At 37.4% G+C, this 52,539-nt stretch overlaps 3 protein-coding genes across 6 annotated transcripts; all 3 read right to left on the bottom strand.

Annotated features, from left to right (window-relative positions):
- Positions 1-513: 513 nt before the first annotated feature.
- LOC139967304 (glycosylphosphatidylinositol anchor attachment 1 protein-like) lies at positions 514-4,536 on the bottom strand. Of its 2 annotated transcripts, none has more exons than XM_071970963.1 (2): positions 4,405-4,536; positions 514-3,271 (listed from the first exon to the last, which is right to left on the bottom strand). In XM_071970963.1, exon 2 carries the CDS (start codon positions 3,260-3,262, stop codon positions 1,370-1,372), a length of 1,893 nt encoding a protein of 630 aa, XP_071827064.1. In that variant the 5' UTR covers positions 3,263-3,271; positions 4,405-4,536; the 3' UTR covers positions 514-1,369. The 2 variants fall into 2 exon arrangements, with proteins under 2 accessions (XP_071827064.1, XP_071827066.1); XM_071970965.1 differs by lacking the exon at positions 4,405-4,536 and adding an exon at positions 4,098-4,295.
- Positions 4,537-7,910: 3,374 nt separating this feature from the next.
- On the bottom strand, positions 7,911-33,138 carry LOC139967301 (uncharacterized). Of its 3 annotated transcripts, none has more exons than XM_071970959.1 (9): positions 32,888-33,138; positions 29,650-30,920; positions 24,042-24,323; positions 22,874-23,023; positions 18,276-18,353; positions 15,898-16,123; positions 13,764-13,950; positions 11,710-11,907; positions 7,911-11,098 (listed from the first exon to the last, which is right to left on the bottom strand). In XM_071970959.1, exons 2-9 carry the CDS (start codon positions 30,857-30,859, stop codon positions 10,814-10,816), a joined length of 2,616 nt encoding a protein of 871 aa, XP_071827060.1. In that variant the 5' UTR covers positions 30,860-30,920; positions 32,888-33,138; the 3' UTR covers positions 7,911-10,813. The 3 variants fall into 3 exon arrangements, with proteins under 3 accessions (XP_071827060.1, XP_071827061.1, XP_071827062.1); XM_071970960.1 differs by lacking the exon at positions 22,874-23,023 and adding an exon at positions 21,934-22,011; XM_071970961.1 differs by lacking the exon at positions 22,874-23,023.
- Positions 33,139-35,998: 2,860 nt separating this feature from the next.
- On the bottom strand, positions 35,999-47,448 carry LOC139967300 (synaptobrevin homolog YKT6-like). The gene is made up of 8 exons (XM_071970958.1): positions 47,272-47,448; positions 43,570-43,773; positions 43,105-43,187; positions 42,437-42,537; positions 41,693-41,797; positions 40,995-41,060; positions 40,129-40,230; positions 35,999-39,050 (listed from the first exon to the last, which is right to left on the bottom strand). Exons 2-8 carry the CDS (start codon positions 43,671-43,673, stop codon positions 39,015-39,017), a joined length of 597 nt encoding a protein of 198 aa, XP_071827059.1. The 5' UTR covers positions 43,674-43,773; positions 47,272-47,448; the 3' UTR covers positions 35,999-39,014.
- Positions 47,449-52,539: the final 5,091 nt, after the last annotated feature.

Raw genomic sequence — 52,539 nt, 5'->3', positions numbered from 1 at the left:
GACCTTCACCAAAAACAATAGACTTTTTGCACTCAATGTTGTCCTTCTATACACTCAATATGAGGTCTGCACAAGCTTCCCTTCTTGAGATATTGTGTTTACAAGATTTTCACAATTTGACCTCTGGTGACCCAAATGACCTCTACCAAAAACAATAGGCTCTTGTACTCAATGTGGTTCTTCTACAAACCAAATATTAAATTGCTCTGACCTTCCCTTTCTTGAGATATCTTGTTTTCAAGCTGGGCGTCACAAACGCACACACACATACATAGGCTATCATGAATGCAAAGGATACGATTATCATCGAAACTAAAAACCGTGGGATCATCGGATTGCCTTCCTGAAACACAGTTGTCAGAGTTCATGGAAAAATCAAAAGTTATAACAATTAAAGCTTGATTATTTTAGCATGTAAAAATAAGTTTTATTTCACATTTTGACAGATCTTGCACTACAATAGAGTACTAGTTCATAAGATCAGAAAACAATAAAGCAACAGACAGAATAAAACAAAGGTGTGACTATTTATTATACCAACATGCTGTTGTGACATAGTAGTCTGCCAGTACAGTGTTCATATGTAATAGTAATTTTTTTAAATTTATGACTCCAGTCACAAGTTCGTTTCAACTTCGAAGTTAGGACATGACTTGAGTCATCTGAGTCTAGTCTCAAAAGCTAAGTCAGAATAAGTTGAGACTTGAGTCATGAAAACAGTGGGTTTTATATTGACACAATAACAGAATTGTGGAAAGTGAAAACCACTTGGAGCAGATGTTTTTTGGCACTTTTCAAGTATCAAGCTTGCAATTTATCAAACTAAAATGCCTTTCTACAGTTCCTCACCAAATAATGATTAATCAGCAAGTAGTTAATATAATTCCAATTGCTCAACCATTCATCACACCAAACACATTTTCATGTTTTTTATAATCACAAGTTCAAAGTTCCACTTTTTAGCAGTACACTATAAAATTATTGAAGTTTCAACAGTCCAGCTACTGAGTTAGATTCTAATAGGATCATTGGTATGGCATAGCATTGACAAGTTGATCAAATATATGCTTTTATGATGAGAATACCTAGATTGAACACTAGAGTTAAAGGGTGTGAAGACTCGTGCAAAAAGAAACGTCTAATGCCGGTAATCTGACCTTGGAGGAGACATTTGCATATCTTATTTGCTGAATGAGAGGAATCATTGTATCTCATGAATATTTAAATACCATATACATATTCAATATATAGTACTTCGAAACTGCTGACTGGTTCCACAGCGATCTCATTCCATCTGCAGTAAATAAACAGAAACTGGATCTCTGCCTTCCCTCAGTTTCTACTCTCGTTTCATGAGTACTACTACTAATCATTTTACTGCTGAACAAATCCAAAACATTTGCCAGCTCGGGAAGAGAACCAAACAGACAACTGCAAATGTCCAGTCATTTAAAAGGTACTGATCGATAACAGCCTGCGGGATAGAGTTGAGGGCGGTGTTACCGGCACTCATGAACAAATCTAATGATATGGACTGCCCATGGAAGACGTGGTTATGAACAGCAATTAACAGGAATAATATAGCAGGAGGAGACACTAGCAGTAACAGTAACTTATAGAGACCCGACGACATAAAGTTACGATAAGGTCTGCAAAGTACAAACACTGGTATAGTGAAAACTCCAACTAAGAAAGCAAAGGAGAAATTTATCATGGAAAGTGCAAGAAGACTGATGGCTTGCCACACCAGAGCGTAACATTTAAGGAGCATCCATTTTCTCTTGACATCTTCATCGGTGTTAAGATCTGAGTTGTGTCTTTTACTTGTAATTTGTAATAAGGTTACACCGGTGAAGACAGCTCCTAACCCAGTCACAAGAGCCTCTGTGGGAGGGAGACCAAAGTATGAACTGAAGTTGACGACGAAAAACTCAGGACTGAGATACAGCAGCAGACCGCAGACATGGACTCCTATTAATACAGGTATGACATAATGATGTTGCCCCTTGGGTTCCTCACCGATGGGCTCGTCCTTGTCGATGTCCTTTGACTTCCGTCCTAGAAGAAACCACAGTGCAAGAGCTTGGATGGTAGGTATGACCAACAGCATTCCCATAGGAATCATGTACAGACCAATAGAGACATACTTCTTTGTTTCAGGTAGAACATAGAAGAAAAAAGACTGGTGAAATCGTTCGAGTAGGTTGTTGACGCTGCGAAATATTCCTTCCATGATATAGCCGATGCTGTGGCTTTGATCTCCTTTTTTACTGTTGCTGGGTATGCCGTGAAGAGTCAGAGCAGGGATTCCATACCGCAGGAACAGTCCATGGATGCCGTGCGGCTTGCCAGAGGCTTGACGTAGCATGTTGGAAAGCATGGTCTTTGACGTGTACCTAATCCCGTAATTGTCCCTGAGTTCATTGTGTGTCAAGCTGCCCTGTCCATGAAACGTCGCCTTCACACCCTCTTTCTCACACAACTTTACAGCGACGTTGAATAGATCCAAGTTTGGGAGTTGGCCGTTTAAACCTTCTAACCGTAAGTCAAAGTGATCTATTCTCCTCCCTGGGAGTTCCAGGTTGATTGCTGCCATGATGGTACCACTTCTCCCATGGAGAGGGCTCTTAGCTAGAAAGTCCGAACTTGTATCGTAGTATGCCTCCACCCAGGCTTGAGCCCCGATATTCTCTTTGTCGACTATCAGAAATATTATATCTTTTGACAAATAGGACTGCTGGATGAAATGTTTAGCTAAAGACATCATCAATGCTATACCGTGATTGGTAGAGCCCATCTCCTTTTCGAGAGCTTTACCACGATATGGTATCGAAAATACCACAGCTTCAGTTCCGGCTATCCTCGGTGCTCGTAGAATCGCAAATACATTCGTTCCTCTCACATCCTCTGGAGAATTAAGAAACGGGTGGGATGCAGAGAAGTTTTGTGAGTATGTGTCCAGACCGATTTCTTCAAACGTTTGCTGCAGCCAGGCCATGGGTATGTCATCATCTGTCTTTGAGATACCTTCAAGGTAATTGGCGTACCCATTTATATCTGAAGTCGACTTGTACTGTCTTTCAACAAGCCCAGGGAGAAGGGCATTTTCAGATATGTAGGTCTTGGCACTGAAAAGGCTGGAACTAACGATGACTATGGCCACAAATGTTCCAATGTAGAGAAGCACACTAAGTGGCTTATAAGTGCTCAGAACAACTTTTTCAATTATCTTCTGAGCTTTGGGGTTTGTCATCAAGCCCATGATGGAATCCTGTTTAGGAGAGACATAAAGAATACCACTTAATAATATTATACCATCACAAAATCCATGGATGCAACCTTTCAATTTGGTTACTTGCCATGTAGCTTAGTGGTTACAATAATATTTCTTATGGGTATGGAAACCAACAGAAGCTAGTTTGAAGCCTAATATGTATTCAGAGATTACAATGTAGGCGGACACTGTTTGCACCAATTCCTGCTCCCAGGACCACCACTAAATGTCATCTCCAACAGAAGAGCATGTAAATCAACATCTTAGAACAAAAGAAGGAATGAAGGTAAAGAGCTGTCAGGTATGTAATGCCAGTAATGGTGATTATTTTCAATTGTTGCTACGGACAATCCCTTTCTGTGAATAGTCCATGCTTCCCCATGGTCAAGAAATGCACTCTCATTGGCTTCATATAACAAAGTAAGTGCAGTAATGGTGAAGCACACAGATTAACTGTAGTGTTCTAATGGGTGTCCAAGGCACATTCATAGAAAACATTTGATAAAATCAAAATTTCTGAAATTCTAACAGAACTGACTGTCCTTGTAAACTGAAAGAGATTAACAAAGGAATAACTTAGAGTTAGAGGTTACTCAAAATATCATAACTTATGAATAATATTTAATCCAATTGTTTAAAATATATTGCTATTATTTTGTATCCTAGATTCCTATTATACTTGTAGATTAGGTCAACATTACTAGTTTACTAGGGCAATATCTATATTTTTCAATTAATAACAATAGGGCTAGGCTAGGCCTACTGTATGCCTAGGGCCCTAGTATTAGTAATAGTGTAAGCAAATAAAATAAGGCAAACTGACACGACGTCTGTGGCACTTTCGACAAGGGAAAATCAAGCTTGGAGTCCTAGAAAGTAGAATGATTTGCCTAACACTATCGTTAAATCTCGAGGCGCCTAGCAAATATTCTAAGTCCCCTAGGTCTTCACTGTAATTATGTTAGGCCTTCACCCTAGCTTAGGCCTAAGCTAGGTGTTAGGCCTTAACAGTTTTACTACGGTACATGCGAAGCACGAAGTTAGCACTGACGTTACGAAAAGCAAACGGTAATCTGTGAATCCTTTCTAACTTTAACAATATTTTCTCCTTCTGATGGCCAATCACCTACCTATTTAAAGCCGTAGAATGTAGCTTTGAAAAGGAGATAAAGTTATTATCGCACGACCATAGCAGAACAACACCTGTTTGAAAGTAGCAGCCATTAAGGAACAACAACGTGAAACACTAGTCTACGAGTGACCATTTTCATGAGAGTGAAATGTGCAAGTATTTAGACTCAAGAAAGTAGAGGAGAATATCCCTATATGATGGAAAATCCTGGCTGAGAGAACATTACTGACGGTCAGAGCCTCAGAGGCGGCACCAGAATGCTGAATTCAGAGGGGGGGGGGGCGGGGAGAGACCTCAGAAATATATTCTAGAGATTCCAATTTCAGCGGAAATTATTTGAAAGCCCCTTGGGGTGCCGAGGGCGAACACCGCCCCCCCCCCATTTTAAATTAGTTTAATAATACCCAAATAAATGGAATTTGAACCGAGCAAGAATGTTTAAGTTTGTTTTACCGCAGCCGACTGGGGGGGGGGGGCAAGCATTTTGATTGGTGAAATCATGTACCCCCGTACTCCCCTAAGCACAACCACTGCTGACAATAGCATTATATTATATGACATTGTATTTGCAGTTCTTTACAAATACCCAACAACGCTGGCTGGCGCGAATCCAGGGGAGCTATGGGTGCAAATTCTAAACTTCTCCGATCAGTCACGGTGATAGTTAGGGGATGAACCTATATGGAAGTAGCAGACACGAATGAAGGAGGAGAGGAAGATTGGCCCTGGGTCGCTGAATCCGACTCCCGGTGCAAAGTTAAAAACTTAGACGTCAAATGATGCATTTTGAGGCATGTTTAACCATGATCAATTAGGCTTGATAATTAGCTCTTTGTGTGTGTTGCTAAAAAAGGGTTGTGGCTACTGAACACCCACTGTACACAGAACGGTGATAAGTCTAAGCCCTGTAATTACAGGCATTTTAGTCTCACTGGTATTTTTTGTAAGGTCATGGAGTCTATTAGTCTATGGTCAGTCACTTCAGTAGTCAGTCTTTGATCAGAGAGTCTGAACAAGGCTTTTGTCAAAAAAGGTCTTGATTCACTAATAGTTGAGTTTATGGAAGATGTAACAAGCACACTAAATAGGCAGAAGTCTGTAGATGTTGTGTTCCTGGATTTCCAGAAGGCTTTTGATAAAGTTCCCCACCAGCGTCTTTTACTTAGGCTGAAGAGTATGGGTGTCAATGGGAATTTACTGTCTTGGATCGAGAGTTAGCTTGGTAATAGGAAACAGAGGGTGGTAATTAATGCAGGGCTGTGCTTAAGTTCTTCTTGGCAGGACATTAGTGGGGTTCCACAAGGGTCTGTTTGGGTCCTTTGTTGTTTGTTGCCTATATTTATGACAATGACGCGGAGATATTTTGTGTACAGCCAGGAAGTTTGCTGATGAAACCAAATTGTATTCTAAGGTCTCTTCCAAAGTGATTCTGAGAAATTTTAAATGGATTTGGATAAGGTTTTTCCTGGTCTCATGGATGGCAAATGCTTTTTAATATTGATAAATGCAAGGTGATGCATATTGGTAGTAGTAACCAAAACTATACCTACAAGTTGCAGGGGGTCTTTGTTGAAAGAGACCTAGGTATCTACATTGACTCATCTCTGAAACCTTCTATACATTGTCTCAAAGCTGCTAAAAGAGGTAATATGGTTTTAGGTATGATCACGAGGAACGTCAGTTTTCTGAAAGAAGACATAGTTGTTAGGCTTTATAAGCAGTTGGTAAGGCCTCATCTGGGGTATGCTGTCGGCAGGCATAGAGCCCATATTTTGCTAAGGATATGGAAGTACTCGAGAAGGTCCAGAGGAGGGCTACTAGGATGATTAGTTCCTTAAAGATTGTTCCTTATTATAGGCGGTTACAACTCTTGAATCTCACCCCACTGGAGCTTACGAGGTTATGTGGTGACTTGATTCAGGTTTTCAAGATAGTATATTTGGTTTTGACAATTTATCCTTCGCTGACTTTTTCATATTTGCTAATAGTAGTTGTACCAGAGGTCATTGTCTTATTTAAACTCCAGAAGTTACAAAGTAGGATTAATATTCGGCATAACTTTTTTCTAATAGGGTTGTGAATGAGTGGAACGGTTTGCCTGAGAAAGTTTTTCTTGCAAGTAGTGTAAATGGGTTTAAGAATGCTTTGGAAAAGCACTTTAAGCACTGTAATCGGGTCTGAGTGTTTGTGTCTTCAGTTTTTTCTCTCTCCTATAGGGTCCTTGATGGGGACTTGAGTGTCCCTCCTGATTTTTTCCCCCTACTAAACTAAAATAACTCGTACACAAAAAAACCCAAACCCCTTAGCAAAGAACTTCAATATCTCAATAATTTCCTCAGAGAAAAATCCTCAGAGAACTTGAAAAAGATAGAGGTACTACAAGAATAGAATACATTTGAATATGCCTTCAGTTCTTACAGCGAATGCCCAATATTGTCATCCACCACATAAAAGTTCACTTGATCCTTTTTTGTTCGAAAATATATTCTGACAAACCTGTTAGTTTCCAAAATATAGAGAAACGAAGACAGCTCAGTGTGACAAAAATAAAATTATGCAAAACAAAGGAGATCAGCGCAACTAATTACCGTATTTTCCGATAAACAACACTTGGTCAAACACAGACTTGTCAACAAGTATCCTAAATAAAGGTCAATCTCTCTAGGAAAGCAACAACTCCATGGTCAACATGTGTTCTCACAAAATCAATAAACCTGGTGTTTAATATTCTTCGGGGATATTTTTCTGTCACTTGACTGATGAGGCCTGCTCTGACCGAATTTCTTAATGAGAAATACTACTTTTTCAATGGTTTGCAATATTACAAAATGTTGCTTGGGCAAGCAAACGGTTTGGCATTTTTGTGCGGGATGCAGAGGAGTCATTTTGTTCAACCACCTCCAATCATTCATGTTCTACTTCGTCTCCACCTCCCCATTTTTGCCTCCACCTACCCACCCTCGCCTTCACCTCCCCCAAATTTCCGAAGGTGTAATCCTCCTCTGTTGCCCATACTTCAGTGTTTCATAAAAGCTGTGTTATGGTTGATAGTCAAACCTAACAAGTTTCTGTAACATCTCCAGAAACAAGGTTTATAAGGTCCAACATAAATAGCCAAGGCTGAAGACTTTGACGGTAACTGGAAGGCTTACTCTCAACAGTAAATACACAAAACAAGAAAAGATGCTTTGAATGTGAACTTCCGCAGGCTGTGAAGTCTGCAATGATCTTGATTGCCTCTGTCTTTAGTTTGAATGGACTTTATGTTTGCCCTTGCAACCAATTATGGTTTTAGTTTGGCCATTTTTCAACCTACTAACTATAGAACGAAGACCCTAGGCCACTATGTGTCCTCTTTCGTCAGTAGTGGTGCTAATCACTGTGAATCCATTAATGTTACGCAGTAAAATGTGATATAGGCTTTCTATTGCAATAACTGGGAAAATGTTTGTTTCGATCGATAAACTTTGAGACAGGAGACAAGAGAAGAAAAACAAATAATGATAATATTTCAAATACTTTCATGTTTCATTAAAATATGATAAACAGTGAGATAATTTCCAATTTACCATTTTTGCACAACTACACTTGGTATACACATTAATTTGAACCTGATTCATGAAAATAGCATCTTATAAATTGTTGAATCACTGTAACTTAATTTAATGAAGAATATTCCAGGCACTTCATAGCTCTCTTTTTGACAATCACTTATTCAAACTTTGTTGATCAGTTGACACTGTGAAGAACTGCTTTTAGCAAAAAAGTGACTGTCAAAGGACTGGGTTTTTGGCTCAAAAGAAATTCCCAGATACATGAATATGTCCATAAGAGCTGATACTCCAGCTTTGAATTGCGTGTATGATTAAAAGAGTATATGATATGTTGAATTAGCATCTAGTCTTTTTAGATAACTACATCATCTCAATCTCTATTTCATTGATATCACTGGGAGAAACAGACCGTAGACTCAATTCCAATAATCTGTTAAAGCCATCTCAACTGATCTCTGTTATGCATAATTTTAACAAATAATGAATGCATCAATCAACTGACCCATTGTTGTGGGAGAAATGAAACTTTGGAGTAATGGAGATAAATTTATTTGAAATTGTGTTAAGAAGAATCAAGTTACCATGATCTCACACAAAATGGACAAACATGCCTTTATATTAGTGGCGGTTTGTGCAAAGATATAAAAAAATGTTAGGCTAGCTTTGCATAAAAGGAAAATCAATGCAAACTTGCAAAAGGACCATTAAAAGTGCAAAAGGCATTCAAATTGAGTAATATTTCAAAAATATGGAAAGTTACAACAATCTGTTTAGTCCCTGAAGTTATCTCAGTCTCTATAGAGGAAGGATACAAAATGTAAAACTCAAAACGAGGTGTAACAGTGACCATGTTTTGTTTTCCATTTCACCAAAGCGTTATTATATTCAATTAATTCCAAGATACATATTGTAACTTGCTACATAATTGATAAAGTATAAAGTCAGTTATAAAACCCTACAGAAAAATTAAAGCATTTCATGAGTTATCTAAACCGTAGTCAGACAGACTACAAACAAACATACAGACAACTAATACATCAACGCACAAATACTTGAAACTAACCAGCATATCTGAGATGAACATTTCATTGTAAAGAATGAGTGGGCTATTAAGTGTGCGCTTGTTACTAAATAAAATTCTTCAACCATTTCAACAAATATAATTTTGATTCAAATTTTCTGAAGATGTGTAACTTTAAATTTTTATAATAAATTGTCTATAGTATTCTTGCATGACACAAACTGGATTACACTGAGGAAATATAACCTTTTCATGTCAATGCGAGTGAGTCTACATAACATTACTGAGAAATTTAACAAGATATAACCACTGACTGAATGAATCTCTGATGTAACATAATATCATCCAAGGATTGGATATATATTCTAACACCACCTTCAACAAATGCAAACATTACAAGTTAAAACTCACTATGACATGTTTTTTTCTTGTTCTAAAAGCTGTGTGTCTTACTGTATGTTCAGATAGAAATGTTACATAGGAAGCTCACATATGGAATCAACTTACACAGTATAAGCCTAGTTTTAGGCGCATATTAATTAAATTAGGTCAAGGTTATGTGAAATTTGAACTAATAAGCCTCTTTTGTTTCAAGCCAACAATATGTAATATACTGAATACAAAGTAGAAGTTGAAAACATCACTGAACTAGCAATTGAATTTTAACTGTGAAAGAGTAACTTAAATTCATACAAGATACATGTTGTTCATTTTAGAAACAGCACTCACCATGCACTGATATAAATTGTATGTTTTTATTTACACCTAGAACTAATCATTTTACTGATGAAATATACATCTGACTATTAATCGTACGTTAATTGAATTCCATCATCCTTAAAAATTGTTAACAAAGAAAGGTATATAAATTGCATATTACCTGGAAGAAGGGTACCTGTTTAAATTCGGCAGTATCTGGAAGAACATTTCATGAAATATTACCCAATTTATTCTCAAACCCCAAAGAATCCAATGAATATTCACTGGCAATGAAGTTACCTGGTAAAACAAATTCTGTAGAATCCCTGTATTGTCTATGAGCCTCAATATTGGCATACGGTGGTAATGTTAGTAAACGTTGTCTACATTTGATACAAAACTATACTATAAAACTATGATGTCCAAGATATAAAATATAATACAGACAATGATTGTTACCAGGCATGGCTACCAGACGTAACACACATCTGTCTTATTTGTGCTAAAGTGAAGGTATTACCAACCCTTCCTTTTACAAACATCTTAAAGGTATTTTATAAATTCTCCTTTTTCCATACATATTAAACATCAATTATCATTACCGATCTCAGGTGGCTTGAAAGGCAAATGTGAGATCTAAAAACAAATGACCTATTGCAATGCGGGGGGGGGGGGGTGGGGGAACAGGGTAGTCAAACGGCAATGGGGCAGGGCGGAACTGGGTGGTCAAGGGGCAGTGCAATATATTATGCTTAGTTTCTATCCAAATGATTAATCTTATCACACCCAGGGAACGATTATTGATAACAGCGCCGTTGTCACATCAACAGCAGCAATGTAGTTATGCAGTTACTTCACATACTAATGCTTCATACTTCATACATACTTCACATACTAATGCTTCATACTTCATACATACTTCACATACATACATACTTCACATACTAATGTTTCATTCTTCATACATACTTCACATACTAGTACTTCATACATACTTCACATACTTGTGCAGTTACTTCACATACTTCCTGATACCCTTCGGTACAAGAAGTATCAGTGAGGATGTTCCCTCAGTTAGACTCATCCCCTATTAAGTATCATCTTCATTCCCATCTTGTTCCTCTGTGAGGAGACTATGTGGATACTATTCCTCTGTAGACACATCTCGTACTGTCCGACTCAATCAACGAGGGCCATAGATAGACCTTTATGTCCGTAGAGTTAGGATTAGACCCAGGGGATCGTCGATGGAAGTGGGGGTTGAATGATGACATGTCATAGTGGGCCTCCAGGGGTGGCTGTAGAATGGTCAACTTCCAGGCCAGAAGGACGCATCTACTGATATAGTCATCCAGAGATGGAGAAGAACTCCAGGCCGAGTAATTCCTCAAAGCATTGTTGAGTTTCATTCTGACCTCCTGTAGACAAGGGCAAAGCAAACAAAATTTAAAGAATGCAACATCAAGAAAATGCATTAGAAAGCACATAGAATTAGTATTTTGGGTTTAAAATGAATGTTGATGATTACTTTATCATCTGAGGTTCAATATAACTGAATGTTGTCATTGAACCTTATTTTGCAGGATGTTTTGCTTTCAAAATTGATTTCATGAAGGAGAAACTGTTCTTAAAATTTGCAAATATAAGAATGTTCTGCTGGGGAGATAGGCAAGGGCATACATTGTGAATGAACCATTGTTACTTTAACCTTAAACCAATCTTACGGTATAAAATAATCCACAGTGTTGAATTCAAACTTGTACACCGCCCTCCAACTTTGCAGTCATACTCCTTAAACTTCACTAAATCAACACATAAAATTACATCAAAACAATCTGCTACCCTGCCAAGTTCAGTTTAGACTTCTGCACTAGTAGGCATACATTTAGGGAGGTGTCCTTCCCAGTTTCTATCTCGTGCTCTATATTGTGTATCCCAAAAAGCCTTCCTTCTTAGGTATTATTCTGTATCAATATAACATTTTGTATGTTTCATCTTTACATAAAAACATCTTCCTAAAGGGACTCACCTGGACCATTGGCATCATGTCAAACTTATCTCCGAGATTCTGCAAGAAGACGTAGAGCTCCTTCTCTGTTTTATCGGCCGATGTAGACTTGTTCAAGTCATTCATACCGTTGCTATTCACCATGCCTGATAGGTTCAGCATGGTCCCCACACTGTGTCTAATCTTCGCTAAGGTCTCCTTGGCTGCTCGAAATGAGAGCTGTTGAAATATTAAAACACAAATGTATCGGCATTGGTCACATGATATCATCTACTATATTGTGTAATGTGATACAGCAAAATTCTGTGTATATTTACCAATGAAATCTTGATACAGTAATGATCTTCAGACATGGCTAATGTATAGCATGTATTATATGGTACAGAATATTGAATTAAATATTAGATTAAAATGATTTACAAATAACTAGCAGATTGATTAGTAAGGAAGTTTTGTTGGAGGGGTTGCTATGGAGAACAAGAAACATAGTTTGATCAAGCATTGTAAAAGTAGAATACTATTAACCAATTAAATACCTATGTAAAAGTTAGTGGGCCTGACGTTTCGATCCCAGCAGGTCTTCTTCAGAGGCCGAAGAAGATCCTGCTAGGGATCAGCCTCTGAAGAAGATCCTGCTAGGATCAAAACGTCAGACTCACTTACTTTTACTCATTCTCTCACGCAGGCTCTTTAGTGAATAAGCAGTTTGCTAACAGTTTTTGTGTTATTATTCAATGAAATACCTATGAGATATAAGTAACATGACATGCATTACTATCTATAATAAAGGATTCATTATAAGACTTAGTTTTAAGACTAAAATATGTGTCCAAACATTGGTTGGACTTGACAAGATGAGCAATACAACGGTAGTACTAGATCTTTGTGTATAATCATTTTCCTTGCAAAGACATAAAATTTCTCTTGCTGGCACCTTAGTGCTGGTACCTTATAGTATTATGTAGGTTAATTGAGTTACAAAGTAAACACAATACCCAAATAGGTAACATTTACTCATCAGAAAACAATCTTTTCAAACATGTGGTCATCCTAAAAGCCAGTCATCAAAAGATGATGAAAGACAAGATTTAAACAATCATTACCATGATTACTGGAGTTCTTTGGGTTCTATGGGTTCTATGATCCTCAATTTTTTGACTTGGATAGTGATAAATGAATGGAAACATGAGGACTCAAGTGACTTCCCAAATAATGCAAAGTTATCAAGTTTGAATCATTACAGATAATGAAGGGCTATGAATAATAAGAATTCTTATATTTTGCTTTAATTTATTCCCAACAGAAAAGCAGGGATACATAATCGCTTGACACATGGAAACTTCCCATACATATTACACATGCAAAAGTATGAACCATTTTACACATTTAACTCCCATCCAAATTGGTAGTTGTGAAAAACTTCAGCCTAGCAGTTGAACTAACTTCACGTTTTCCAAGTTAGTGAAAGCTTATATCAAATACATGTACAGAGTATTATCGGATTATGAAGGCTGTGAATGTTTTCATTTTGCAAAATCTGCCTGAAAATTTTTCAGGTATTCTTTCCAACCTTCTTTACTGTTTGCACCTCGTAATGGCCAGAAAAAAAGGGAAAAAATCCTCTTTACATAAGTAATGAATCATGGCGAATAAACAGAAACTACTAGGATATTTACAAAAATCACTTGGTGATGTCTGTAACACTGCTGTTACATGTGTTCATAATGTTAGGCTGGGTATTATGTGGTAGGCTAGCCACAGTACTGCCACTTTTCATACTTATCAAACCTTAACCCACTACAGGTAAAGTCGAGCACATATTCCAGAGCCCAAAGCTAACTTAGTGCTCAGTTGGAGTGTGTACTTGCTCTCTTGCTAAATATTTGACATTAGCACGGAAAAACTAAAACTTTTTGTCAAACAACATCGGTCTGCAAATATTGGCAGTTGATGCAACTTCCGATACTAGGCAACATACTAGGCTGACATTGATAATGCATGCTGATATTGGTGCAACACTAGTTAAATATGCCTTTTATAACTACATCTCAATCCTACACCTATCTTCAACCTACCACTACAACAGAAAAGAGAAGCTTGTCCTTCAGTTCCTCCTTGTCTTCCAGTTCTCTCAAACTCTCTGAGCTGTCGCTGAGCGAAGACCAGACCTGATGTCGCTGTGTTGTGTACAGTTTATCAAACTTCATTAAGGTATCCCGTACGCTGTCGACTTTCGATGAAGGTTTGTTGTTGGTAGGTCGACTAAGTGAGAAAAGAAAGCAAACACCCTTTAACAGCATTTGTGAATACAACCTTTAAGATTGCAAACCATACAGGCATAGCAAAAGAAAATTATGATATGCTGGCTTGCAAATAACAGGCATACATTATGCTAATTGGTTGATTTTGAAGCATAATTTCTTGTATCATGCCAAGAAAATGAATACAAATTATAATGAGTGCATAGATGCTTTATGCAAGTCTGTTTCTTTACAAAACTTGCTTTAAAGTTTATACCAGGAGAACCCAGGCCTGCTCTTCTATCCATAGCAACAAGATATGTTGTCATCAACTGGGGAAGCCAATTAGTAGTCAGTAGCACCTTATAGATGGGAGGGAATACTTTACAACATTGGTATGTGACAGTGAGTGAATCTGATGGAAAAGTAGAATGTTGTAACTTTTGCACTGAAAACAGTTAGAAATGGTGTCACACAAGAACTGACTAGAAAATGAAAGCAATAATTCATAGATATTTAATATGCAGAGAACATGTTTACACGTAAGTCAAATCTAGTGTCGTGACTAATGGCGAGAGGGTAGCACCTACAAAATAACCAATAAGAACTTAAAAGAATGTTTTCTTGCATAAAATCCTATGCTATTACAAACACTGTCCCAAACATTGATAAAATCGAAAAACAGTGCACAATCTTATTGTATTTCAGGACTCCGGACACAATGCCCAACCTGTTGAAAATCTAACAGCTTGAACAGTTGCAAGCTAAACTCAACCCAGCAACAGATAAAACATGCCTAGCATGAGTTTCTTGGCCCTTCAAAGTGCCTAGCATCAGTTTCTAGGCCCTTATAAGTGCCTAGCAGGAGTTTCTTGGCCCTTTAAAGTGCTTAACATCAGTTTCTTGGCCCTTCAAACTGCCTAGCACTAGATTATTGGCCTTTCAAAGTGCTTAGCATAAGTTTCTTGGCCCTTCAAAGTGCCTAGCACTAATTTCTTGGCCCTTCAAAGTGCCTAGCACTAGTTTCTTGGCCCTTCAAAGTGCCTAACATCAGTTTCTTTGCCCTTTAAAGTGCCTACCACTAGTTTCATTGCCCTTTAAAGTGCCTAGCATCAGTTTTTTGGCCCTTCAAAATGCCTAGCATCAGTTTTTGGCCCTTCAAAGTGCCTAGCACTAGTTTTTTGGCCCTTCAAAGTGCCTAGCATCAGTTTCTTTGCCCTTTAAAGTGCCTACCACTAGTTTCTTGGCCCTTTAAAGTGCCTAGCATGAGTACTACATGAGTACTACATCTAGTTTCCCTTCCCATTCTTGATTTTACCTTGCATCATTTAAGCTATCCCATTGACGAGTCTCTTCATAGGCAGGCACCCTATGTCATAGTGTACTATGTTTGTTCCTACAGACTTCTTGTCTTATTATTCTGTTCACAATAACTCTAACATTCACAGTCCTCCATCGCTGAGGGTTTACACAGCAAACAAAGAACCTTCCGCAACCACTTATAGCCATCTTCACATTCTCTCAGAGGTAACAAGCACCATTCTCTGAATGAGTAATCCTAGTCCTTTACATATGTACTCTGTTACTAAAGCACACACACTTGCTATATGATACCCATTCAAGTCAATTTTCAAGTTAAAAGATGTCTAAGATCTCTAAGGAGTCTTTCTTCACTTTAGGCTATTTTTAACAAAGTTCAACTTTATGTTTACCTTCATCAGCCACAAATTTCCTTGTCTCTCTTGTGAAACTGGCTTTCACAGACATAAGAAATAACTCTCATAATTAAGGAGAAGTTGTCCACTGATGGGGGCAAAAGTCTCTTATGCTGAATACCCCATTTTTTTTTGTATTTCTCTGTTTGTGAACCCAGTTTTGATGACCAGTCACCAAATAAATTTGTTTCAAATACTACAACCCCCATGAATTAAATCCCAAGCGTTCATTGTTCATCATCCTTTAAAATTACCTTCCTTCTTCCTTGAGTTTTCCAAGCTGTTCCTTTAACTCCCGTAACTCCCTCTTGGTTCTGTCCAATTCTGACTGAGTCACCTTCTGCCTCTCCTGGTATTTATCTCGGTCTGCCTCTGCTGCCTCCCGGAGCGATCTCTCTTGTGCCAGCTCGTTGGTGAGACTGGCGTTGTATTGTTCAGAGTAGCCCGAAGAAGGGCGGCTATCAGAGTAAGAGGTAGACTCTACAGTGAAATAGAATAAAAAAATAATGCTATGAGGAATGTGAGAGATTTTTCATAGTTTACAAAAGGTAGATTTTCAAATCTAAGGAACCTCACACTAAACAAGCTCATTCTATACTTACATTACAATGCAACAGTACAGTTAAATGTTGTCTCTTCAAATCAATTACATAAATAATGAGTTTAAACTACTTCATGAATTCTCGTTTGTGAAATGATATTAATGTCTTTCCAATTTTCTTTTCAATAGGTCACAAGGTCAAGGTTGAATGGGGAGGGGGTTGGTCTGGTTGAATTTCCCATATCTTTCCAAGTCAAATACCAATTTACTTTTCAATAGGTCACAAGGTCAAGGTTGAATGGGAAGGGGGTTGGTCTGGTTGAATTTCCCATATCTTTCCAAGTCAAATACCAATTTACTTTTCAATAGGTCACAAGGTCAAGGTTGAATGGGGAGGGGGTTGGTCTGGTTGAATTTCCCATATCTTTCCAAGTCGAATACCAATTTACTTTTCAATAGGTCACAAGGTCAAGGTTGGATGGGGAGGGGGTTGGTCTGGTTGAATTTCCCATATCTTTCCAAGTCAAATCCCATCCATGACCTGATGTACTTGTCCATTCATTTTCCAACTAAAACCTTCCACCACATCATTGGATTGTACATATATGTAAAATAGACGAGGTACTATAGGCCCACATACTGTCAGAACTGAAACAAAAAACTCTTTTCAAAGATTTGCCTTATTCCTCTCTTTAAAAGTTAGCTAACACTAAGAGCATGTTGGGAAGCCAAATGCATATCTAAAACAACAACTGATAAATTCCTTTTGTCACAAATTCTTTGTAAGAATGACAAATTAAGGCTATGATTTCTACCCCCTACAGTAGTTCACACCTTGGTATCTTTCTAGACAATGGTACTAGCCCTCTTCAAACAAGTGTAAGAAGGACCATTCTTTACCCAACAATCAATGCCACCCACACAAACATCCACTGACACCATGACATACAAAGATACTGCCACCTAACACTCTTATTGGCTCTGACCTAATTCTAAAGACAAAACAGACTTTGCTTACTTTTCTAGCCTAAATTTTCTGAACCAAGAAATTTTCCCATGATTATCAGATCACAGGTTGGTTTGCCAATGCAGCCCTTTATTGTTGTTGTTACTTTTTCAGCTACAGTAGTTGGCATATGTTCCTTTGGCAGACAGTTGTATACATAGCATATGAGTGTGTGTAATAACTATAAAGATACAATTGAAGAACCTTACCCACATAACTGAGTGATATATACAACTTTCATATGAAGGTCAAAATGCCATTTCCCAAACTAACTTCTACCACTAGAAGTTGCTCTTAAAAACACACAAGTCTGTCCCTTACAGCCACAGCTTATTTTATTAACCTTAGGTTCCTTCCTATGTATTACAGATGTGTTTTTTAATGGCTCCCTGTTACTAGGTATTGCCTAGCAACTACAATGTTGCACATGTAGTTCTCTGTCATAGAGACAGCATGGCAGCACACATGTTGGAAGCACACTATTCAAAGACCAGAATATGAAAGGAGTACACCGACTAAAAGAATGTTGCATAACAACTGACAGCTCAGGTGTGACATATTCACAAGAAGGGGAAGTTCAACTTGCTGGCATGACACACATAACAGTGGTAGCCACACTACAGGGACAACTACTTTTGATGTGCAGGGGGAGGGGCGGGGCTCAGGGCACTGTATACTCACCCTTGGCATTCTTAAGATGTCTGTTTAGGGTTCTGAATCTGACATAATTTCTTGAATCCTGCAGCTGGTGCTGCAATGCCCACACTGAATAAATCTATTATTATTTGAGATGTTGGTGTCATAGCTATTGTTAAAATCAGCTGATAGATGTTAATGATATGACATGAACCACATTAGCTGGTCATATCAAAGCTATTTCAAATTAGCTTTCAAATACAAAATATACTATAAGAATAATATAAGCATAATAGACAGACTGCCTATGCTATGGATGAAGAGTATTAGATGGGCTGTCTATTCTATGGACGGAGAAAATAAATATAACACAAGAAAACAATCAAATGTAACACCTAAGAAGAAGAACACTGGCACCAAAGGGCACAATTACTACAAAGGTCTCTCACCTCTAAGACTGTATCTACTCTCTGCTCTGCCCCAGGTGGAGTCTTCTGGGCTGACATTACTGGATGCAGTTGTAGGTCCTTTGAAAGTAATTGGGACAGGGTTATCATAAATAATATCATAGAGGCACACTGTTAATATGTTATTATCAATTTAATATGATATCATAAAGGGAGATATGAATATGATTTTAATGTATGCTTCACCAAATTTCCATCCAAACAAAGCAACAGTAATACCTCAATAACTTTTATACATATTTGAAACCATTTCTAAATACAATTCCCAAAACACAGGGTGGTTTCATTTGCATTTATGAGAAAGTAATATATAGCAGATGCAATGGCATCTTTTAAAATAATCCAGCAATTTCCAACTACATCTTTCTACAGCAACTATGAAGCATTTAAACTATGTAAGCATTCTGCATTATATCAGATTTCTATTATACTTGAGTTAATACAGGGATCAATCAAAAGTTTCTATTTTCCCTGCAGTTTAGAAGAGCATATGGTAATGATAACCTGGAGCTTAATGAAATATAAAAATCAGTTGACAGTTGTGAAGCATTGGCAGGCAAAGAAGCGATGAAAGTGTTAAACAGCTATTACTGGTTTACAGAAAACTTCAATCTATTGTTTACCCAAGGCAGGGAGCTATTGAAGCTTTCATACTTAGTTAGCAACTTTCAGGGTTCAATTATTAGATGGTATTAGAAAGCCTTGAGTTCCTCTTTAATACTTAGACGAGAAGGTCCTGTAAAACTGTGATACGGGTTAAGCGACAAATATGAAAGCCAAGCAAATAATAAACGGATGGGTCCATTTTGTAAGAGCTGTTTTTAGGAAGGTGTAACTCCTTAAGAATGTAGGATGATTAGCAATGAGGTACAAATATGTTGAATGGCATAAATTTAAAATTGTGCCGGTGATATTTTGAACATCGATAAGAATTAAGATGGTAATGCTTAGTTTTACTGTGTGCATTTCCTTCCATTTGAAAGAGAAAAAACAGACTAGAATCAAGTAATATGTCCAGACTTTATAAAAAGGTAACCTGTGTCATTCAAAGCAGTTTTTTGTGTTGCTAATGATACCTCATGCAATTATTTTTTGAAACTAAACTTTCATGAATTACAATCATAAAGTACATTCGCTTGAATATTTTGATAAATATATAATGAAGATAAAATCAATGTTAATATTACACATGCAATATGTTTATATACTATGTGTAGTATGTGCATGTCACAATGTCAGTATTGATGTCAGAAGGCAGTGAACTATCTACCATGTATGATTAGACAAAGATTTATAACATTGTATCCATATATCATTAAATAATTGTTGTATTCATATCATGATGCAATGATGTCATATATTAGCATATGAAAGTTAGGATATGGTTATTGTTCTAGACGTCTCCTTTCTGCCAACAGTTACCACCATTTAAATTTATAATGCAATGCCTCCTAAACCAACATATCATAAATTCTTCAGGGGCCCAGGTTTCCACAAGCTTAATAATAACTTTGGAAATGAAACAAACAAAGTCATTAAAATATTTGAGATTGCTTTGCCTAATCACAAGTAGATAATTCTCAACTAATGATGACTTTGTTGGTGCTGAATTTTTTTTTTCTTCCAAGTTACAGTCTTGTTAGTTAATAAAGTATTCTGAATTAATGAAAAAACAACCTTCCCAGGCTTTCCATTCTATTAACAACAAAACTTTGAACTGTAAGTTGGAAGCTATATCGCACCATTTTCTGCTTTTAATTAATTAACTCTTGGTTTAGCTTTCTACTGAAATGGGGAAAACATTTTTGGATGGTTACATTATCATTCAAGGCTCAGCAGAATGTCTTGAAAGAATTGCACAATATTTCAATTTTCAAAACAGCTGTTACACCAACCAATAAAGTTGCAAATTTCCTAAACGATGAACCTGTTTTACGTTTTTCCCTAAATTTCAACATGACTACGTTTTCAGCTTAAAGAGTTTAACAGTACACTGGAGCAACTCAGCTTGAGTAACATCTAAACCCCCCTATTTGAGTACTCAATATTAACCAAGGGTTATCCCTGGGGTTTATTCATCTCTCAACAATAGAATCTGACTTTTCTTCCTAACTCTGTGATGATTCATCCTCCCTCTGATCAGGCGTTAAAGTTGATTCCATTTAAGCTCTTTAAATCTCCTAATCTCTGTTTATTTCCTCCTGTCTGTCCCTTTTCAGACCATCCTTCCTATATACACACTTGATGTCACATACAGTAAGTACCATATACAGCTCTGTAACACATACCACTGTATTGCAAACCACTGGACTACTTACTCTGTATTTATCATTTGTGGCTACATGATATATAACAAGATAAAATAAGTTGAGTTTGCCCAAATCTCAATGTAGTTTGCCTTCAGTGAGTGTATTTTACCCACCTATGGTAATATCATGCTGTGAAGACGTTACTGATCTCGGTGTGATATATCTTGAGTCGAGCTAAAAAATTCTAAGATAGATAATGACCATCTTTTATATGTGCCCTCCAAAGGATAATTAGGGTCAATAAACCAAGGTCAGATTCCTGTTTAAAAAGCAAGGGAATCTGTAATATTTATGTTGTTTACAAGTACACACTAAACTGCACCAGTACTGAGAAGTGTAAATCAATGGTTGATAACGTTGTGAAATAGTGAATATGCCAGCCATCCTAAATTATGGGATCTCAAATGAATCCAACCAATGAGAATGTAATTTACCTCCCCACCCCCCCCCCCCACCCCCGTACCACCCACTCCAACACACTTTTTATATAGTATTTGTTCAGTTCACACTGTTTTACCTGGAATCTGATGTTTATATCATATCTATTAGTTCTAGTTGCTAACTGTTAGTTTTACCATACCACCAACATATTCTATAATAATGACGAAGTGATCCTTAACCAAGGAACACCTGCAAGTAATTACTGTGATATGTAGCCATGGTTAAAATGGTTGAATACCCTTGGGGTGATCTATATGAGGTCATACAAGGACACAGGTAACCAGCAATAAATGAAATACAACACTGTTAATAAAACTCACCCACTCAAATGAAAAACCAAATATACCACTGTATACTGAAACCAAAACCATGAAACCTAACCTTATCTCTAACGAACTATCTGAGAAAACATGTTAGGCCTGTTTTTTTTCTCCATATTTTGCCCAGGAATTTTCTCTTTTCCTGGTAGGAACAATGAGTAAGCCAGTTTTCCAAGTAGGAAATAGTGAAAGTAAACTGATATTGTATAATTTATAATTACTAAATTGAAACTATTTATTTCACCACAGAAGTAGATAGGGCAGTAGGTAAATTGGAGCATGGATTTCCACCATTATAATTCCTCTCCACTCAACTTTGTAGCAGCCACTATTCTATCATCAAATACAATCTTCCTAGTCTATGTTAGGATTCATGAAAGAACTTTCATTAACAAAGTTATATCCATGCAATTTAAAATGTACACATGTATAGTTAGACTACTGTACTGTACATGCAGAAATGAGGCCTAGGCTGTATTAAGTCATGTTACTATGGGAACATGGTTTGTTAGATATATATGAAAAGTGAGGGATAAATGTGAAGAATTCAAAGAAAGCAAAGCTAATTACTCTCTGAAGAAGGTTGCTTCTCATTCACATGAGTAGAATGCCTCCTGAGAATGGCTATGCACAGAGAACTGCCGTAACCTACAGGCAAGGAATTAAGCAGAAAATAGACAAACAAACATTTAGCAGATAAACTAGAAAGGAAGAAATTTAGAAGAAAATAGGCAAAGGTAAGTTGAGAGATCTGTACAGAAATGAAAGTGCAGAAGAACAATGCTATTACTAAAGAAAGATGTTAGAGGGAAGTGTTGGGACATCTTTGAGATTCATCAAATAAAGTGATCAAATTTAAGCCTTGACATGACTGTTCTTCACAAAGAATGTGTTGGAAATTAACCACAATTCATTCTTACAGTGATAGACCTTTATACAAGGAAATGATGCCATCTTCCTTTTGTTTTGACAGTATTTGTAAGAGTGAATATGTAGATATTAACTTCCCAATCTTTCTGACTCCTAAATTTCAAAGTAGGGTGGGGAGGGGGGGGTGGGTGGAACATGCTAGGAAGATTCACTGTAGTCAAGAGTTGTTAGTTAGAGATGCTAATTTTTGAGACATCTCTCTTTCAATCCTTAGATTTTACAGTTCTTGAAGTTCTCTCAAAGATTTCATGGGAGACACAGATTGTCACATGCAGCCTGATGGAAACACAGAGAAGAAGAGTTACTTTTGCACTGGTCATCTATTAGTGTAGTTTAACAACGAAAGGCCAAAAATGTCAACCTTTCTAGACACTTTCTTTCTAGACATTAAAAGCAGTGGACTAAGTTTTATGACCATAGAGCATGAAAGATGGAAGGATGGAGGTTAAAATAAAAGCAGCAATGATGATTTGACAGGTGTGCATACAGTAGCTCAGGGTGGATTCTACAATGAAGCATGCCTGGCTCCGAAGGCATCTACAAAGCACGAGTAAGTTGATGGCTTGACTGAAAATCTCACTTTGAGAGATGACGGAAAGAGAAACATCTCCTCCCAGTAAATGACGTCTCAGCTGTGGAGAGACGGATCCATCCCTGGTGCTGGCAAAGCTTCTGACGCTAGCCCGAGCAGGGCTGATGCCGCGGCGCTCCAGTTGCCTCCTGCCGACGGCTGAGGTATTAGGTGATGAAAACAATGTAATATTACCACTGTCACTGTCATTAACAAACATCTCTCACTAAACAGGGCATCAATGGCTACCTTTGTCTTATGCAATGTCACATTAAACCCAAGCACCAGATACACCAAAGCAACATGTAGTGGTTTCACATTCAAAAACGAATTATTTTTTGTTCGGGAGGCCACAGAGAGACAACACAGGAGGTAAAGTCTTTAGGCCTTAAATATCTCACATGTGAAAGATTGCAACAGATGTTACCTATTATATCAGTGACATGGTAAACTTGTTTCCTATTCACAGTCTTCTTCCAGTTAATGTTTTACGTCATGAAATCAAACAATTAATATGCTTCTTCTGTGGATAACACCATTCATCATACATGGTAGTTCCACTGCAAATTATAAAACAAGTCTTAACCCACTGCATATATTATATTAAGCTAATGTTCTGTACTCCTCCACTCATTTGTAAATTTCCCCCTAGCAACCCAATCTCCCCCCCCCCCTCCCTCCCTCTCACATCCCTCTCAAACCAAGAAAAAGAGTTATGGATGATTCCCCCCCCCCCCAAAGAAAATACTAGATCTAAAACATGTACTGCTCCAGAGGTCTTTATGGAAGTTTGGTATCTTCTTTCTAATCATATACAACCTATTGCGGCATTGCCATTGTTTGAGGACAATTATTATTAGATGTATGCAAATAACATTTGTGACTACCTGCACAAATCCAATATTAACCATCCCCAAACTAGTAAGAAGTTCTTTGGTTTTCATCACCATAGTTACACTACCACTACAGTCTGCTTTCCATTTACCCAGTACTTCCTCCCTTGCAACATTACACAAGCAATGTATGCAGACAACTTCTAAATTCCTCTTGTAACAACATATGGAGGAAAGGTATTCAAATCAATATCAGAGAAACAGCTGAAGTAACAGATGATCTTGGGAATGCATGCAAAGACGATTTATTTATATATATCTATGTGACTGTTTCCTCACATTACCTGGTGACGAAGATGACACGGTGCTGATTCGTTTCATCATGACCTGAAACTCGGGGTTACTTTCCACTTCCTTCTGTTCCGGTCGTGATATTAATAACACTCCTCTGTCTGCAGAGAGAGATCTTAGCCGATCGGCACGGGACTGCTTCTTGCCCTTCCTCCTTGACCTCCATCTGTCTGCAGACCTGCTTCGACCTCGTAGAGGGGAGGTGATGTGAAGCGGAGGAGGGATGGGGATGGGGTCGGTAGGAACATCGACGGGCACTTCCTTATATCGAGTACCTTTAATGGAAATCATGCAGGGAAAAAATTGGAAATATGAAACGATGTACTAAATTCGGGTTACTGAGTGTCACTGAACTTTCCAGTTTCCTCTTACCTTATTTGTCACACTCCTGGAATTGTCTTTACTACACTACACATTCAATTATTTACTTTAAACATGGATATACTATTTCTGAGATCAAACATCTTCTAAACTTCTTTCTGCAACAAATCAATTTATTCAACTAAAGTAAGCTGAAGCAACTCCATCTCTGAGATTTTCTACTTTATAAGATGACACATTATACATGGATTATAGATCTGTTCAAAAATCATGCAAGTAGATTTGTTTCAATGTCTTATTAGTCAAAAAATATGAAGCAAGACCAGTGTTTTTAACTGTCTGCAACCTATTTCACACTAACGCTTACAACCTGATACTTTAATGTGTATCATGTAAAAGTTAACCAAGTAAGTACCATACATGACATCTATATTTTATTTCATATTGCAGTAAAAGACTGTCATTCTGTGTTATTTTATAGCCTTCAGGCTCCAGAGACCCCACAGGCTACAGTAGTGCTACAATCAATAGTGTACAGGGAAATGACAGTTTAATTCCTAGGCTACTGGCCTTCCTTTCTTTAAACTCAGCCACCACTGCCAATATACTATCATTCCTCTCATACTACCATGTGTTTAACACAAAGTTGAAGGTTCTCCAAAATCCAAACAGTTAAAGTTACTGAGTATGAATGCAATGACCACTTCAACTGAGCAACAAACAAATACTCTGTTTTGACTTTTAAAATGACAACAACATTCCTTTGCATGGGAAATTATTGATTTTTTTGAGCTATGATAATTTTATCAGCCTGGCTAATCTTTAACAGACCTTTATACCATATTTCCTAAAACCTTGAAGCTGGATGAATGCACTGTATTCAACACAGAGAAGGCAACACTGCCATGTAGTGATTACAAAAAGCCTCAACCAAAGCTACCATTATCCCTTTCAAAGAACAAAGCTTTTTATCTATGGGGGAAGTCGACAGCTCTTTCATTTTGATTAGGATATAGAACAAGCCTTGACTTTAGACGAAGAAAGTCAGTTTATTCAAACTCTGGGGGTGATGCCTGCTTTGCTGGTAGCCCAATAACTGGTTTTGCCTTTGTTCTGAAGGCCAATGAGGCACATAACAAGGACTCTCAAAAGACAGAATACTGCACTTGTAAATGAAGTGATATGGAAGAACCAGAACACCACAGTTATTTCCTTGCCCAATTTTACACAGTGGATCAACATACCAAAAGTGAATTGTACCAAGTTTTACTTTTGGAACTAATGTGATTACAACAGTTTCACAAACTAACGTCTTTGTTGGCTTTCAATTGACAATGACCTGACCTATAGATGAAATGAAATGACATATAACCTCCACCAATTTATTAAGGAATTCTTGTACTACTCAAGAGGGGTACTGTACATACAAAGTATGAACTTCATGAAAGCTACACTTAGTGAGTTATGTTTACTAGCTTTTCTGACATTGACCTGACCTATGTTGACATGAATTGACCTTTAACCTCCACCAATTTACATAAAATTCTTGTACTAACCCAGAGGGATCTATATATACAAAGTATAAACTTCATTCAAGCTACACTTTGTGAGTTGTCAAGTTTACTGACTTCCTTGTGTTTTTTGAGTTATCAAACAGACACATACTGTATAGCTCTACACATACATACAGTAGCAATGTTGTGTAGAATCCCCTTGCCTTTGGGCAAAGAATAAAAAAGCAATATTAAACGTAGTGTTCCTAATTGGAAAAATTGTTCATAGGAGAGAGCTATGTGAAAGGTATTCTCCATACTAAATTCTGTCTTATCTCAGACCATAACTTAGTTAAAATATGATTCTGTTTGACAGCTCGTAACATTTTTTAGCAGATGATATTTTAAGGGCCAACATCTGTATAGATATTGATAAACTAATCTACAATAGTCTTTGTATGGAGTCAAACAAGACTCAATTTCGCAGAGTTTGAAAGATTAGCCTTACAGTTAGTTTATTAAATCATGCCATATGGTAAAATATATACAGCATATTACAGTACAGCTCATAACTGTGTATATATGTGTACTGGATCCCACAGTGAAAGTACCCTACATGTGCCTAATTACAGTATAATTATACTGTAGATCCGAAATTCAATCACACCATTGGGCCTAGCTTCATAAAAGAGTTCACAAATCAAACCTTTAACTTCATGGTAATATTCTTCATACCATATAAAACAAAAACAAGCATTTCCATTACCTAGGCCACTATTACGTCCTTTTCTTTATAATTTTTTATTTTGTTTGAACACTGTAAATCTGTCTTGTAAATCCTTATCTGGTATATAAAATAAGAGGTCATGATTATTGCAATAAGTTTATACCAAGATTAAGTGATGTTATCACAAGACTGTTGCTCATTAGAGCTGAAGGAATTTTTCACATTCCTTAGCTTAAAATTGGCAAATATCTGCATAATCTGCCAAACTCTGCAAAATAGGGTGTAAATCGCCACAAAAGGTTGAAAGTACTTTTACGTGTATCTACTGCAATGGTTATATCTTCCACATTGCTTACAGACATGAATATATTTATTTCAATGATTTGTAGCTTCATTATAAAAGTGTTCCAAAGATGCAGCAGAAATAGGGGTAACATGTTCATTTTTGGCCAGCTTAATATTTGTTTAGCACTTCAGCAGTCAGTCAGAGGAATTGACTGTTTCGCTTTTGACCTAGCAGGACAGACTGTTCCCAGTGCAGGAAACCTTATCAGAAGTTGTCTGTATACACTGTATAAACAATCCCACTCCCAAACCTGCAATAGTTTAATAAGGCTTCAAGAGCACTTGAGGTGGCTAACTAAGGGTATGTAGCTTATAAAGTGAGTCATACTGAATAAAATTAACCTTCTACAAAAGATTTGAGCTTGAAGAGAACCAAACAGCAACCAATAACAGTATACAGGCTATAAAATGATTGAACAGTCAAAATCCATGATGGAATTAACGTCTTTAATGTATTAATTTGTTATAAATTGACCCTACAAAATTAAAACAAATTTTAAATTCGATACTGTACCTGTGCATCATTGCCTGACATGTTTTCCTTGTTCACAGATATTTGGATACCACCAAAATGAAACTAAGAGATCTTTGTGGTTACAACCATTTGGTTGTTCCTGGTTAGTGCATTACTGTTCCAACAGTTTATTTCAATTCACAGAATGTTTTTGTGTCTCTCAAGTACTTGTGTTTCTAAGTGTTTCCTTTTGCAAACCCTTAATGTACGTTATTCCATCCATTCTGGTGCATGTTCGGTGGACCATGGAGGTCTGTTTTACCTCCATGGGTGGACTAATTTGGTAATTTAGCAGATTATATGTTTAGGTACCTTACACAGTTAGCTTTCCTCCAACGATTGAATAAGGTTCTGTACTACCAAGCTTCTTTGTCTTTGTGTGTATATGGGTGCTTTCACTCTAGATCCGGATCAGATCTGGATCAACGTCAGGATCTGATCCTGACTTCGTGATCAAGGCTGTAGTGTAAACGCAGTTCAGATCCGGATCTGATCCTCAGTTTTTGATGCTGGCAGAGACCAGTATCTGATCCGGACGTCAAGATCAATTTTGCAACATTTGTAGACACTCCCGCATCAACAGTGACCAGAGATATCCGGTGACCTCATTACGTCACATGCATTCTCGCGTGATATTCCAGTCCTGTATCATGCATGCATGTGCTAATTCCTACGTAGACTGAGAGCATGTGGGCCATACATAGTGTAGTATTGTCGGCCTAAGGCTGTACACCATGACAACAAAAGTTTGGAGTATACCTCCTACGCGATACAGGCCTGCACATGACACATTTCCAATCCGATTTTTTACCAACATCGGGTTAATAGCTGGGGAGGATCAGAGTACGACTCAAGTATAAATGCATCCAGATCAATGCATAACTAAGATTACCCCATGGAGAGATGATCCTCTGATAACATTAATCAGTGGATCTGATCGGGATCTAGTGTAAAAGCACCCTTAATGTTAAATGCTAGACTAATTGTAACTTTATAGTTGATAGCATCCTATGTACCTGTGGTTAATATTTACTTGCTATAAATCACACATTTTGCTGTAAGCAAAAAAATGATTTAATTTTCATCTTGCTTGCATTGTAATATGTAGGTCTAACCTGTCGTAATTTCATTTGTACTGTTAATGTTGCTTATTAATTGAAGTGCTGTTTCCAGGGGGGTAAGCAAAGTTTGGGTTTTACAACTAGTTAACCAACCACAAAAAAATCACTGGTCTGTTAAACAGTTTGCAATTAATAGCTTAACCGGTTAACACCTAACTTTAAACTAGTAAATCTTTCATAAACAAGAGTCTGTTTTAACCACTCGGGTGGGGGGGGGGAGGGGAAGGGTACGTCTTGTTGAAAACTTGACAACATGACAACTCATCAAGTCAGTGAGGGAGTTTATGGGAAGTTCTGTGTACACAATATAGGGAGAAATGCAACAGCCCTACTGTAGCATTAGTAACCATCGAGTGATGGACTGGAATCTATTCACATATTTGAACCTCCAAAGTTAAAATACTGTAGGTGTGACTGTGAGATCAGTACATGCTCTTGTGGCATTTAGCACAGAGCTCAAGTATTGCGGGCAAGTTAATATCAGAAGTTACGCGATTTCTTCTAGATCCCTGGTATTCTTGGTGACCCCACTTTTCACCTTCATCATCTTTTTAGGACCCTCCAGTGGCAGCTGTTGTGGCCCTGGAGGAGGGGTCTAGAGGGAGTAGGTACCCCTTTACATTGAGAAAGTTTTCTATGATTCATTGGTCTTATAGTAGTTGCAAGATGTTCTACTATCTTGCAATTACAGTAATTAAGTAATTTATCACACATGATCAAGATTTTCTCCCACCAATATCAGAAATCTCCTTTTTTTCTGCAATTTTTTCATGACCCCAAAAAGGGTCGCGAGCCCTACTCTGAATAACAGGGTTCTATAAGTAAGATCATTTCAAGTCCAACTCAAATACTTGTGCAAATCAAATTTTTATATCAAAAATGTATGAAGACAACTTTGAGCTATCAAATGACCTACATAATGCTATCAATAAGTTATATATGCACTTGTATGATATTTTCTTAAATAGATCTGTATTCATGCATTTCAAATTCCTGAACAGCCCAATTATGATAGACTTATGTACATGAGAATGAACATATGTGAAATACACTGTTCAAAGAGAAACTGAATTACGTTACCATTTGAAGATGAATCTTCTTGAGTTTCTGAATCACCGAGACCAGATGTATCTCCATCTCCATCATGCCCGGCCACGTGGAAGACATCATCCAGATCAAGGACGGCTGAGTCTCGCTCTGCTGCCACCACTTTACGATGCACCACAAGATGCTCAGGATATTCTTCTTTCAACAGAGATTGTAAAATATCCAAGACCGATTTGAGACTCTTGAGATACTGAGAGACGATCGGAGCTACTTTCGCGTCAGGAGAAATGGTCGGTATTTCTCTCCTCAGACGTCCAAATGCCAGAAGGGCATGTTTGTCATATTCCACACGTTGCTTTAAGTTACTTATCAAGTAAGGCAGATGAGGGTTGAGACTGCTCTCGATGGTGTTAAGAATGGTCTTGTTTTTGAATAATCGCTCCTGAATAGCATCCTGGGTAAACCGCATCAGCATCTGATGATTGTTGAAGGACGAGCGTTTATTGACTAAAACCGTTAGTGTGATCGGTTTGTTATGTGCAAGGCTTAGTTGATCCAGCTTCTGAATGGCCGTTTTGTAAGACACTATAGTTCTGTCCAGCTCCTGTTTCAAGGCATCGTGCATATTTAGTACTGATTCTCCGAGCTTCACCATGCCGTGCTCACCGATCCCTTCCATCGCAGATTCCATCAGGTCGACCCGACCCTGTAAGACTTTCACAATTTCAGGATCCACAAATAAGACTATCCTTAATATGTTTGTAACAGATTTATAAATTTCGGATTCTTTGCGACCGGATTTTCCACCTGAAGTATCCGTCGTCGAAAGGTATTTCACTATCTGGAAGACCATTCCCTCCACACCCATTTTCTCACGAGGAAAATTGTCCATTTTAAGCAGGAATAATTTGGAGTAAATACTTTCCAATAAGATCAAGGACGATGGTATTTTTAAAATGAGTGATGCTATCGGCATATCTGTAATAATAGCACTCAGTGTGTCTTGTCCCATTTGGTTGATGACTTGTGAGGCATCCTGATATTTTTGTTTCTCGATGAGTAGCAGAACCTTTCTCAAAGCAAAAGCTGGTGACATATCCATTAAATCTCCCAATGGACTTGGCTCATCCTTAGCAAAGCTCTGAACCCATTTCTTATCCTTCCAATTATTGGGGAGCGCTTCGGCACCCCGACCTTTTGAACGGCCTCTTCGCCCCTTCGGTGCACCGTTATCATAACTCATTGTGATCAATTACTTTCAAATTCAACCACAAAACTTCAAATTATTTAAACATCAGGAAAACCTGAAAGCAAATAAGACAGTAAATTAGTTGTTACAATTCATGTCCTTTCTTCACACATTTCTAGATAGCCGAATACTGTAGTGGACAAAGTTTAGTGTTTCAAAAATCGCTGTAAACTTTCTGCACTTGGTAGAATGCAGGTCTATGTCTGCAGTTTACTTTGCGTATGGGGAAAAGGTAAAATTCTTAAGAAAAAAAGGCTCTGCGATATTAAATGCTTCTGTGACTAGGAAGACATCTAGTAATACCAGATCACTTTTAATAATAATAATAATAATAAATGAGACTTATATAGCGCCAAATCAGTAAACAAAAGTTACTGCTCAAAGCGCTTTACAAAGAAAGTAAATTAATTTACAAAAGAACAAGTGAAAAAATGGGTCTTAAGTAGACTTTTGAAAGTTGAAAGTTTTAAGTGTCAAATTAAAACATTTCAAGCTTACTGCAGCAATAAATTCAGAAAAATTTGGAGCCCAATCACAACACTGGTTACTGTAGCCTAGCTATCTGTCATTTAAGTTCCATCTTACTTATTTCGAGTGTTGCTAAAACGAATGACAATTGCGTTACACATAACGAATGACAATATGTTGTACACACTAAAAAATTACTTTGACTAAAACGAATGACAGAGAATGACAGCACAGACATTTGCTTCAACCCGATATCACAGTTCAGACTTCGTGGGTATATTAAAGCCACGCAAACCGAGTGGACGCGAAGTGCGTGGCTTACAGATCTAGTTAAGTAGGGACAAGATACAAACGCACCTTATAGTAAGCTAAATTGTAAGTCTGATTTAAAAAAGTAACTTTAACATCATTTTTCCGATATTAATTGTAAGAAACTAACAATACTATAATCTTGAAATGGCTACAAATTTCAGGAAGAGCCCTTATATTGGACATTTCTATGAACATTTTTTTTTTTTTTTTGGGGGGGGGGGTGCAAAAGGGACTGGAAAAGGAGAAAATTTGCACCAGTTATGGAGCTAGTCTGTAACAGTGGCGTAGGGAAGCGAGGCGGGGGTGCCCCCCTGGCGGAAATTTTCCCCAAAAAATTGGAAAATCAGGGTTAAAATCGCAAAAATCTGATTTGACATTTTGCGACTGTGACCGGTGTTTTCGCCTTTTCGGAAATTCTTGAACAAGATGTTTGACTTGCCCTGTGGGATTTTACCCCATGAACTAAGGGGAATTGAAAAAATTTGTTGCTGTAAAAAAATTATTGTTTTCGTTTTTATTACCCCCCCCGGGCAAGGGGGCGGTCGCCCCCCTGGCAGAAATTTTCCCCCAAAATCCGACCTAAATTAAAATCGAAGCGAAATTGTAAGTCTGATATCATTCTATCTCCACTCACCAACGTCCTTCGTTGTCATTCGTTGTCATTCGCTGTCATTCGCGAATGATAATGAACCCTGTACAAAGTCAATTGTCATTTGGTCATTCGCTGTCATTCGTTTAAATTTGTCCCCTTATTTCTTATTTACTAGCAAGAGTAAAATTTATTCATGAAGAAAGCAAAGAAAAGATGTTGATTTTTATAACCAACTGCAGAAATAATTCCAAATGTCATTGAGTTTATTTAAGTTGTAAAATTCAAAACTTTGTAGTCAGCCTAGTATTAGTATATTACTACTATGACTATGAGTGACTAAAGTCATCTACCTCACTGGAAAATAGTAACTATGCTGGTACTAAGGGCCTAGTCTATAATGTGAGCCATAGCTGCACTGAAGTCATGTCTTTCTTAAGCCCTACGATAGTGCTCTTGAATTGGGAGCTGTCATCTTCTTACTCCCGCTAAGGTTTGTAAATTAAACATTACTTTCAGTAGGGCAGTAGATAGTACTAGTAGCCATGCTAGAAACAACAGTAACGTTATCTTTATACTACTAGTACTAGAGTATACCGTAGGCCTAAATAAGAAGCCAGCCCAAGCCCAATTTAACCAAAACGATAGCTTACCTCTCCAAAATCAGGGATTGATACAGTAGTAGCCATTTATATCCACACCTCAGTTGTGTTTATGGACTTGTCATATTAATGTCCAGCTGAAAAGTAACTGCTAAGTACTAGGCTGAGGTTGCTAGACTACTATCCCGGCCCGTATTACTCATTATGACTCTTCTATTAGTTGCCCACACATTGCTCCGGAGTGCTATATAAGCACACTGAATTGAAACCCATAACACAAAGCAGTTGTCTTGTTCACTGGATATAATGTCAATGTTTATGCTTGGTGTCATGCTCATAATTTTGATCTCATTCCAGTGTATTGCACCGGGGGTGTGAGATGCCTTTCTGTAAGTTCATGACAATTTGTGTACAACCGGTTGCATAAGGGGACAGTGGGGGAAGGGGAATGGGTAAGAAGAGTGTAAAGCAATAACTTGTCTTTTGAAGGTGGTGCGAGGGTAGTGGTGATGAAACGGTAATGTGTTTATTGATATACACACACCCGTGTGACATGATGTGTGTATCAATGTGTGTACACAAAATGTACATGGTGGGGTTAATTCGAAGAACATTTGTTCAATGAAGGTCGACTGTGAACCTTGGCCGAATTAGGGTAAAACACGGTGCCATTGCCTTCCTTTAACCGCCCACCCAATGGACTTCCAATCTGATACATTTTTGCCTAGGTATGGATTGTTCAGCCTCTAGTGAGTGATGACGTCGTATGGGGAAAGGTCGAGGGCATTAAAAATATAGGGGCATTACCACGAAAGCATAGACAAACCTATGCATAGTTCGGTATGCATAATAAAATTACCGAAATTATCATTCCCGGGTAAGAAATCAGATTTTGAATGTTTGTATCGTATTAATTAATAATAATTAATAATTTATTTTATAAAACGTAAAATCCACAAACGTGCTCTAAAACGCTATGTAACAGTAAAAAAATTCAGTCACATAATATGTAGTAAAACTGCAGAATAAAATACAATATAGATAAGTATGAAGAATAAAAAGCATGTACGTTTGAGTGTGTTGGAGTATTGCACATGAATAGAGTTGTATACACAGTTTATATATTGCAGTAATGCTGTCTAAAAAGGTAGGTTTTCAGCTTTGACTTGAATGTTGTTAGACTAGAAACAGTTCTGAGTTCAGCTGGCAGCTCATTCCAGAGGCGTGACCCAGCATAAGACTCATGAGGTCAAACGCTTTTAATTCCTCCTAATCTGTAAACCTTATATGCACTGTCAAAGTAGGTGCCTGGGAATAAGTCTGGGCATGATGGAACCGGATGTGCCTCGGTGAGTGATCATTAGATCATACCATCAACAGTCAAACAGTAACCAAATAGTGGGATTACTTATGATTTCTTTCTAACGAAAATAAAATAAGATAGCAACATATGGGAAACGCGGTGAAAAGGTATATGACAATTTGGGGGCAGGGGGCAGTGTTTAATAGAGTATATTTTTACTGTGTAGTGTAAAACGAACCAAAAAACTAATTTAACTCTTGAGAAATCACTATTTGTCTGAGAAAGGGCTGTATCTCTGCTACATTTGACATGACTCATGTATAGAGGAACATGTACAGGGATCTTCCCCAACAGAAGACAAAGAGATTACACAGCGCACATTATACATCGCGTGCACATTTAACAGCGCACATTACCGAATTAGTTGCTGTTGGTTGACATTGCATGTTGCGTGACTATCGAAAAAATAACGAAATAGCTTACACCAGATATTCTACACATATTTGACTAATTATTCTGTGTTTAGAAATAAAGAATGTGTTTCCGGTAGAAGTACGGTTGCTGATTAGATGATTTTTACCAGAACCAGAACAGAAGTCTAGACCCGTGCAACATGAGAGGACTAAGTTCAGTACGCGTCATTTGGCATCTCGTAAATAGAGGACGCGCGTTCTATTTGTCAGATTTGCCATCAACCATACAACTACAAGAGTCCGCGTTTATTTGTTATTAGTATCAAAAGGGTTCAATACTATCCATTAAACCCAGTGGCGTAGGTAGATAACCCGGGAGGGAGCTCGGTTGTATTTAAGTACTTTAGTACGGTATATAAACAGACCCGTCATGGGAAGGGTCTATGGGAGGGATTAGGTGAGGGGTCTATGGTTAGGGTCCTGGGGAGGGGATATGGGAAGGGGGTTGCCTCCTCTTCTGGATATTTTTGTTTCGATAAGAATATGCTGCAAAATGGTGCCATCGTCACCGTCTTTTCAACTAATTATTGTCTATAACAACTTTAAAAGTTACCAGTGTGTACAAATTTGTGTGCACGAGTAATAAAATAATAACAATTTGGAAGAAAATTTTTAGAAAGTGGAGAGGACGGGAAGGGAGGAAGCACACGTCCCTATACACCCACGCAGTGACTACGACCCTTTATAAACGTTATCAACATATTTTCAAAAATATAATGCGGGTGTTTATCAGAGGTACACGCTGATTTCTCACATCTCTATATTACTACACCAGGGATTTGTTATCTATCCTGACAACTCCCTGATTACATGACCCAAATGGAGATGTGATTTGATTGAAGATGAAAATCAAGTTCCATCCAATGCACAGAACTTTGACTTAAGTGTCAGTCACTGAATCAAGACTCACTTGTTATATCTTGCTATGCTAAATATGGCTAAAGATGAAAAACCTTTTGAGAAGCAGATCACAAAGTGCGATAAAAACCAAGTAACCTAACCCAGCATCATATATATCATGGCTGTTAAGTTTTCTTTTACCTTTTTTTTTTCTTTTTGGTTCTGGCCGTTCTTTTTTCGTCCCGAAATATCTGGCTGTTGTTGCGATAGGAAATTTCTGACTTTTTTATCTCAAAAGTTCCCGCTCTTTTTAATATTGCAAAATTTCGACTATTTTCATCTCATACATTTCGAATACTTTCTCGATATTTCAATCTTTGCTGGAAACTTTCGACTACTTTATATAAACCTTTCGAATACTTGCTTGATGGTCTATATCGATACTTGCAACTTGTTTTTCAAAATTTCGAATTTCTGCATCATAAATTAGTTTTTAAAAGTAAACAGAGACTGTAATGAAAAAAACAAAACACAAGAGGCACAAAATGTACTTGTTTCTTGTAGACATCAGATTACCTGTTATCCATAGGTACATTGAATAAGAAATAAATATGGTTTATTAAAAAAAAAAAAGTTAAAAAGGAGAAAACCATTTCACCATTACTTGTATGACTGTATAGCATTTCATAGCAACACAAATTGTCAGCAATCACATTTGGAGTAATACTAATACCAGATTTGACCAAGCAGTATTTCTTTCAACCTTTCAAGAGGTATTTACCAGATTCCATCTCCCACACATAGATGATTGGTCTCTGTGGTGTTTATTCTGGACATGGATAAGGTTCTTGTACACACCAAGTATGAAATTAAAAACATATTTTTGTGTCATTGTGTTGATAAGCAAAGTGTGTCACATACATACATCATGACACTCCACAACCATGACCATCAGATAAATTCTTTTTGCCTCAAGCAGACTCTAATGCACGTAGTTGTCAACTACCAGACTAGAGATGTACATCTCTCACTCTTTCATCCCATGGACCATCTGGATAAAACATACTCATTTCATTAACCATCATGCGTCCAGAAGGCCAACAACTATGTGATCAATAGTACTATGTCAGCACAGAACTAACGATCAGTTTAACTTAAATGATCAGGAAACCTACACCTTAGTACACAAACACCCCTCCATACGGGCTAGGAAACTAAACCTAAGTTCGGAAAGTAACCATTCACCAAACCTTAATCGGAGCTAATAAATAACCACTTGAGCCAGCTGGTGATGACCTCTATGTAGGGCTAGTAACTGGCAAAACTGACCTCAAGGGAGAGCAAGGAAAGGTAACATTACCCGAGGTAAGGGTTTGTAATTAGTAAATTTATAAGTGTTGGATCAAAACTGGTAAAACTTCCTCCACATATTCATGCATAAACTATGCTATTAGGATACAAGCTAACTCATTTCTACCTTTGTTCTAATAAACTGTATTTAAATTAAAGTATCTAACAATTCCATACCTTCAAGTTCAAGTCATGCTCATCCATCACAGAGGGACTGTGATATCATATTAAAACTAGTAACACTAGCTTTTGAAAGTTTCTTCTATGAAATTTACCATTTCCCAGCTAATATAAAGATTTCTCAAGTTTTGATAAATACAATTTCAATAGACTTTCAGCATGCATTCATAGCAATAAAGCAGTTAAAGCAAGCAAGCATAAATGCACATTCCTGATAAAACTGTAAGAGCATATTGAATGAATTCAACTATTTCCTTTACGATTAACGAGAAATGGCTTTAGTGACGAAAACTCAACAATTAAGTGATATCTTTGATTTTAAGATTTAACTAGGATAACTACTGGTGCCTATTTTCTGGTTTATTGATATTGTCCTTCGTCTGTAATAGATCAAACCATTTGTCCTAACTCCTGTTATTTTCATGTAAAGTCTAACTGAGACAAACAGCAAGAGTTTTAATACTTGAGGAGAGGGATGTCCCAGATATATCATTATTTTATTTTGATGACAGATGTCTTCAGCTTAAATGCAAACTCAAACCAGTCCATGATAACTCTCGTACTATAAACATATGTCCTTGACAGGGACAGAAACCAGACTGCACAGTCACAAGACCTTGCCTTCACCAAGAGAACTACTGAAAGTATTTATCTCACATATATTAATATCTGTTCTTGCATATTTGCTGCTACATATGAAAAATTGAATCCATAAGAACATCTTTGGGAATCCTCAGTGTTCAGTTCCTACATCTCGAAAATCACTTTCATACCTTTTTTGTTCAGGAGTCTTAATACTATTGTAGAATGAGACAAGAGTGCCTTATAACAGTGTACCACACACATGACTAAAGACATCATGCATTTAATATGATGGCCTTTACCTGCATTATCAGGCAAGATTCATTAGCAATGGATAAGTAACAGAGTGATAAATATGATGTGGTATACCAAGTAATACTGAACATGCTAAATCTGCAACTTTAACTGTCCATTTGTTATCAATATTAATATTTATTTCAAAGGCAGGTTTGCTTGCAAACCAAGAGGCTTTAACAAAATCCTCACGATCATTTAGAGTATTAGACACAGCTAATTTGTTGAACCCACATAGCAAAGTCATGATTTTATATACATATTTTGACATTATTCCAAGACCCTTTAATAGCTTAAGTGCTTATTGACAAAAACGAAATAGGCAGTAGCCGAGTTTCGGGTAAATTTGTATGAAAATAATATTACTTCACGACCAATATCAATCTGTTTCTTTGGGTAACCAAGCATGAATGACTGACATTTACCAATTTCTCAGAATGTAACATCTATGTGAGCACAAAGTTTTATGGCACAAACCACCAAACAAGGGAACGTTTTCGGAGTGCAAGACATACAACTTGTGCAAGCATTGATCACCGTGGAAACATTGAAATCCGACATAGAACACAAGTTACTTACCGTCAGAGTGAATTAACACATAAATTTGAAAATGATACATTTACATTATCTTCATTAATTGCATTTTGTTCAATTTACCCTATTTCAGACAAAAGGGAACAATGTGATTCCAAGGTGGAGCTGTTGTAGATGAAAAGGTGCATAATTGATCGTTCCGAGATGGAATCACGGTGTGAAATTAAATATTCTTTGTTCTTCATTTGTCCCTTCAAATTGATTGGATATCTCTGATGCTCCACTGATGCAGAAATGCTGGTGAACTGTATGACTAAAACAAGTGCCCACTAGCAGGGAGTGATGTACTCATCGTCATGATAGCATTTGGCAGCAACAACAACAAGAGGAATGAGTACATCTCCTGACTAATCAATTGGTGAAAGATTGCAAATGACATTCACTAGTCTCTCTGTCCTCAACACATAAGACATCCTTGCTTGATATCTCTCCACACCAGAGGCAAACTGCGCGGTTTCGACGTTCCTTATTTAGATATTCAATACCGACTTGAATATAGAGTTTTATATCATCATGCAATTGTGCAAAGTGCATTAATCAATATCGTGCTAACCAATGTTTATTACTGTATAACACAACAGGAATTGGTTTTCTTTGCCTGTAGAAATGGAAAACAGGAGAAGAAGAAAATAATTGCAAATGTAACTTAAATTAAATTAAAAAACAGGGCAAGAATATGTCAAACTTAGGAGCGAGATGATAGTAGAAAATAAAACACTCAGGTTTACCTTCTATTTAAACAGGATTATTTTTGACTATTTAAACAGTATTATTTTTTATTAACAACTCTGCTGTTCAGACAACCTTAAAAGAGAAGTCCATACACTTTTTAAAGACACCTTTAACTTTATACAACTTGTACTTTACAATTTGTACTTTTATACTGACAACTTATTTTACTTAAAAGCTGGATAGCATCACTCTGAGAAACACAAACTTGTGTAAAATTTCATCCAGATTATGATTGTTCACCCAAAAAACTTGGCAGTGCATCAAGAGGTGATGTGATGGTGCTTCAGACTTCAAAATGGAAACAATTTTTATGAGTGTACTACATATGCTGACTGCAATGACTTACAACAGCTGTTCTTTGGATTAACAGCCAATCAAAATCACCAGGAAGTCATGTAAGTTAGATTTCAGGTTAGACTGCTGCAATTGAGAACTGTCCAAGATAAACAACCTAAGATGTTCATCTAATTAAGTTTAGACTGATCGATCTATGTACAGTGTGTATCGATATGTCACACATGAGTGTGTGCAATATCTTCCATAGCGTGTGCAGGAATCGTGAAACAGGCTTTCCGTGGGTGATCAAATAAAGGCAGGTCAACTGAAACTATGCAAAATGAATGAGAGATGACAAAACACTGGAAGCTTTAACTATGTCTTATCAGGAAAAGGATTAAACTAGGGATTGAAACAGGACAATAGCTTTTGCTTTCAATTTATCCTTCTATATATTCAAAGAAACAGATAAAGATTTTATTTAGAAAGTTTCCCTAAATATGATACAGACATATTGCAGTTATATTCCAGTAGTTCAGGATTGTGTTGAATATAACTGGTAAATTTATCATGTTTCACCATTCACTAGGTCTATGTAACCATTTTGTTATTGCCCCACCTAGATAGATTATTTAAAGACATGTGAACAACATTAACCAGCTACTAACCGTCTTATAGAAGGCCTTAGACTGTGAGCTGAGGGCATCTGATTTCTCCACCAAGTCGTCTAATTTCTCGCCCCTTTCCAACATCGATTCTATCGTACCATGCTGAAGAAGAAATGACAAAGAAACAAACTAATGCCTCAAGTTCACCTGAGAACCTTGATCAGCTGGAGGTTGCTTGCAAACAGACAGCAAGGAAGAAAGGAAGTCAAGCTGCCAACAATGCGTTAGCTTCCCCCACCCCCCTCTCCCCATATCACTCCTCTTCTCATAGCTCTCTTCCACCCTTTTTTCTCACCACCTTTCTGTCTTTGTCCTTCTCCAGTTTATTCCCTACCCACTTCCCTTAATCCTCTCTTTGTCCCTCCACTGTTTATCTCCTACCTCTCCTCTTCCCCCTGTTGGTTTCTTTCTTCTCTCCATCCCTTGTCTACTAATCCCCTTACCTCTATCTCTTTTGTGTTCACCATGCTCATTAACCTATTTTTTATGGACCTTCTGTTACTGTTACTTGTCATTTAGCATCTGAAGAAGATCCTGCTAGGATTGAAACGTCAGGCCAACTTACTTTACACATTCTCTTACACAGGCTCTCTAGTGGATAAGCAGTTTGCTAACAGTTTTATTTTATTTTGAGCTTCCCAGCATGGATGAAAACAATCCAAAGTCTATTCTGATACATGCCTTGCAGTAATTGTACTGCAGTTTTGTTTATGTTTACACCCTGAATTAACGATGGCACTGAAACAAAACGATGACAGTAAACAAACAATGCCTAATTTAAACTAATATTTACACACATTCAGTCACCCTTACTCAGCCTCCAATGTGCCCCCTTTTCCCCCCAATCCATTCCTTATCTTCCTCACCATTATCACTTTTGTTTCATCTAGATCCTTCTGTAACCTGGTCATTGCATCAGCTTTACTGGGATCCTGTAAACAGAACAAACAGCAGTAACTGTAAAACAGCATCTTCATCAGGTTTTCTGAAGATAATAAAACTAGCATGGAAAACTGTCAGGACTAAAAGCTTTAAAGATGTCACAAATTGAGTTCATTTGTGACCACTGTTTATTGTTATGCACTGGAATCGAGACGGAAACAACTTTGAGGGAGAAAGTGAGAGATTGCACAACTAAAACTTACATATGAAAGCAAGAACAATGCAGGAAAGATTACAGAAACTAATTCCAAAGTTAGTTTACAGTAGTCTGATATGTTCTTAATCAATATTGATACATTTACTTAGTTCCTAGTGTGCATATCTTTTTAAATCTTTTCATCTTGAACTTTGGAATAAACTTCCCACTTACATTAAACCGGCTCCTAATGTCAACACTTATCAAAGGGAACTAAAGACTTATCTGTTCTCAAGAGCATTTCTTGACGCCAAGCAACACAGAAACTGAAACTAGTTGACTTTGGATAATAAGCGCTATATCAATTCTTTTGTTTGATTGATTGATGCTTCAGGTTTTTGACTGGGGGACTAATGAAACAACAGAAAAGTCTCACAATCTAGGTTAAAGAAAATCAAGTTAGAATGTAACAAAATGGAGGCAAACCTGGTACTCTGTTAGAAAATGACTGGCTCCAGTGAACTTTGCACCATCTTCAGGAATGGAAGGCCACGTCCCACTAGGAACTTCATTGGCAAATTGATCAAGAAGCTGTGACATGGATTAGAAATGAAACAGGCTGAATGCAGCAATAACAGACATAAAGCAAAAATGTCAAGACAAAGGAATATCAAACTGATGTCGTAGTTTGCGGTGCAAGTACAAAGAATTCACAAGATTTTGAACATACAAAAGCTGTTAATAGCTCAATGTGTAAGGCTAAGAACAAAGCTCTTGTATTCCAATGAAACATCATGATTTATGGTACAAGTTTTAGTCAGCCTTGTAGCCACTGTAAGGTCCGACAAACAGGCTCTGTGCATCTGCTGGAGTAAAGTGAGCTCTTTAATATACACTAGCTGTGTATATCTCAATGCAACAGACTTTGTCTTTGCTCCACTTTCTCAGTGTTTACAAGCTGTCATTACACATATAAACATAAATAATGCCACCAATTCCAATACATTGTCCTGGCTTGCATGAAATAACCAAAATTGGCATTTTTCTTAATAGTATATGAATAACAACCCACTGGTCCCCTTGTCCAAATATCATGGTAATGCAATTTGTGGTGACAGGAATTGTTAAAGTAGATGCAAACATGTGACATATCCACTAAGCCTGCTAAGAATTATAGCCCTGACTACCTTTCAGCATACTTAAGATGTCTTCCGTTAATGTAATGATTACCTTGTTCATGAATGTGAAAGCCACTCTTGGTGGGTACTCATGATCACAAATGGCCACACCGCCGAGGGAATCTGAACGGACGTATACATGGCAGATATAATCTGCAAGAACAAACCAGAAACCAAACATTAAGAAGCAGCACACACTACACCACTGACAAGCAAGTCAAGGTCTTATCGACTGATACCGCTGTGCATATCTAATAACCAATGAAGTACACATATAACTTGTGACAAACATGATTGTGATCATTTCTTTCACTATTAAAATTTCTTCAAACTCATATAGATCTATATTAACTGACCAGTATCATCAGTCCTTTACTCAAAAGAATGTGGTATCTTTCTAAATATCATTTAAGGACAAGTAAGCTAGTGCCTACTTACAATATGTCAAAGTTGCTTGCAACTTTCTTGTGTGCTATACTCAATTATTATGCAAAGCAGTGTCAACTGACAAATCATTACAGGGAATAATTCATCCAGTCCCACTGAGAACGCTAGACGCAAGATGGGAAAATTGCTCTAAGACTGCGAAGACATTTCTAGCAATTTTCCTACTCAGGAACCATAGTATGAATGTAACATCCTTCAAAACATCCAAACCAAATTATGTCGGAGGAATGCATGGAATTATGATTTCTGTTTCATTTAGCCAAGAAACTGTACCTTTTTCTTTTACTGACTGTCGGAGTCCAGGTTGGGTCCTTTCGACAACAATTTGACTTGTAAATTTCATAAATTCTTGAGCACTAGGGGAGGAAGAAAACAATAACAATTTAATGTACATCACATTAGCACTCACAAAAAAGGTACATATAAAGTTTAATTAGAGCTTTCCATTGCAGATATTTGATAGTGCCTGACGGATTGGATAACAATCTGCAATTGTCCGTTACTGTTTAACCCCACAACAAGTGACTGTTGTATATGATTCAAATAGTTCTCCAACTACTTTGTACTACAAAGGCATAACCAAAGTACACAATAGCCGATTGTTTGTAAATACCACCCAACTTTTAGGATTGATTACTTCTTTTCTAACTAGTAAAAGTGGAGACAACTAGGAGTGGAGAACAATTATCTATATACCAAATTCCAAACAATCTTTATAAATTCATCAAATTTCCTTACCTTGATTTTTGGAAGTAGCCAAAGGAGGACAAATCATAGGCTGATTTGAGAGTTTGAACTTTCGTTCCTCCTTTATAGAGGATACAGATGGCATGAAGCTTCATCTTGACCAAAATGCAAATTTGACAAAAACAGTAAGAACCTCCCTCTTTAAGCGTTAAAAATTGAAAATTGGATAAGACTTGTGACTATCTCGACAGGTCACTGAAAGAAAAGGAAAACAAGATTTCAATTATGTAATAAGCTGAAGGTTCTAAGAATCTGATCTACACACAAGCACCATACCTTATACAATAGAACAATAAAGTTTCTTGTTTATGCACTCAAAGACAAAAAAAGTTAAGCAAACTTTTCACAGTTTGACATCCGGTGGCCTCAAATGACCTACACCTAAATCTGTAGGGTTCCTCTACTTAATATGGGACATCCACATGTCAAATATGATATCCATCAAATCTTCCCCTCTTGAGATTATGTGTTTACAAGGTTTTCAAAGTTTGACCTGTGGTGACCTGGTGTGGCATTTGATCCCAGCCAAAAAAACATTAGCAACCGAGAACTCAATATGGTGCATCTGCATACAAAGTTTGAAATCCATCTAACATTAAAATATTGAGGTATCGCATTTACAAGCCAAAGCGTCTCATACACAATGATTCCTTTTGCTTTCAGAAAGGAATCAAAAAGCCTAGACGCATACCTCATCTTGACTCTAGGATAGGTCTCCAAAGTGGCCTTGTATTTTATACTAACATACCCCCCACAATATTGGAATGACAAGCCCAAAAAACATGAACATCACTATCAGTTAGGTTTACATCATTTTGATAATTTGATTACATTCTGCAAATAGATGAAAGTGTTTTTTCAATCAGTTAGTTAATGGATGTAATAGTTAGGCAAGCATCTCAATTGATCACAATAATTGTCTTAAAGTTAAGGAATTCCTGGTAGTTTTACCAAACTACATTATTTTTTATCTATTGTTTTGTTTTTCTAAGAAATTAATTAGCCTAATATGTTGTTACATACCTAACCTAACCTAACTGTTACCAGCCCTACTGTAGGCCCTGGCATTAGGCCAAATGGAAGTTGAATTTTAAGGGTAACACCCAAGCCTACATCATTTCAATCACAAGAAAAAACTTATAGCCTAAAGGATATATAGTTACTGTTAGGCCGAACAAAGTTAGGCATTCCTGGGCTACCCAGATGGTAAGGTGTAATTAGTGATTCAATATGCATGGTTTTAATTTTCAATTTAGACCTTTGGGTTATGTTTGTTTTCTCTCATTAATGGCCCTTTCTCAGCCTGGATGTCATATTAATTATATTTCAAAGTATATAACTGTGCCAAACCAATACCCCTGACAAATTACGCCAGTTAAGCTTATTTATTCTTGTTTGTCATTATAATACTGTGTAGATATAAGTTAACCTCATGTACTTTAAAAATGTTCAGACACATTTAGGTACATTGCATGCAACTGGGATTCCTGGGTTGTGTCCTCTTTTTCTATCTTACATGAATATTTGGGCGTAAAACAACATTTAATATATCCTGACTTTTGGGTAATAATATATCAGCAGTTACTTTTACGACGCTTAAGCGACCACAAATGTGGGAGAAACCCGCAAGGGCTTATGGATTACAATTAACACGTCGGTGGCTTCCAATTCAACATTTTAAATCAAATTTGGAATCTTTTCAATTTCAGAAAGTCATTTCAGATGGAAAACTGTAGATTGCTCTTGGATGAAACACCCACCTTACTATGACCCGGTCGGGTATCAAACCTGCAACCTCCTGATTGCTAAGCCTTATTGCTTCAAATGCCACTGCATTTATCCACTCGGCCCCAGCACTGGTACTTCCAATAATTGTAATAAATACTTGGAAAATACATTTACTGTGATTTGGCTATCTAGCTATTCCAATTTGTGCACAGAAAGGCACATAGTTTAAAGTCAAGCATTTCACTTATTTTGATTGTAAAATAACGCATATACTGCTTTTATTTTAACTTCAAATCTGTTACCAGTGAAAAGGAATTTATAGTGCTATGAGGACTGGAGTAAAAGTAATTGCTGAACTTTAATACGGTTATATTGTGAGAATGTCTTAAGATAGCAACCCTTAGGCTATTGAATAACTGTGAATAACTATAGTATTAGACAAGTTTTCAATTTTGGAAACCACTGAAGTACACCTGCACAAAGGCGTGTAATGAGTAAACAGTACAGAAGGACCTAGGCTATATAGTAAAGGCTTCATAATTGACGCAAACCTGTAATTGACGCACCTTCAATTATTACTAGCAACGATACAGCAGGCCACCTAAACATTTTGCAGTCAAGCATAATTACATATTTCATGAGTTTGAATCCATTTCAGCTATTTGCTGACCAAATTGTGGTATTTATTAAAGCAGCATTTTGCGTTTGGTCGCCGTTTTCTACTTTTTTGACATGTCCATCCATTTTTTTACATATATCAACCACAAAACAGCAAACTAAGATATTAGCCAAGTTTTTCCCTGTAAAACAACGTTAATTGCCGAGTAATTAAGGATATTTGCAGATAATGAGAAGAGTGTCCTCGACAAATTCCACAGTTAAAATTAATCGCATCCCAGTTCCGCCAAACCCACTAGTTTGAATTCAACCAATCAGAGATGCAGGTTTAGTTATGAGCCGTTGCTAAAAATAGATTCAAGACTTTGCGTTGGTACAACTGGGAGATGTAATGGAACTCTCTGGTACAACTGCCATATAGACTGTACACAATTAAGCTTGGTGTTGGGTTACGTATTGGTCAATGACGTTCGTAGTGTTTAAATATTCATATTATGGGCGAGGTTTATTGGGTTCTAACGGTAAATATCTTGGAGAAAAACAAAGTTGAAAGTTGCAAATTTTTCGACTTTTATGCCACCATATGAAGTAAGATTTAAATAGATAAGCTAGTTATGTATGTCATTATGGCATAGTGGAGTCAGTGAGGTTGAGAAAAATCATAGAAAAGGACGCAAAATGCTGCTTTAAGCTTTTAACATTCTTCCCCCAGTTTTACACGTATTTCGGACATTTGGAAATCTTACTCCCAAAAAACATCCAAAATTACTTCAATATGATACAACTACTCTCTGGGACCTGACCTATCTGAGCTTAGAGGTTCAGAGCATAGCAAACTGCATCCAAAGTCAATGGAAGTATACTTAGGCCTACACTACAGTTAGCTTATCGACGAATGTGTCAATTTAGGGGTATGAAAGAACTTGACACAGCAGACATTTAAATTCTTCTCAATTGTACATTGCGTAGGCACAGAACAATAAATATTTTGAGATCATTACATTTCTGAGGAACTACACATATGAAAAATGCATGCAGTTGAGTGATTTGGATTTTATGTTGACGAACATCGTCAATCCAATCCTTAAGTGCGTCAATTATGGGCCCACCATGCTACATAGTCCAGGCCCTACGCATATGATGTTCAACTTTGTCCTGACTATTATCCTAGTCCTAACCCATGGCTTGGGCTTGGCTAGTAAGGAAAAACTGGTAGGCCCCTTTGCTTACATTACATTTACAAAATTACAGTTAGGACTACACTAAGTAACTGTATGCCTAACTTAGGCCTGACGTAGATCTAGGCACAGGCTATGTGATATGTTTTTTTTTTAAGGTAAAATTTACCATTACAAAGTTTCACAATTCGCTAGTTTGGATTAACTTAATCCATGATATTGTGCGAATTGAGCTGGTGATCCTTTCTGCACGGACTTCAAAATGACAGAAAACAACGACGGAAACTGTTAGCCTCTGTTGGTGTATCGAGCTAGGAAGGGAATGAATAATTTTGTGCTTCTAAGTAATATATACGTCACTTGTTCTACGTATTTTGAAGTGTCACACAACCGTGTGGAATCAACATGGAACGCCGTTTTCATGACCAGTGCCTCAAAAACTACGCTATCATCAATTATTAATGCCAAACCCTCACTTACGTGGCCGTTATTTTTAGCATCCTTACTGAGGGAACTTTGCAAGACGCGGATCCAGAAGGGCAGGGGAAAACCCATTTTTAAATTCACGCAATCATTCAAAAGTAGGTATTAGTTCGGTCTTACGTCTAAGTAGTCTTCTTACAATCATGTTCATATGACAAAGGATAATGCATCCAAGTCGTAGAAATGCAGTATGCGAATCTATCTAAAATCCATAGCGAAAACACACCATGCAAACAACAGGGAGGGATGGAGGGGGGGGGGTGGTGATGCATGGGATGGGGCTTCAAAATCGCTACAAGATAATATGGATCCTCATAAATAGGTTTTCTGGTGGCCGAAGTTGGTTGCTTAGCAGATATGCTGACAATTTTCTGCAGTGAATATCGAAGGTGAAAACCACATCCTCATAGCATTTTTGATCGTGAAGCTATGAAGTTTTAAATTTTGAGATATTTTGTAAATGCATCTTGATGATGTCATCAGAGCACTCCAGGAGGAAATGTGTTTGTTCCTCTTTATAATTGGTGTAATTTATTCACAGAGGAAATATTTCTACAAAATTAGATACATTTGATGAAATTCTACAGAGAACTTAATCAGTTAAGCAAATGTAACAGGCTTCAATGATACATCAACAAGAGGATAATTATAGCCTAAGTGAAGCTTTTGAAGAGCATATGCCCAGATGACTGCCCAGATGAAGTTAAGGAAGTTAAGAGATGTAAAAAAGAGTACGGAAAGAAATTGGAAGATAAATTTGAGGGGGGTAATTCGAAAGCAGCCTGGCAAGTGATGCAAAGTATAACTGATTATAAAGGGAAACATAAAAGTGGACCTATTAGAGATGGACAAAAACTGGTTAATGACTTAAATGACTTTTATTGTAGGTTTGATGTGAGTAGCGATAAATTGGTTAATGCAGGAATTGATAAAAATTGAGGAATAGTCTCAATTGTGCTAACACTGGTAGTGACAGAGTTATTGTAAGTGAAACTGTTGTCAGGAAATATTTTTCTAGTGTTAAGATAAATAAAGCCACAGGCCCAGACGGGGTCCAAAATATGTTAATAAAAACATGTAGCTCTCAGCTAGCGCCAGTGTTCACTCCGATTTTCCAAAGAACACTTGATGAGGGCGTTATTCCCGAGATATGGAAAACCTCAATCATAATCCCGGTTCCTAAAACAAAAGTGGTCTCATGTTTAAATGATTACCGTCCGATATCACTCACGTCAAATATCATGAAATGTCTGGAAAGGGTGGTACTAAAACTTCTTCTAGCTGAAAAAGGTGTTGTTATAGATGAAAATCAGTTTGCCTACCAAAGCAAAAGAGGTGTAGATGACGCAATACTTGTTTACCTGCATGGGGTCTTGAAGCACTTAGACCAACCCAAAACGTCTGTGAGGTCAATCTTCATTGACTTCTCGAGTGCATTTAACACTATTAAGCCCAATATATTAGTACAAAAACTGTGAGACATGCAAGTAAACTATAACATCGTTCTGTGGGTCCTCAATTATATGCGTTGTAGACCTCAGATGGTCAGAATGGGTTATTCCAGATCTGACCAGTGTGTCATTAGTACGGGTGCCCCCCAAGGATGTGTGCTCTCACCAGTGCTGTTCTGCTTGTACACAAATGATTGTAAAATACTGAGTGACTAATGCAATATTATCAAATATGCTGATGATACCGTGCTGACTGGTCTTCTTTATAATAATGACAGCTCTGCCTTTGTTAGTGAAGTACAGAAATTTGTTGGTTGGTGTTAAAGTAACAGTCTGATGTTAAATATAAATAAAACTAAGGAACTAGTGTTCGATTTTAGGAAAGGAAATTTTGTCCATGATCATGTCTTAAAGTGGCCATGACACGAAAATTTCAAAGTCCTATATTTTTGGGATCCATCAAAGAATGTTCTCTAGAACATGTATCAACCAATCTGCCAGTTTAAAACTTGATTTTTCAAGTCGAAAATTGAGAATGAATTTACCCTTTTCGGCGTTTGAAACTTTGTTTACTCGAAAATTTTCCGATTCGCATGACGTCATGTGACGTCACGTTTTGAACACATTTGTTGTCGCTTGCTTACGATCCTCCAAATATACCATTCACGTACACAGTAGACAAGTACACATACCACTAGTAGTTACTAAACAAAACACCGATCACAAGTACGATATCAAATCAAAATTTCCTGTGAAATGGCGGATCCAGAACCAATTGCGGCAACCGAAGTTCAAAGTGATAATGGTTCTTCACTAGGCAGTGAAATTGGGCTATAATTAGAGTGCCCTTTCTCATATTCGAAGCAGAGAGTGAAGGCGATGATCATTCCAATATTGAACCGAACGTTGAGGGTGGAGCGGAGGTGTTAGAACCGTATCAGTTCGAGCCTGTTAAACGAGCCGAAATTGAAGCTCCACAACATATCGAAGAAGAAATCCGTTCGAAACCATTGCAAGGAACATACAACGTGGTAAGAATTTATTAACGAAGCATTTAAAAACAAAATCCAGTCCATTTTGTGCATGTGTTGTTGGAATTCGCGGAACACCCTAAACCGTATTGAGCGTTGTGTTACGGTAACTTACAACCCATATGTAGAGTGTGTAGTACTAGTAGGGTTGGTTGCATACTGAAAGTTTGGCTCGGGGATGTAAGTTGCATTATGCAGCCATGCTAGGTAGGCATATGTGTTATTTCATACTCATTATTACTTGGCTAGTACTTTGGCCTGGAGTTTTGCAAATCAATTTTCTGAAACAAAAGAATGTTTCATGATACATGGAAGGTGTAATATCACAACAAATGTAACCATAACTGTACATTGTATGCCTGCTTGATATTGTGGACATCATGGCCAACATTAATACATTTTGAACTTTCATAATTTTTTTCCCAGGCAGTACAGAGATACATAGTCTACGGTCAACAGGTTCAAGGATACTTGGGGTTCCTAGCAAGACACGTCAGGGTTGTGCTACCATCATGTGCAGTCCAAAGGATCAGAAGTGATTTTCCAGCCAATGGTCATTACACTGGATTCAAGTTGCCAGGAGAAAACTCATTGTATAGGAAGCCTTGGTTGAGAAATTCCTCCAGAAACACCTTTTCTAAACTACGATTGTGTTGGATTATCAATCCGTCAGGGTTCCCTCAGTGTTGATATATTGAAATTCAAGACTTTTAATTCAGGATGAAAAGGTTATTTTCCAGACCCAACATCAACAATGAAAGAAAAGGCATGTTTTGAAGCATTTGGACACAAGTATTGGCGTGACCGTGATGTCATATAATATGTGCATAAGGGAACGGGCATTGACCCTTTTAGGGGCATTTACCTCCCAGACGTTTGATTCGTACCTTTAATCTGGAAGCCAAAATATCCATATCACCAATGATATTTGACAGAAATGTCATAATAAACACCAATGGAGGCAGCAGAACTCTTGAATGTTTAGACTTTGTTTCTTCAGCAGCAGTTGGTTTGTTTTGTAGTCTTTCTTCAAAAACTCAGCAGTACACCCTGTTAATGGTCTTCGATTGTTTTAATACGTGTGATGCTGTGTTTCACATTGCCCATCAGTGTTGTACGTGTCGTCGTGCTTGTGTAACATTTTTGCATGTGAGTTACTTTGTGCAGTGTTTCTTGGTTTAAATAACCCTTTATTGTATTTGCTTCTGGATTATTCTAATTAATTTGTCATAACAACGATTGATAGCGATGGACATGCAACTGCTTTGTAGGCTTAAAGCCAAAAAATTCATGTAAGTTGTTTTCTTTTAACCTCCTTTGATGTCACAAATTACATTAGTGTAATTTAAGAATGATAATGTTTATGGAAAGTACAGTTTTACTTTTATGTCATATAATACAATGATTGTTGTTAATGTTAGTTCAGATTGTCCAGAATGACTGTCTAGAACTGATATTGAATAAATTTTGTTCAATGATTTAACACTTGAACTATGTGGTGTGAATTTTTGGCTCTGTGACTTTAAAATAAATCGCTTTGAGATTTAATTAAACACCCTTTGGAATAAAATCTTTTTACCTACCTATTTTGACCCATCCCCATTACCCCCACTCCCTCCACAACATAAAAAATGATTTTCCTGGAATAGGAATAAGAAATTATTGCTATAACTAACTGATCCAGCATATTCCAGAAATAAATTGGGGCACTGAGATTTGTTCACAAGAAGATGTAACCCATCGCTTCTGAAGCTAACCTCATAGCTTATTAGTATACAATAGAGCAATGAAGGGGGTGTTAATTTAGATGATACAGTAAAATCTCTTCGTCTATTGCGACTTCAGTGTAGTAACGCTAATACTATAGTACTACTAGTGCTCGGCGCGCTACCTCCTAAGGATCGCCACTTGCCCCATTGGAGGTTTCCTGTTCCCCGATCTGGTCTTCAGAGTAGTTTTTTGTGGATTACTTGACAGAAGAATGACTCTTTTATGTCGAACCGTTAAAGTCCATTTGTTTTATTTCATAACAAAAAGGAGGGATCGTAGTATGCTTCCGTGAAGTGTTCGCTTCATTCGGAGCTGCATACTGGCTAGGCCCAGTGAAATCGGCGCTGGTGTTGTGCACTCACTTGGTCATAATCGCCGTGTTTTTTCGTCCTTCAGCCATGGATGAAGGCTAATTGCATGGGTAATGATATTTATGCAGCCCTCAACAACACAACGGACCGGCATTTCTCTCGGATAGTTTACAACAGTTGTAAAACAAACTTGAAATTTCTAACGATATAGCGTAATACAGTGGTTGTTCTCTCAGTGTAAATGTGCGTGTACTGTATATGGAACGGTATGATCGTCGCGCATCCGATACATGCCTGGGCTTTGCACGTGTGTTCCTAACATGACGTCATCATTGTCTTGTTGTGAAATCGCATTCTCAGATATCTATTTTCGGCTGCGAATATTAAAACG

Source organism: Apostichopus japonicus, chromosome 5, assembly GCF_037975245.1.
Source record: "Apostichopus japonicus isolate 1M-3 chromosome 5, ASM3797524v1, whole genome shotgun sequence".
NCBI classification, from domain to species: domain Eukaryota; kingdom Metazoa; phylum Echinodermata; class Holothuroidea; order Aspidochirotida; family Stichopodidae; genus Apostichopus; species Apostichopus japonicus.
Note: the sequence above shows the minus strand (reverse complement) of the source record. Positions and strands in the feature narration are given on the sequence as shown.

Coding starts and splice junctions, on each gene's coding strand:
- LOC139967304 (XM_071970963.1), bottom strand. CDS start 3,262: ATGGGCTTGATGACAAACCCCAAAGCTCAGAAGATAATTGAAAAAGTT.
- LOC139967301 (XM_071970959.1), bottom strand. CDS start 30,859: ATGAGTTATGATAACGGTGCACCGAAGGGGCGAAGAGGCCGTTCAAAA. Junction 16,124..18,275: donor GAGTAGATACAGTCTTAGAG/GTGAGAGACCTT, acceptor ATTTCACTGTAG/AGTCTACCTCTTACTCTGAT. Junction 13,951..15,897: donor AAACTCAAGGAAGAAGGAAG/GTAATTTTAAAG, acceptor TTTCTCACTTAG/TCGACCTACCAACAACAAAC.
- LOC139967300 (XM_071970958.1), bottom strand. CDS start 43,673: ATGAAGCTTCATGCCATCTGTATCCTCTATAAAGGAGGAACGAAAGTT. Junction 43,188..43,569: donor GGCTACTTCCAAAAATCAAG/GTAAGGAAATTT, acceptor TTCCTCCCCTAG/TGCTCAAGAATTTATGAAAT. Junction 39,051..40,128: donor CTAAGGCCTTCTATAAGACG/GTTAGTAGCTGG, acceptor CCATTTCTACAG/GCAAAGAAAACCAATTCCTG.